The 72,089-nt window shown below is 39.9% G+C and overlaps 1 long non-coding RNA gene across 1 annotated transcript; it reads left to right on the forward strand.

Annotated features, from left to right (window-relative positions):
• The first annotated feature begins 22,638 nt into the window (after nt 1-22,638).
• On the forward strand, nt 22,639-26,266 carry LOC117596599 (uncharacterized). The gene is made up of 2 exons (XR_004577657.2): nt 22,639-25,897; nt 26,038-26,266. It is a non-coding gene; the product is annotated as an uncharacterized LOC117596599 (long non-coding RNA).
• The last annotated feature ends 45,823 nt before the right edge of the window (nt 26,267-72,089 follow it).

Here is a 72,089-nt window from a genome sequence, read left to right on the forward strand (position 1 = left end):
TTGCTGTTTACCTTCCAGTGTTGTTGAGGATGATGCAGGTGGAGAGTTTGTTATTTTACTCTGAGGCTGTTCTGATGGAGGTGTTGTGTCTGTTTTCCTCGACTGTGTTGAAGTTTCGCTTCTCCCCACTGAAAAGACAAAACTTATTAAAACTAATCAATGTTTTTATCACTGTTAGCAATATGGCACATGACACTGGAGTAAAGCATGCTCTCAGTCATTAATGAACTCTGATACACAATACTGAACCTGTACTGGCTTATTTTTAAATTTTAATAACTGCTAAATCTTTGATCAACTTTAACATCAGTTTTAATTATTTTTATTTCAGCTAATGATGCTCTTACAATTGGACATAATAAGCACAATTAAGATATACTGTACGCCATGCACAAAAACAAAAAATAGTTATTATACGTGTTTATGGCATGTACCTTAGCTTATAAATAAAGGTAAGACATTACTTAAGGGACATCTTCAAAGGGCTACATGACACCTAAATTATCCCTTCATAACAACTGACATGCTGACAACTTAAACGAACATTTATAAAGACATGTATTTATAAAGACTTCCTAATGTGTCAGCTGACGTACAGACTGTTTATCAATGTTAATATTAAGTTGATGTAACACCTAGTCTAGTGACACATTTCTGTAGACATTAAATGGTGTTATGACGCTTTCCAGGTTGACTGATTTTAGATCATTATGTAAAGTGTGTTATGTAGATTTTGTGTAACTGTAAATTAGAGTGAGTTTGGTTGTAACGTTTCATGTCATATTAACATAAACTATGATGTATCAGATATTAACATAAATTTAAACTTGTATAGCTTAACATTAAAACAAACAAAACAAAGTGACAGTGACATTTACTGAAGCCTTTAATTAATAGTTATGTAGGCTTATGTCAGTTGTAATGAAGGAATTGTACAGGTGTCATGTAGCTCTATAAACACTACAGTGTTACCAAAATAAATCATAGATTAGACTGAGAAATGTCAAATCCAATCTGATACCAGTCCAAAATTCAGGTCAGTCTGATATTGTTATTCTAATAACTGATAAATCATTTATAATCTATAATATTCATAATCAGTATTTGTCATTTATAACTTAATACTGATGTGTCACAATATGACTCCTGGATTAATTCCCCTTTAGTTATGGTAAATGGAGTAGACATTTTTATTACATATGTAACTATAATTCATTTGAACACTTACTCATTATGAAAGCAGTCTTTATCAGCTTTTATTGTGTATTTAAATGCTTTACCTTTAACATAAAGCCTGATGTCTCTGAGTTCCTTCTCAGTGCTGCACTTGTAGAGTCCGTGATCCTCTTCTCTCAGGTCAGATATGAGCAGAGACAGATTAGCAGGAGAAATGTTATTAAACAGCTGAAGTCTGCCACGGTAGCGTTCATCATTTAACATTTCTGTCAGACGTCCTGTTCTGTAGCTCATCCAGGTGAATGTCTGAGGTTTGGTGTGCAGGTCAGAGCAGGAGCAGGGTAACAGCACTGAACCCCCAGTGTGTCCTTCTATTCCTTCCTGATTCTTACCACCAGAGAGAGCACAGCCTACAGAAACAAACATACAAAATCTCACAATCTACTGAATACTATGGAAGTATTTTCCAGGAGAATTGAAAACATTCACAAATTGAAATGTTTTTCCCTTAATGTGGCAAAAGCTTTGAAGCCGTGCCAAGCTTCACATAATAATAATAATAATAATAATAATAAAAGATTTTTAAATGGTTATTTTAGACTTAATGCTCTATAGCATCCCTTTAAACTTGATCTAATTGCCCATTGTTTTTTTAAACAATTTTTTGTTGTGTGTTTTTGTTACTGGTTTATTTAAAATGGTTGTTTTGTAGAAAGTTAAGATGCTTTGGTTGTGTAAGAGCTCGCGGACGCTCGCTTTCTGAATTAAGCGCTATTACCGCTAAGTGTCTAAAAGCCACGCCCACTAAATTTCTCATGAGGCTAGATTAACCGTGGTTTCAGGAAGAGTGGCTGCCTAACCGCAGTGAAGCTTGGAACGGCTTCAAAGCTTTTGCCACAGTAAGGGCACATTTCAATGTCCAATCAGAAACGAGCATTGATTGATGTTCAGTAAGGACCTAACCTTTCCGTTTTGAGTTAATGCTATTGCGTTTTTGGTTTGTTAAAGTCTTTGCACTTGAGGGCCACCGTAGTCTTGGGTTTGCACTCAGTTACAACTGCGATGCTGAAAAAAATGTTGAAAACAGTCAGTGTTTGTAGACTTTGCTCGACGCGAGTGCCGTATGCTCATGGCAATACATCTAATATGACGTCATCTACACCGTCTGTGAAAATGGAGGAACTCTGTAAAAAATGGCTGTAATTCCTAAACGGTTAATGCAATATTTTTGTTAAACTCCTTGAATTAAAGCTGAAAGTCTACGCTTCAGTCACATCTTGACTGCTTCATTTCAAATCCACTGTGGTGGTGTACAGAGGCAAAATTACCAAAACTGTGTCAATGTCCCAATATTTATGGACCTGACTGTATAAGTAGCATTCATGTACTGATCTAATTCTCTCTCTCTGAAGAATGTAAGTAAAGAAAAGCAATCCCTAAAAAGAAAGACTGCAGGGGCAGCCACATACAATTGCAAATTCAGCCCCCAATGGTCAGATGAATGGCCATTTATCAAGGCTGGTACGCCATTCCATTTTTGGTAGACAGTATGTAGACATGAACTTGAATGTAAGCACCGAGGGAGAACCGATGTGCTGCGCCATGTTAACAGGTGAGAACAAGTGAAATGGCCCAGCCGGAGGAACAGGTGATCAATATGTCAGAGAACTGTCTATGAAATACATTTTATATAATATATAAATATATACCAGTAGAGCTGAGGTTAAGATGGCAGTCACCATGGTGCAGCACAACATTCCACCAGTTTTCTCTGACCACTTGAGCCCATTCCTCAGAGAGTGTTTCCCTCACAGATTGCCCAAAGATATTCTTCTGCCAGGACTAAGACTAAGACCAGCACTGTGACCTCTGCAATCAGCTTTTTACATTAGCGACTGAGGGGTCCAACGATACTGGTGTATATGAACATGTTGAACAGTTAATTACTGAGTGCTAAAGTCTATGTACAATTGAGTAATCAATTATATATTCCTAATATATAAACTATAATTTAAAACTAATTTGAGTCATAGCTGCATAAGGCTAAATTGGAAATCAGCAGTGATTCTTTATTTGTCTATCTGTCTATTTATTTATGTTATTTTATTCTTTAGTTTTAATTGTTTTATTATTATAAAACATACCACTTTGTTTGGTTTTGAACTTGTATTGATTAGTTTTGAAAACCGTATGTGAACATGTGAAAAATAATTTGTAGATAGACAGAGTTTTGTTCGAGGTTCAGTTTGAGTGAGAAAAGATTTCATGAATTTTGAAAGCTGAGGTTATTCAGTCCTTTTTGTGTCAAAACAATAAAAATTGATACACATTTCAGTCCACATAGACTGCTGCAGTTCTAACTGTGTGAAGACTTTTCATAAATGCATTTAACTAAATGTAAAAACTGTAAATGAGGCGTAATGTAGGAAGTGAAGCTGGTGGTCACTGACAGAGGGACAGCAGAAAAAGGTGTGAAATTCACACACATCTATTTACAGCTAAGAGCAGCATGAGGAAGTGATGTACAAGTTACGGGAAAATAACTTTTCTATAATGCTTTATGAGTTATTATAGATATATTCAATACGACACAGACTGTGAGATGTAATTCAGTAAATGTGTAAAAACATACACTGTAAGTATTATAGGGATGTAAAATAATCTCACTGTAGAATCCTCCTTATTCATTAGCCCACCTCTCTTCATCAGTACATTTTAGACTGAAGTTAATCAGGAAGAAAAAATCCTGTAGTAAGTAAAGTTGTTGTTAATTAAAACTCTAAATGATAAACATTTTACAGTGTTTGGTTTGTCAGGAACAGGGCTGAACTACGGCCTACTGTAAACCCAGTCTGGACAGAAAGCACATGAACTAAACACAAAGCAGCTGAACTAAGAACTGGCTAATATTCTCTCTCCTTTCTGTAATAGAAAATAGAAAATAACTTCACTCACCTGCAGCGACGTGAAACACAACAGACAAAAGATACAAGCACTTCATCATTACTGATTCTTCTACACACACACACCAGTCCCTTAAGGTGAAACACACACACTCTGTCACACTTCCTGAGTGTCTCTCTTTTATATAGTTTGGTTTTCAGGAAACCTCAACAACCACTGTTGTATTTCTCTTTTTAGAAAATCTTTTCATCACTCTTTCCATTACCTAATGTATTTTTATATGCAGTATTAATAGCTATTCATGTATTTTCTCATGTGGTGGTTTTATCATATGTCATAGTATCTTCCTTATTGTCTGTCTTAGGTGCCATTTTCTCAATGCTTGCATGCAGTCTTTTTCTTTAGATGAAATTTTACCTAAATAAACAAATGAATGCATTAAAAATGCTTAAAATGCTAAAATGCTCTTAGTCTTTCAGATTGTACAATTTCTCCTCGCCTCGACCTTAAGGGCTGTTTCTATACTTTATCAGCTCAAATGAAGTTTGTTTGATGACCCCTAGGAAGCTTGAGGGACAGAGTCAACACAACAGTAGACTTCAGGAGCCAAACTTTTACTGAACGTATTGCAATGTGACAAATTTTCCTTTTTAATTCAGCAAAAATGACTGATGGCACTTTATAAATCTAAAAAAAATACTACTACAACTAATAATAGTAATTATTAAAGCTGCATGCAGCATTTTCAGGGGCCAGGCACCCAGAATTGGTGAGAGCCACACATTCACAGACACGATACAACTGCTGCCTAAGCAATCACAGGAAAGCAGAGCAATAACATTAAGCAAAGGGATTCAAGAGTGATTTTTAGTTTCACTCATGATGTGTATGTTTTGACGACTGACAGTGGTGGAATTCTCTGAGTGTAGGAGGAAACAAGATGAACAAATGGGCAGCAGGTGGCATTGCTGCAGTATTGGTTAGATAGATGTCATGATGGTGTGAGCCAAATTTGATGAAGATTGGACAAAATTTGGAGGAGGAATAGTAAAAATGGCAGTTAGATGTAAGCATTTTTTAGCATGTTATTGTTACTTTTGACCAGTAGGTGGCTCTGGCATGAAATTTGTTGCATAGTCTCAGGCCATGGTCCTGAAGATGCCTACCAAGTTTTGTGTCAATGCGCAATGTCGTTGCTGAGGTACAGCCTCAGTTCCTGTTTGGTGGCTCCACCCTCAGATTCGTTGGTCCATTACGGACAAACCATTTGAAATATTCAAAATCATTTTGATAACTTTTGTGAGGCTTAGTTTGTCAATGACGTGTGCCAAATTTGGTGATTGCAAAAAGTTGCGAAAAAAAAACTGTTTTTGACAAAATCCAAGATGGCAGAAAATCTCATTAGCCAGAAATTGCATTGCACTTGTCTCGACCTATGGAATCCAGGGATGCCTGGCTTTTAAATCTTAGACACACGGTTCAAAAGTTATGACCATAAATGTACTTCCAAATTAGGCCCAAATTTACCCGATGGTGGCGCTAGAATGTTGGCAACACTTTGCCCAAATTTGGTCAGAAAGTTCCTTAGACCCTCCCCAATCAGTGTGCTAAATTTCACAACATTTTTACCAAACGGTTCTAAGGGGCTGCCATAGACACCCTAGCCAGCAGAAGAAGATGAAGAAGAAGAAGAAGCATGAGAAGAATATAGCTGCAAGCAGTGCTGATGAGCCCAAGCACTATGGTGCCTTCGCCACCATATGTGTGTGAAAACAAGGCATAGTGAAGCGAGTGCTATAGAGTAACTTTGTTTGAGGCGATTTGGGCCAAGTTTGAGACAATCCTGGTAAAAATAAGAAGAGTATTTAAAAGCCTGTTTTAAGTGACACACTTCCTGCTGCTAGTTGGTGGTGCTATGACCTTGACTCACAATAGTCACATCCATGTGCTCAGCCCCCATGACCAAACATCCAGCTGAAGTTCGATCTAAATCACTCAATGCATGCAGAAGATATGAGACACTTCCTGTTTCCCTTTTTTTGCCGTAAATATATTGCCTTAAACCATTCGAGAAATCAAAAATCCGTTTGAAATTTTGCATCTTCAGTGTCTTGGCATAGTGTTGACCAAATTTGATGACAATCACGTGAATCCCCTCGGAGGAGTATTTACAAGTTCAGAGCCTGCAATTTTCAAAAAAATCCACATTAAATCCAAAATGACCTACTTCCTGTTGGGTGGAGCTAATGACTGTCATTTTGAAAGTTGTCCGGCTTGATGAGAACAATATATGTACCGAGATTGGTGACTGTAGTTGAAATTGACCCCACCACTTTAGTCAAAAGGGGCCACTACAGAGCTCCCTTCCACGCCCATATCTTACATTCTGCCTACACCTAACAGCCGACAGCTCTGACGTGTGTGCCAACTTTCATGAACTTTTAAGCATGCTAAGAGCCTCAAAAACCCCCGAAAAGAGTATTAATATTTGATGCGTTACCATGGCAACACTATTTAAGATATCAAAAATCCTTTCACAATTTTACATCAGCCGTGTCTTGACATTATTCTGACCAAGTTTGAGGCAATTCAGGTAAAAATAAGAGGATTATTGCAAAGTCTGTTGTAAGTCACACACTTCCTGCTGCCTGTTGGTGGCGCTATGACTGTGAGTCAAAATAGTCACATCCATGTGCTCAGCCCCCAGTACCACACAAACAGCTCAAGTTTCATCTAAATCACTCAATGCACTCAGAAGATATGAGACACTTCCTGTTTCCCTTTTTTCGCCATAAATGTATTGCCTCCCCATGGCAAAAGCGTTCGAGATATCAAAAATCCCTTCGCAGTTTAGCATCCTCAATGTTTTGGCATAATGTTGACCAAGTTTGGTGACAATCACGTGAATCCCCTAGGAGGATGTGACGGCGGGCCGGCAGCCCGCGCACGTAAAACATCAAACGCTCCTCGCGCGACTGAAGGCATCGCCCTTTCAGCACCGCGTTTGTTTTGGACAGCCGGAGTGCGCGTGTCTGTGGGGCGGAGCGAAATAACACAGCACGGCTGGCGGCCAATGAGTGGCGCGGCTCCTCTTCACCCTCCCGGAGAAGACGAGGAGCTATAAAAGGAGCTCGCGGCCACGCTAGCAGGAGGGAGGTAAGTGAAAGTTATAGCTACACAATGCCGTGTTTTTGTATGTCACCTAGGCAGCGACGTAAGCGAAAAAGACGAGCTTTTGCTACTGTGTGACCCTTCCGGTGTCTAAGCCGGCCTGTTGTATCCTCACAGTCTCGCCGCCGCAACGCCACTGCAAGTTCACCACCCCACGCCCCAGACTTCACTGCCTACACCAAGCCTCACTTCCCACACCCTACTCTGCACCATAAGTTTCACTTTCACTTTAAGGATAATAAAGAGCACGTTCCCCCGCACTTACTGTCTCTGTGTGTGTGTGCAGCCTTTTACGGTCCTGCAGTGTCACAGAGGAGTATTTAAAAGTTAACAGCATGCACTTTTCACAGAATCCTAAATGGCCGACTTCCTGGTGGAGCTAATGATGGTCAGTGTGAAAGTTGTTCGGGTCGATGAGAGCAATGTCGTTACTGACTTTCGTACATATACGTACAAGAATGTACAATATATGCACCAAGTTTATGTACCGGGAAAAAGGGGCGCTGCAGAGCCCCCACCACTCCCATGTGCTACCCTTTGCCCGGGCCTAATGGCTGATGACTCTAATGTGTGTGCCAAATTTCATGAATGTTTGAGCATTTTAAAGGCCCCCAAAGCCCCTGAAACCTTGAAAATAATAATAATGATACTACTACTACTACTACTACTAATAATAATAATAAAATAATCTTCAGGAAAACAATAGGGCTCTGTGCACATTCAGTGCTTGGGCCCTAAATAAGAAAACACAGAATAACAATAGGGTTCCTATGCACCTTCTGTACGTGCTCCCCTAATAATAATAATTCAGCATAGATCATGTGACTTTAGTGAGTACATTAAAAGCAAAACTGGGCATGAGCTGCAACATTCACTAATTTCAGCACACATGAATTCTAGTGTTTGGGACAAAGCTGTAATGTCCATCAGTATATTCACCAGCAAGTGTGTTTCCCTAGACTTACAGGAAGTAATAAAGACACATTTACCATGTGTGAGCTGAGGAGCACTTAGAGGCTGGTCATGAGTGATGATCATGACTCATTATGAAAAGTAAAATAAACCATAAGAGTACAATTGTTATCATTAACACAATGTATTAGAATTTAAAAGGCTTAAAATGGAGAAAAAGTGGTTGTTTTATTTAATTATTTATTTATTCTTTGATTATAGAGCTCTGGTTAAGTGCCTAAGTGGCGGCATCTTGTGCCATAAAGCTGCTACTACAGCTGGTCTACAGATAATTGCTCATTAGAGATCTAAATCCTCATCCAGATTTTTGCAGAAAGAAGAAAGAAGGCCTTTATTGTCTCATATACATGTACAGGACAATACAATTATTTTCCTTCACATACTGGTAGGAATTTGGGGTAGAGCTGTAAAGCTGCTTTGTGACAATGTGTAATGTTAAAAGTCCTCTACAAACACCATAACATAAACTAGATAATAACTACTCATGAAAAAAAAGCCAAGCAACCGAGGAGTGAAAACAAAATTTATAAATAGGAACCAATCAGGAGAAACACAAGACAGGTGTGTGCAGGAAATCAATGAAACAACCAAGGAAGAAATTCATACTATGAGAGAGATGCCCTCTGCTGGTCTGGCAGGGAATTGTCTGTGGTGACAAATATAAAGTGATCTTTTCTATTTTAATGACTTTGTGTGACAGTATCTATGTAAATTGTGCAAAACGTTGTATTCTTGTACATTTTGCTTCATTATTATAGTTTTTTTTTTTTAAAACACTGGTTTCAGTTTTTTTTAATCTGTTAAGTGAATTGAAGTATTTAAGTTTTGATTCGCTTGATTCACCACTCCCGAAACCTTATGGGATTTTAGAAGTGCTGTGTAGAAAACCAGATCTCTGTACAAGCCTGCTTTACTAATTTATTTCATTTTTGTCTATAAAACAACATGAAATGGGCTGTCATAGGAAAATAATCAACAACAGAGTGGTATGAGAGTGGCCGTTTTCCTCCAGTACATGTCGTAGCGGTTTATTCCACTTATACCACTGCAATTTGGCAAAAATTACAGTTTTTATTTATTTAAGAATGACACGTCTTATATTGTCTCCTATATACGCTCACCAAGAAGCAGGCCTAGACAAGATTTACTGAAAATGCCACTTTGTCACTACAACATGTGACATTATTAAGCTTGCCAGTCAGATTCAGCCACGTCACTATGTACAGTACCAACTAGTGTTGAGGATGTTAGGACTGATGATGGCAGCCATAACAGTAATCCCCCTCCTCCTTGTGCTAGAGTCCTTTAAGGCTCCTCCTTACAAGCAAGATACCAGACTGAAATGGGTGTCTCTGAAAACTGCCTTTTTGCTAGTGTTCACTTCAGTGAAACGTGTGGAAGAACTACATACTCTTGTGATAAGCTCTTCCTGTGTGTGTTCCTCATGACATGGTGGCATACGTTATCCAGTTGATTCTCACCACTCCTGCAGTTAAGAAGGTTGAAACAGTAGTTAAGTATGTAACTATGGTTCTATGAGCCCTGGATGAACAGAGTAAATGCCAGTAGGTTTCATCCTCCTTCTTTTTTACACAAAGTCTTTAAAAGTCACAAACAAGAACTTGTATAGCAGTCTTCTTACACAAAACAACATAATGGAAACAGCCTTCTAGAGCATTCATTTCTTAACCTGATATAACACATAAGATATATAATGACACTCAATATTTTCACAAGATTATCCGTCAGCAGTTTTTAATGATTAACAGTGAATGCAGAACAATACCCTTAGCTAACATAAGTAAATGTAACACACACAGGCATATCTCAGGTCCGGCAGGGATTGTAGGTGGGGGGGAGTGAATGACCAGCGCTCTCTTCCACCCTCAATACCACGACTGAGGTGAGACCCTTGAGCAAGGCACCGAACCCCCAAACTGCTCCCCGGGCGCCGGAGCAAAAAAGGCTGCCCACTGCTCCGGGTGTGTGTTCACGGTGTGTGTGTGTGTTCACTACTGTGTGTGTGCACTTGGATGGGTTAAATGCAGAGCACAAATTCCGAGTACGGGTCACCATACTTGACCACAAGTCACTTCACTTCACTTCACTTCATATGCCTGAATCTGCTATTTAAGTGTAAAATAAATTTCCAAAAATCACAAAAATTCAATATTGTGAATCCTGTGCTTGCCATAGTGTGTATTTAATATATATTTTCAGTATTATTCTATAATATATGAGAATGTGTCTATATTTACTTTAGATTAGTTTGTTATAATGCTGGCATATTCAGTTTTCTCTCCAGTGATGATCTGGACCCGTGCTGCTCCGGTTGTGTTAATGTGGGCCAGTAGAGTAGCAAGTGTAAATGACAGAAGTAAATAAAGAGACATCAGACACCATCTGAGAAAAGAAAGAATATGAAAATGATACATACATCACATATATAAATTCTGTGGCTCCAAGAGGCGAGTAAAATCCTGTAAAGACTGTGATGTTGTGCCATGTAATTTTGGTTCCGCTTGTGTGTGTTTCTGACCGGACAGTTTAGAGAAGGGCACCAGTTGTTGGTCTAAATACTGTGTGTGCGCGTGCTTAAAGTTATGGATAATAAAGTAGCTGAAAGGACACTGAAGCTTTCTGTCGTGTTGTTAAAAGCATAACATGGTGTCAGAAATAGGGACTGGCGAGCACTGGAGAGTTTTTGGAAAAAATAAATAAATGAATTAAATAAACGGCAGCGATGCCAGAGCCACAGAGAGCGCGAGCTGCACAGAGAGCTACAGTACATGGGCATGCACATGTGAGGCGCCGGGGCGCGAGCGCAGGTGAGACTGCGGTTAATCTAGTCGCTCGTGCAATTTAGGGCGCGTCTTTTAGACACTTAGCGGTAATAACACCGAAAGCGGAAAGCGAGCGTCCGCGAGCTCCTACACAACCAAAGCAACTTCACTTTTATACAAAATGAACTTTAAATAAATAACAAAAGCAACAAACAACAGTTCACAGTATTTATGAGTATACAGGGTAAACGCTTTTATATTTACGCTTTTACTTTTAAATAATGAGCAAAATCGATCAAGTTTATAGAGACGGTATAAATCATTAAGGCAAATAAAAATAAAAACATCATTTAAGAAACTTTTATTATTTGTTATTTTAATTTTTTTATTATAAATCTAAGCATGAATGAAATGTTAAAGTATAGATGGAGCATTTCACAGAGGAAGTCTCTGAAACCAAAATATTAATATTTTTCTTCAACTTCCTGCTGAAATAAAATGGACATTTCAAATCTCAAAGCCACTCAGATCAGTTTACAGTCACCTGCTCTATGCTCCCAATAGAAATCAATTCATTTAGAAATAGAAAGTAGAAAGTAGAATTTTACTGTAGAAATGTCATTTTATTGCTCTTCAAAATCAGTGAATCTGTCAGTATAATTGAACCAGGAGGCTTTTTTGATTCATTATAATTATTACAGGTGACTGCAGGATTGCTAGGTGGCGATAGAGATTCGTGCTGCTTGAGTAAATGTGAAAAAATGGCGCGATCCTAATAAAACCCAGCGCCACCTGGCAAGTCTTTAATCAGTGGAATTCATTAGTTTTTCTTTCCGTGTTTATCTGCGTTGATCGGCCATTATCGGAGTTTATCAGAAATAATCAGCATTTAGCCATTATGGGCATTTAGCAGCCTTTTTAGCATTTATCTGCCATCATCAGCTATTCTCAGCGTTTATCTGCGTTTATCAGCATTAACCAGTGTTCATCAGCCATGATCAGTGTTTACTAGCGGTTACCGGTCTAAACTGCTGGTCAGGGTAATAAAGGGTGACGTAGACGGAGAAGCGTTGCTGATTGGCTGCTGCACTGGCATCGAGGGAGCCAATCGGAGCACGGATAGAGTTTCATGGCTGAACTAGACATATATTCACTACACATACTGTACATAGACACATATGCATGTAAGATATCGATCAAGCACAGTTTTGAAAATATTATGTAAACATGTGAAAAATAAGGTGTGAATTTTGAAAAAGCATGTAACTAACTGTAAAAACAAACAAACAAACAAAAATTGTTAAAACTATGAGGAGTATTTGGAAAATGGCCCAAAAACTAGGTTAGAAACACATTCAGTCCTGACAGATTCAACAATCCTCCTTTTATTTTTTACCCAAAATCAGGAGACTTCAAATTTCACACGAAAGTCACAAGCAAGAACATGTAGCGCAGTCTTCTTACACAAAACAGGATGATTCTTCTAGAGCATTCATTTCTTAACCTGATATAACAATGGTACATATAAGATATAAAATGACACGTACACTCAAAATATAATTAGCAAGATTATCCCTCAGCAGTTTTTAATGATTAACAGTGAATGCAGAACAACACCCTTAGCTAACATAAGTAAATGTAACACACATGCATATGCCTGAATCTGCTATTTAACGGTAAAATTTATAAAAATCACAAAAAGTCAATACTGTGGATCCTGTGCTTGCCATAGGGTGTATTTAATATATGTTTTCTGCATTGTTCTATAATATCTGAGAATGTGTGTATATTTACTGTGGATTAGTTTGTTATAATGCTGGCATATTCAGTTTTCTCTCCAGCGTTAATCTGAACTCGTGCTGCTCCGGCTGTGTTAATGTGTTATTTAATACAGAAAGTTTCAACATCAGGTACAGTCTGTGGAAAGACAGAAGAGGAAAATTATACATATAACACACAAACAGTGACAATACTGTGGCTGTTGGCATTGACTCTAAGAAGCAAGTAAAATCCTGTAAAAACGACATAACTCTCCAAATCTTCAAGACTTCTTTCTTTACACCATGTGTTGTTCTGATAGAAGCAGCAGAAGATACTTTCCTATAACTCACTGTTCAGTGAAAGCATGTGTGGTTCATGTGTGTTACTTGCAGTGTATCACAAGTACAACTAAATCTCTAAAGGTAGAAACAGATCTTTTATAACTGTTATTTTACGTGTGCTAACCTGATCCTCCTGCTTTCCCTCACAGTCCTGATGTCCATCAGTAATCACGTTCTCTCCATATCTTCCTCCTAAAGAGAAAAGACCTCAGAAATCACACCTCTAGTGGATTGTAAGTGGTTTCTGTAGTAAGGTGTGGAGGCAGCTGTGCTGTTTGAACTCACACACACTAATACTGAGTAAAACAAAACAGTACTGGTTATGAGTGAAAGCAAACATTTACTTATTTGGCTCAGAATACTTGTGAACAAGCAGAGAGACAGACTGAATTACTGACTGACTGACTGGCCTTGATATCATCCCCAAGGGAACATTTCAACAAAATGTATCAGCAAAACATTTAGTTTTCTTTCAGCATGAATGGAATTAAGTGGTTAAGTTCCTGTAAACGCAAGTTGGATCACAAATTCTTCAGTTAATCTCCAAATCTGCTTTTATATTCTGAATTAGGAAGCCAAAATAGCGAGTTACATAAAAAGGATTTAATCTGAAAGTGTAATTCCATCAGGTAACTTTTGAAAAATTATGCTCTGTGAGTGTGTGTGTGTGTGTGTGTTGTGCTTCTGCATCCCCAACAAATAAATGCCACTACACTGAATTTCAGCAGCAGCAAAAGCACAGGAATACAGACAACTGTGTAATAAAACATCGAAATGTGAGTAAATCTTATAATAGAGATGTGTTTTTCACTTGTGATTAAAATGGAAAGTTACATCAGCTAGAGGGAGGCTGAGTGTTTGCTTTTTTTTTGTATTGTTGAGGATGATGCAGGTGGAGAGTTTGTTGTTTTACTCTGAAGCTGTTCTGATGGAGGTGTTGTATCTGTTTTCCTCAAGTGTGAAAAGACAAAACTTATTAAAACTAATGATTGTTTTTATCACTGTTAGTAATATGGCACATGACACTGGAGTAAAGGATGCTCACAGTCATTAATGAAAAAATGTACCTTTAACAGATAATCTGAAATCTCTTTTATCATCCTGTACAGAACATGTGTAGCGTCCCTGGTCCTCTTCAGTCAGGTCTGATATGAGTAGAGAGAGGTTTCCTGGAGAGTTTTTACTGACCAGTTTGACTCTGTTTCTGTGATGTCCAGTCTGTTCAGGGTAAATTTCCTGAAAGTGACTGATTCCAATAAACTCCCATTTTAGAGACTGTGGTTTGGCCTGTAGGTCAGTGCAGACGCAGGGCAGAACTACAGACTCTCCTGTGAACACAGTCACGTCCTCTACCTCTGCCTTCTTCACCAGCTCACAGCCTGTAAACATAACATTTACAGTTAATAATAGAAGTACTGCAATTATTAATATTCTTGTAAATCACAACATTTTCTGCTGCAAACCAGAAGAGATTTTTAAACAATGTGCCAATCACCTGTTTAAATTCTCTATATGAATCCAATATCAGGACTCTGATACACAATACTGAACCTATACTGGCTTATTTATATTTTAATAACTGCTATATCTTTAATAATCTATAGTATTGGATTTAATTATTGTATTTCAGCTAATGATGCTCTTACAATGGGACATAATAATTCCAGTTAAGATATACACCTTACATAAAAACATTATGTATTTATATGTATAATTAATACATGAAGGATATTGATATTGGGCAGATGGTGTAGTTTATCATGTCATACATATTAATATTTAATTTAAGAAATTTATATTAAATGAAATTTCATGAAATGTGTTGGTTATAAGTTTTCAGTCAGTTTGTTCTCATTGTGAGTCTATAAAAATAAACTTATTCATTTACACAATCAGTAATTTTCTCCAGCTTTAGCAGCTGCAACAGTGTTGCTTTTTTGCGGTTAGTGTAGGTTTAAATTCCTCATATTTCCGCATAATAATCTCTTGCTCTTCAGCCGGAAGTCTGCTCACCTGCTTTTTTCCATTTTGAACGCTATTGGCTGTTTGCTGCAAACGTCTGGCTTTTATGTGCACGCGCACGCTGAGTAAACCCTGATTCAGGGTTAAAACCTGGGTTTACTGAGAAACTTGATAACCAGCGTCATGAAAGCTGTTAACCTTTAATTAACCCGGGTTAGATCTGTTTGGTTTATGTAGGCTTATGTCAGTTGTCATGAAGGGATTATACAGGTGTCATGTAGCTCTATAAACACTACAGTGTTACCAAAATAAATCCTAGATTAGACGGAGAAATGTCAAATCCAATCTGATAGCATTCCAAAGTTCAGGTCAGTCTGATACCATAATCAGTATTTACTGCCATTTATCACTTGATAATGATGTGTCACAATATGACTCCTAGATTAATTGCCCTTTAGTTATGGTAAATGGAGTAGACATTTTTGTTACATATGTGACTATAATTCATTTGAAGACTCAAGTCTGCTTTCACAGTGAATATCAGCTTTTATTGTGTATTTAAATGCTTTACCGTTAACATAAAGTCAGATGTCTATGTATTCCTGTAATCCAGTGCTGCACCTGTAGACTCCCTGATCCTCTTCTCTCAGGTCAGATATGAGCAGAGACAGATTAGCAGGAGAAATGTTATTAAACAGCTGAAGTCTGCCACGGTAGTGTTCATCATTTAACATTTCTGTCAGACGTCCTGTTCTGGCGCTCTCCCAGGTGAATGTCTGAGGTTTGGTGTGCAGGTCAGAGCAGGAGCAGGGTAACAGCACTGAAGCACCTTTGTGTCGTGTGATATCTGTATGTTTATCAGCAGAGAGAGCACAGCCTACAGAAACAAACATACAAAAACTCAAAATCTACTTAATACAATATGAAGTACAACATTTCAGAATGAAATATTTTATGAAAATACTTATGCTTTATTACATTTAATTCCAAAATCATGAATTGTGTCTGTTTTACTACTACTGACTACTTAAGAATTATTAGTTCATATGGAGAATACGCTTTGGGATAATTTGAGATTTGATGCATCCACCAAGCAGATAATTGTTTATTATATATTTGTTAGGAGGCTTGGCACTAGGATGTATAATAGCGTGGTGCAGGGCTGCTTGTCTGAGAGGACAGTATATGGTGTGGAGTGGAACCAGGTGCGGAGGCGGGACACCAAACGGCTCCGCCTGAAAAGCGAGTGACTCGAGTGGGGATTTACAGCTAAGGCCTACATGAGGAAGTGACGTACAAGTTAGAGGAAAATAACTTTTCTTTTACGTCATGAGTTATTATAGATGTATTCAATAAGACAGATTATGAGATATAATTTGGTAAACGTGTAAAAACATACACTGTAAGTATTATAGGGATGTAAAATACTCTCACTGTAGAATCCTCCTTATTCATTAGCCCACCTCTCTTCATCAGTACATTTTAGACTGAAGTTAATCAGGAAGAAAAAATCCTGTAGTAAGTGAAGTTGTTGATATTTAAAACTCTAAATGATGAACATTTTACAGTGTTTGGTTTGGTTGTTCAGGACCAGGGCTGAACTACGGCCTACTGTAAACCCAGTCTGGACAGAAAGCACATGAACTAAACACAAAGCAGCTGAACTAAGAACTGGCTAATATTCTCTCTCCTTTCTGTAATAGAAAATAGAAAATAACTTCACTCACCTGCAGCGACGTGAAACACAGCAGACAAAAGATACAAGCACTTCATCATTACTGATTCTTCTACACACACACCAGTCCCTCAAAGTGAAACACACACACTGTCACACTGCCTGAGTGTCTCTCTTTTATATAGTCTGTTTTTTAGGAAACCCGCAACAACGCTATGTCATTTCTCTTTTTGGAAAATCTTTTCATCACTCTTTCCACAATCTGATTTATTTTTATATGCAGTATTAATAGTTCATATTAATATCATATTATGTTCATATTCATATATTTTCTCATGTGGTGGTTTTATCACAGTATCATGATTATATGTCTTGGGTGTCATTTTCTCAGTGCTTGTAATACTTCTTGCCTTTTCTTTAGATGAAATTTTACCTAAATAAAGAAATGAATGCAGTCGCTTTTTTTTTTTTTTTTTTCAAAAAAAAAAAAGCACTACAATAACTAATAATAATTAGAATTTAACATAGATCATGTGACTTTAGTGAGTATATGAAAAGCAAAATTGGGCATGAGATGCAAAATTAACTTCACTAATTCACTAATGAATTCTAGTGTTTGGGACAAAGCTGTAATGTCCATCAGTATATTCACCAGCAAGTGTGCTTCCGTATACTTAATGGAAGTAATAAAGAAACATTTACCATGTGTGAGCTGAGGAGCACTTAGAGGCTGGTCATGAGTGATGATCATGACTCATCATCAAAAGTCAGATTAATCATAGGAGTATAATTATAATTAACATGACTTATTAGAGTTTAAAGAGCTTAAAATGTAAAAAAGTGGTTAGTTTACTTAATTATTTATTTATTCTTTGATTATAGAGCTCTGGTTAAGTGCGTAAGTGGAGACATCTTGTGCCATAAAGCTGCTACTACAGCTGGTCTACAGATAATTGCTCATTAGAGATCTAAATCTACATCCAGAAGAAAGAAGGCCTTTATTGTCCCATATACATGTACAGGACAGTACAATTATTTTCATTCACATATTGTTAGGAATTTGGGGTAAAGCTGTAAAGCTGCTTTGTGACAATGTGTAATGTTAAAAATCCTCTACAAACACCATAACATAAACTAGATAATCATTACGTAATGATCACGTAAACAAATGCTAAGCAACTGAGGAGTGAAGACACAAAACTTATAAATAGGAACCAATCAGGAGAAACACAAGACAGGTGTGTACAGGAAATCAGTGGAACAACCAAGGAAGAAATTCATACTATGAGAGAGATGCCCTCTGCTGGTCTGGCAGGGAATTGTCTGTGGTGACAAATATAAAGTGATCTTTTCTAGTTTTAATAACTTTGTGTCATTTATTTTACAGTAGCCTACATGTCATAGTGTTTTATTTCGCTTATAACACAGAGATTTGGCAAAAATAACGGTTTTATTTATTAAAGAATGACATCTTATTTTGTCTCCTATATACATCCACGAAGAAGCAGGTCTAGACTAGATTTACTGAGAATGTCACCTTGTCACTACAACATGTGACATTATTAAGCTTGCCAGTCAGTTTCAGCCAGGTCTCTATGTACAGTACCAACTAGTGTTGAGGATGTTAGGACTGATGATGGCAGCCATAACAGTAATCCCCCTCCTCCTTGTGCTAGAGTCCTTTAAGGCTCCTCCTTACAAGCAAGATACCAGACTGAAATGGGTGTCTCTGAAAACTGCCTTTTTGCTAGTGTTCACTTCAGTGAAACGTGTGGAAGAACTACATACTCTGGTAGTAAGCTCTTCCTGTGTGTGTTCCTCATGACAAGGTGGCATACGTTATCCAGTTGATTCTCACCACTCCTGCAGTTAAGAAGGTTGAAATAGTAAATGCAAATAGGTTCCAGTAAAAGATGTCCATATGACAGTGGTATTTTTTGCAGATACTGACATAAATCATTTTGTGACTGTTGAATGGTCTCAGCATGCACACACACACACACACACACACACACAGGAAAGTATCTGGGTGATTCTCATCTCTGGCAGTTATCAGGTGGTAAGAAAACCACAGCTGCATACATACATAGTGTTTTCATGGTACTGCAGAGCCACTGTGAGCCACTCAGTATGTCAGAGTAACCGCATGATTGAGGCCAGGGCAGCATGCGGGCTGATGGGAGAACGGCTACTTCCTCTTTCTCACAGTGTCAGTTAACTGACGTTGTGCCGTGCACAGAGAATACTGTGTAATACTCCACACTCGCCAAGCACACTGTCATATTTTTACATTTGGCTACATACGGCATATAGCAGCCTTTTTACACAACCTAGTATGATGGCAAAAAACTTCTAGAACATAAGAATGGTATGAATAAGATAAAAATGACATGTACAGTCAAAATATAATTTGCAAGATTATCCATCCATTTTTATTCAGTTTTTTATTCATTAACAGTCAAAGTGAATGCAGAACAATACCCTTAGCTAACATAAGTAAATGTAACACAATACTTTGGATGAATCTGCTGAATTTGCTTTTTATGGTACAAAAAAATTACATATATAAATGTATCTGTATTTATTTTGGATTAGTTTGTTATAATGCTGGTGTGACACCTGCGTTGACTGACAGGCACTGACAATATTTTAATATCTATAGGCCAATAGGTTTGGCTCGGGAGGTGCAAATTAAACAGCTCTAGTTTTGTAAGAAAATAAATCTGTATTGAAAATAAATGGATTTCTTTAAAAAATAAAACAAAATAAAGCAGTTTTAACAGTATTCACAGTATCAGATTGAATATTAAATCACAATAACACAGAGACTCATGCACTAATCTGGGTGCACTCAATACTATAACATTTAGTTAGAATGCAACCTTAACATCAGATGTTCAAATATAACTTGACAACCTCAGTTAACTCAAAAACATAAAAAAATAACTCTTTGGTATTCAAACCATTTCAAAATAACAATTCAGGAAATTTGATTCAATAGATTTCGTTCAATAACTCTGCTCAATACACTCAGTTTGGTGGATTCAATACAAAAAAAAAGATTTGATTCAATACATTCAACGCAAAAGACTCAAGTTCGTTTTGAATTTGATTTAGATCTCAGTTCAAATACCTCGGTTCAGAAGAGTTCAGTTCGATCACTTCAGTTTAAGGAATAAGGTTCAGCACAGTCAGTTCATTAGTTTCAGTTCGATTGAGCCTGAGTGTGTGTGTGTGTGTGTGTGCGCGCGCGCGCTTGGATGGGTTAAATGCAGAGCACAAATTCCGAGTCACCGAGTCACCATACCTGGCCACAAGTCACTTCACTAAAAGATTCGATTCCACAGTTCTAAACTCCGTGTGGTATGAAAAGTCGAGAAAAAAAATAGTTCGGTCTCCACAAAAATATTACTTTGAGCACTCTCTCGGGAAAAAAAAGTAACTTTGTTCTGTTGTACAAAACTAGCAGATGATCAGAATTTTCCTACCCCGTTCCTGGGTTAGTTTGACTGTTTCGCCTCGGTCAGCATTCGTCTAATTGAAAGGAACGGTTTTCCAGCATGGAAAAAAAAACCTGACCAAAATCCATAGAAAAAAAACAACACATATGTATGTATTTTATCGTCTTCGACTGCTTTTTACTTTCTTGCTCCGAATTACGCTGCTGCTCATCTCTTTGATCTCACGGAGAAAACTAAAATGGCTCTAGCCATTAGCATCTAACGTGGTGGGGCGGGACTTCTACTTAAACTCAAAGGGATAGGTTGATCACTGAAATGTCAATCAATTTACCGACATACCATTTTTTTTTTTTTTTTAGATATTATAATTTTTCTCACATTATATACACAATTCTGATTTCAATTCTGAGTTCATTTCTTTAACAAACTGTTTAATCATTTTATTATTAATAATTAATTGTCTAAATTATACAGGGTTACACTGGCATATTCAGTTTTCTCTCCAGTGATGATCTGGACCCGTGCTGCTCCGGCTGTGTTAATGTGGGCCAGTAGAGTAGCAAGTGTAAATGACCGTAGTAAATAAAGTGACATCAGACACCATCTGAGAAAAGACAGAACATGAAAGATTATACATATCACACATATAAATGCTATGGCTTTTACTGCTGACTCCAAGAGGCAAGCAAAAAGCTTTCAGATGACAAAAATCTCAAACTTTTACTTCTTTCTTTACACCATGTGCTGTTCTGATAGAAGCAGCAGAAGATAATTTCCTGTAACTCACTGTTCAGTGAAAGCATGTGTGGTTCATGTGTGTTCCCTGCAGTGCATCACAAATACTAAATCTACTAAAAAATCTCTAAAGGTGGAAACAAGTCTGTTATAAATGATTATTGTAGAAGCCATGCAGAATTGAATGGAGATCAAATTAAGAACACAGTAGGACTCAAAGACTTAAAGATGTCACATGATAATAAAAATGCAGCTGAACCCAGGCCTGCATGTACACTAACCCGATCCTCCTGCTTTCCTTTACAGTCTGGACGTCCTTCAGTAATCATGTTCTTTCCACATCTTCCTCCTAATGAGAAAAGACCTCAGAAATCACACCTCTAGTGGTAATTACAGAATTTCACTATTTGAAGTAATCAGGTAAAGTGTGGAGGCTGCTGTTCTGCTTCACCTCATATACATTAACCCTGAGTGATGCAAAGAGCCACATTTTAAACTTTATTTTGCAGTGATTATTGTACGTGAAAATATCTTACTGAATTACTGACTGACTTATTTAGTTATTGACTAATTTGCTTTGATCTGATTCCCAAAAGGAAATTTGTGGAAATTGTACTGGGAAAAAAACCCTCCACAAAATCACAAATCAGTTAATAGTTAATCAGTCTCAAAATCTGTGTGTGTGTGTGTTGTACCTTTGTGTCTCCAACAAATAAATGCCACTACACTGGGTGCCACCAACAGTAAAACCGACATAATGCTGAAAACTGTATAATAAAACACCAAAAATGTTAATAAATGTAATAATACAGATACGTTTTTTTTTTCATTGCTGATGAAACGTTTTGGCACCTAGAGGGAGACTGGTGCATGTTTGCTGTTTATCTTGTTCCAGTGTTGTTGAGGATGATGCAGGTGGAGAGTTTGTTGTTTTACTCTGACGCTGTTCTGATGGAGGTGTTGTGTCTGTTTTCCTTGATTGTGTTGAAGTTCCTCTTGTTCCTGCAGAAAAGAATGACAAATCTTATTAAAACTAATGACTGTTTTTACCACTGTTAGCACATGACAAGGTTCACTTCTGTCAATATAAAGCTCACAGCTGATGGTGAGAACAAAACACAAGTCATGAGGTTGAAATGTTTTGCCTTTCGTGTGGCAAAAGCTTTGAAGCTGTTCCAAGTCACTGCGGTTAAGCAGCCACTCCTCCCGAAACCACGGTTAATCTAGCTGCACGTAAAAATTTGTGGGCGCGGCTTTCAGACACTTAGCGGTAATAGCGCTGAATTCAGAAAATGAGCATCCGTGAGCTCTTACACAACCAAAGCAACTTAACTTTCTACAAAACGATCATTTTAAATAAATCAGTAACAAAACAGACAACAATTCACAGTATCTATGAGTATACAGACTAAAAGTTTAGATTTAAAAAAATGGGCAAATCGATCAAGTTTAAAGCGATGGTAAAAAGCATTACGCCAAATAAAAATAAATTTAAAATAACACCATTTAAGAACCATTATTATTATTATAACTATTATTATTATTATTAAGTGAAGCTTGGAACGGCTTCAAAGCTTTTGCCACATTAAGGGCAAAACATTTGTGAAACAGAAGAAAAGAACTTAAATCATTCAAGCGTTTTCGCTAGTCTAAGATATCAGCAGACTGAAAAAGCATAGTTCCTTTACACTTTGATAGTCATACCCCGTGTCCAATCAGAAACGAGCAGGTGATGTTCATTAAGGACCTAACCTTTCCATTTTGAGTTAATGTTGTGTTTTTTATTTTTCTGTTGTGTTTTTGATTTTGCTGTTATTTTATTTGCTGTTGTGTTTTTGATTTTGCTGTTATTTTATTTGCTGTTGTGTTTTTGGTTTGTCAAAGTGTTTTGCACTTTAGGGCCACTGTAATTTTGGGTTTGCAATCAGTTACAACGGCGATGGTCAAAAAAAGGTTGAGAAAACAGTCACTGTTTGTAGACACTGCTCGACGCGAATGCCGTATTCTCATGGCAATACATCTAATATGACGAGTCATCTATGCCATCATCACCCGGGGATTGATAGAGCGTGGGTATGAAGCCCGTTTCCGCCCCGGAGAAAAACGTTAAAAAAGGTTATTGTGACTTTATATCTCAGAATTTGGACTTTCTCACAATTACGTACTTTCTTAGTTGCATTTCTTGATCATTGTGTCTGTCTTTGTGTGTCATCGGACAGCAGGCCTGTATGATTATGGAATACATTATAGAGGATTATTTTTGCTGTGGCTTCACAAATAGAGAAAACTTGATTTTATTGGAAGAGTCGCAACATAAACCTATGTCTCCGGACTCTTGAGAGAACGTTATGCAGAAACCAGTTGTGGCAGAGACACAACAAAACAGATGAAGCCGAAGTGGCATATTTTATACACCAGCAGCTTCAGACATCGGGATGACAACATGGCTATCAGTGGATGCAGTAGAATGTTGGCATGCGGGGTGCGCGCAACCCCGGGAGATGCTCGAGGCAATGGAGCGCTCAGTGGCCACCTTGGAAATCGGCAGGGGTGATCATCGAGAGTTTCCCCGGCCTCCACTGCTGTGGCACATGGACCAGCATTCTCATGGGGAGAGGAGGCTCACCACCAACTGCTCCGCCTACTGAGCTGGACCCCACCGCCAACTAACGAGTCGACAAGCCCTGGCTCGCAGGCTGTGCTCTCCACACAGCAACTCCTCCCAGCTCCCCGACCATCCTTGTGGAGGTAAACGGCAGGCCAGTCTCAGCCCTCCTGGACTCTGGAAGCACCATAACCCTGGCCCGTGCCTCCATGCTATCACCCCCACCTAAGGCAGAGGTGCGTGCTGCTAGAGTCAGAGTCAAACATCAGGCCGAGGAGTGACCGCTCCTCGTGGGCCTCATCCCAGAACTCCCCGTGCCTCTGCTCCTGGGTTGAGACTGGCTGGGGTTCTCCACTGCCAGGGCATCGAGACCTCCTCGGAGACGGAGGCCCAGAGTGATGTGGCCGTGGCCTTTGCCCAGGGCAAAGGTGACGCCGGGGTGACCTCATCAGGTGAGACCCCCACTCCTACTAACCCTGTCTCCTCTGTGTTTTTGCAGGTCACCCAGGAGGGGAACTTCGAGTGGGAACAAAAGGAGGACAACAGGCTGAAGCACTGTTGGGGCCAGGTGCAAGTCATCGAATGACTCCAGCAGGACCCAGAGTGGACACTCCCAGCTGCATACTTCCTGGTGCACTGGGGCCTTTTATACTTCCGGACGGAGAGCCGAGGCCAGCCCTGTGAAGTGCTGGTGGTCCTCCACAGCAAGACCCAAGCCACGTGTTCTGCCAGCGGTGCCCACAGTGTCAGAGGACCACGCGTTATAAGCCGGCACCAGCTCCCCTCATTCCTCTCCCTATCATCGGCATCCCTTTCGAGCAGATAGGCATGGACCTCGTGGGGCTGCTGCAGAAGTCATCACCAGACAGCTCCCCCTCATCTTCAGCCACATCGGGATTCCTAAGGACGTCCTCACCAACCAAGGTACGCCCTTTATGTCCAAGCTAATGGTGGATCTGTGTCGGTTGTTGCAGGTAAAGCACCTAAGGACATCCATCTACAACCCCCAGACTGATGGCCTCGTGGAGTGCTTCAACCAGACTCTCAAGAGCATGCTGTGGCATGTGGTAGAAGAGGAATGGAGGAACTGGAACCTTATCCTTCTGTACATCCTCTTCACTGTCCAAGACACTCCACAGGCGTCCACCGGCTTCATCCCCTTCGAGCTCCTCTTCAGACCTTGAGGACTGCTGGATGTGGCCCAGGAGGCCTAGGAAGAGCAGCCTTCCCCATTCCGTTCCCTCATGGAATATATACAAGAAATGCAGGATTGAAATGACCATGTCATCTCCATTGTCCTGGAGTATATGGAGGCCGCCCAATGGGAACAACAAAGGGTCTACAAACAGCCTGCTCAGCCCAGAGAGTTCCAGCCTGGGGACCAGGTCCTCCTCCTCCTTCCCAGTGCCTCCTGCAAGTTCCTGGCCCACTCGCAGGGTCTGTACATGGTCCTCAAGAAAGTGGGTCCCGTTACTTTACCACTTCAATCTACTGAAAAAAATGGGTCGAACCAGCTCCTGTGGTGTCTGTGTTTGATAGTCTTCCCACAGGTCCACCCGAGCATACCTTGGTCCACCAAGGAGAGGAGCTCACCCCGACGCAGAGCGAGAAGCTATCTGAGTTGGTGGACCAGTTTGCTGATGTCTACTCTCCTCCACCACGGACCTAACAAATCTGGTCCACCACGACATCAAGACCGCACCGAGAGTTGTGGTTAGACAGCAGCCCTACCGCATCCCAGAGGCACACCATAAGGCTATAGAGGAGGAAGTCAGCCGTATGCTCTGGGACGGGGTGATTCAGTAGTCTGCCAGCATCTGGTCCAGCCCCATTGTGGTGGTCCCCAAGCCTGACGGAAGCATCTGCCTTTGTAACGACTTCCGGCGGCTCAACCAGGTCTCAGACTTTGACAGCTACCCCCTCCCCAGGGTTGACGACCTGGTGGAGCGACTGGGGAGAGAACCCTCAACCTCACCAAGGGGTATTGCAAGTGGACCTCAGCCCAGAGGCCAAGCCAAAGATGGCCTTCACCACCGCCAGCAGCCACTGGCAGTACCAGGTTCTCCTCTTTGGCCTGCACAGAGCTCCAGCCACATTCCAACACCTAATGGACATTATCCTGTGGCCACATCGTCAGTTTGCAGCCGCCTACCTGGACAATGTTGTCATTCACTCCTCCACATGGTGCGACCACCTCTACCACCTTGGGGAGGTCCTGGGAGAGATCCAGAAGGCTGGCTTGACTGTCAATCCCAGGAAGTGTCATCTGGATCAGCTGGGTGCTTCTAAAGCCACAGGAGAAGAAGGTGGAAGCAGTTAAGGAATATCCCCGGCCCGCAACGAAGAAACAGGTGCGTTCTCCCTACCCTCCTGCAGAAAGTATATATTTTATATCTCCAGGAGAGTATAAAAGGGGCCAGCGGCAGTTCTCAGGAGAAGAAAGGTATGGTAAAGCAGGCTACTAACATCTCTCTCCCCCTCTCTCTGCTAGAAGCCGGCGTCAGCGAGGACAAAGAGGCTGGACCCCTGCACGCCAACCCTTGCCTACCCTGAGAGCAACCGCCGTGCCTCCTGGGTCCCGCCGCAATGCTGCTGCCCTATGTCCACCGCGCCCAGCTCTGGGACAACCGTGGCCTCATCTTTCTGCACCACCCACCCTCACCTTCACACAAGCCTTTCCCATACACCAGCGCTTAAAATAAAGAGCACTTTCCCCCCCACTTCTGCCTCCTGTTGTCTGTGTTCTGCCCCTTGCAACCTCGCAGTGCTACACATTCAGTAAGACAGAGATTGTCATAGATGTAATTCAGAAAATAAATATAACAATACAGAAGTGTTTTTTCATTGCTGATGAAAAGTTTTGGCACCTAGAGAGAGGCTGCTGTGAGTTTGCTGGTTATTTTGTTCCAGTGTTGTTGAGGATGATGCAGGTGGAGAGTTTGTTGTTTTACTCTGAGGCCATTCTGATGGAGGTGTTGTGTCTGTTTTCCTTGATTGTGTTGAAGTTTCTCTCCTTCCTACAGAAAAGGATGACAAAACCTTTTAGACTGAATGACTGTTTTTATCACTGATAGTAATGTGGCACATGACACTGGAGTAAAGCATGCTCACAGTCATTAATGAAAAACTCTACCTTTAACATATAGTCTGAAATATCTTCTATCAGCCTGTACAGAACATGTGTAGATTCCCTGGTCCTCTTCAGTCAGGTCTGATATGAGTAGAGAGAGGTTTCCTGGAGAGTTTCTGACCAGTGTGACTCTGTTTCTGTGATGTCCAGTCTGTTCAGGGTAAATTTCCTGAAAGTGACTGATTCCATTAAACTCCCATTTTAGAGACTGTGGTTTGGCCTGTAGGTCAGTGCAGACGCAGGGCAGAAGTACAGACTCTCCTGTAAACCCAGTCATGTGCTCTACCTCTGCCTTCTTCACCAGCTCACAGCCTGTAAACATAACATTTACAGTTAATAACAAAAGTACTGCAATTATTAATATTCCCTGCTTGTAAATCACAACAGTTAACTGCTGCAAATCAGAAGAGATTTTTAAAGACTGTGCCTATCACCTGTTTAAATTCCCTATATAAATCCAATACTAGGACTCTGATACACAGTACTGAACCTATACTGGCTTATTTTCATTTTAATAACTGCTAAAACTTTAATAATCAGTAACATGGTTTTAATTATTTTATTTCAGCTAATGATACTCTTACAAATTGGAAATAATAATCCCAATTAAGACATACATCTTGCATAAAAAACATTACATATTAATACATATTATTAATACATATTATTAATACATATTAACAATACATATTAATATATGTATTTATGGCATGTACCTTAGCTTTGTCATGATAGTGCCCAAAGGGCACAGAACTACACTTTCCAGCAGCCCCAGCACGTCTCATTTCCTAATCACGCTCACCTTTGTTCATCTCACCTTTCTTAGCAGTCCTACATAAGTTCTAGTGTTTGTGCACCTCACTGTCAAGCTTTTGTGGTTGTTGCTGTGTTCATGTCTTGTCGTATATATCACAGCCAAGCTCTTGGTGTATGTGTTTTGCCTATTATCCATCGTTTATGTTCATGATCTGTGTTTTCATGGTTGTTTGTTTTGCACTTTATTTCAATAAATCTGCACTTGCATCCACTGCTGCCTCTACAAATCCCTGACAAGCTTATAAATAAAGGTAAGACATTACTTAAGGGACATCTTCATAGGGCTACATGACACCTACATAAACCCTTCATAACATATGACATTAACCTAAATAAATATATATAAAGACATGTATTTAAAAAGACTTCCTATTGTGTAAGCTGACATACAGACTGTGTTTATCAGTGATAACGTTAAGCTGATATAACACCTAGTCTAGTGACACATTTCTGTAGACATAAAATGGTGTTATGACACTTTCCAGGTTGACTTACTTTACATCATTACGTAATGTGTGTTATGTAGATTTACTCTGACTGTAAATTTTAGTGAGATTGGTTTTAATGTTTCATGTCATATTAACATATAATTCTGATGTATAAGATATTAACATGAACTTAAACTTTTATAGCTTAACATAAAAACTGACAAAACATACTGACAGTGACATCTACTGAAGACTTTATCAATGTTTATGTAGGCTTATGTCAGTTGTCATGAATAGATTACACAGGTGTCATGTAGCTCTATAAACACTACATTGTAAATAAATAAATAGATTAGACTGAGAAATATGTCAAATACATTCTGAAGATTCAGTCCAGTCTGATACCATAATCTGTATTTATTGTTATTTATAACTTGATACTGATGTGTCACAATATGACTCCTAGATTAAGCCCCATTTAGTTATGTTAAATGGAGTAGTTACGTATGTAACTATAATTAATTTGAACACTTACCAAGGCTGCTTTCACAATGAATATCAACTTCTATTTTGTCTTTAAATGCTTTACCTTTAACATAAAGCCAGACCTCTCTGTGTTCCTTCTCAGTGCTGCACCTGTAGACTCCCTGATCCTCTTCTCTCAGGTCAGATATGAGCAGAGACAGATTAGCAGCAGAAATGTTATTAAACAGCTGAAGTCTGCCATGGTAGTTTTCATCATTTAACATTTCTGTCAGACGTCCTGTTCTGTAGCTCTCCCAGGTGAATTTTTGAGGTTTGGTGTGCAGGTCAGAGCAGAAGCAGGGTAACAGCATTGAACCACCTTTGTGTCCATAGATTTCTACCTGATTCTTATCACCAGAGAGACCACAGCCTACAGAAACAAACATACAAAATTTCAGATTCTACTGAATAGACTATGAAGTACAATGTTTCAAACTGAAATTTTATGAGTATACTTATGCTTCAGTACATTTAATTCCAAAGTCTTGAAATGTGTCTGTTTTACTACTACTTTATATTTAAGAATTATTAGTTCCTATGGAAAATACATTTTGGGATAAATTGAGATTTGGGACATCCAGCAAGCAGATAATTATGTTTATTTGTTTTTATTTTGTTTAGTTAGGATGGTACCATGTTTTAGTGTTGGGTTTGTTTAGGAAAGGTTCGCTTCCTTCAATATAAAGCTCACAGCTGATGGTGAGAGCAATAAAAAAAGTCATGAGGTTGAAGGAATTGTCCAGTTTGTCATTAAGAGGTTTATTAAACACACAGGGTCAGTAGTGGAACATCATCAGCTGGACTCAAAACCCCTAATCTCTTGTTTCTCAGCCCAGTTCCTAACTACTGTGTGTTACACTATCTTGTGATCATGTGTGTGTTTTCCCCAGAGAGCCACTTGTAGTTAGACAGCTGTGGTTAGACACCATGTTATAACTACATCTGAAAATAAACAATTTGGAGAGATTAATACTATACAATGTGCAGATTTCTTTATACGGATCAGTTTCCACTTTTTACAATTATTTACACACCTTTCTCAATACTATGTTGACTTTTTTCAAAACTCTTCACACAGTTGGCTCTACCAGCATGCAGCTCAGTACAGCAGTTAACCTCACATCCATAATGTACTATAACTATTGAAAAATTTCATACACCCCTCAAACCCATCTCTTTCTACCAGAACAGTAGCAAAGGCTCTCTCTCAACAACATATACCTGGACTATACCAGAAATACACCCTGGATTGTACACCAGTCAAATGCACGAACCACACACACACACACAAAATCATAACAAGGAGCTATTTATCTTAGCCAGTCCACCTACTGGCATGTTTTAGGAGGAGGGAGGAAATCAGAGGAAACCTACATGGAAATGGAGAGTACAAGCACAAAACTCCACACAGATGGGACCCCGGGCTGAGGATTGAAGCGGGGACACTGGAGCTGTGAGGAGACAACACTACCCACTGCATCACCACGCTGCTCATAGGTCCACAGATTTTGTATAGATTGTAAAGAAGTGAAAAACAGAACACCTGGGTAAGGGTAAATTGGAAATCAGCTGTGATTATTTATTTGTTTGTTTGGTTGGTTGTTTATTCTTTACAATTTTAATTTTTTATTATTATAAAAAGTACCACTTTGGTTTCGATCTTGTATTGATTAGTTTTGAAAATCATATGTGAACATGTGAAAAATTATTTGTAGATACTCAGAGTTTTGTTGGAGGTTGAGTTTGAGTGAGAAATTCAATCCTTTTTGTGTCAAAGCATTGAAAATTGATACACAGTTCAGTCCATATAGCCTGCTAAGGTGAGTTTTGAAAATGTGAACACAGTATTAATAATGACATATAACTGTTTGTTAAAAAAAAATAATAATAAAAAAAATAAGGCATAATGTAGGAAGTGAAGATGGTGGTCACTGACAGAGGGACAGCAGAAAAAGGTGTGAAATTCACAGCATCTATTTACAGCTAAGAGCAGCATGAGGAAGTGATGTACAACTTACAGGAAAATAACTTTTCTATTACACTTGAGTTATGAGTTATTATAGATACATTCAATAAAACAGAGGTTGTGAGAGATATAATTCAGTAAATGTGTAAAAACATACACTGTAAGTATTATAGGGATGTAAAATAATCTCACTGTAAAACGTCTCCAGGTTACGTATGTAACCATGGTTCCCCGAGGGAACGAGACGCTGCGTCACGAAACGCTATGGGAACGCCCCCGCGTGACCACGCTCTGAATCACGTGTCTAATCCGTCCAATGGATGGGCGAGACGTCACGGGCGGGGTGACGTAGCGACCCGGAAGCATAAAAGCCCGAGCGGCGAGCCCCGCGTTAGCTTACTGGAAAATGAAGCAAGCGCCGCAGGGACGCCGGAAGTGTGGCACCGAGACGCAGCGTCTCGTTCCCTTGGGGAACCATGGTTACATACGTAACCTGGAGACGTTCCCCTTCAGGAACTCGAGCTGCGTCACGAAACGCTATGGGAACGAGTATACCTCGCACTGGACACGTACAATTGAGCTTCCAATGGTCGGGCTCCCTGAAGGGAGGAGGACAGAAAGCCTGCAGCACGACCGGCCGTGGTGCCGAGGAGGGGACTTTCGGTACGTACCCCGCTCGGGGGTACAAGAATGCTTTGGCCAAACCAGGCGCAAAGTCTAAATAGGAAGGGGCCACCGAGAGGGCCTGAAGATCCCCCACTCTCCTAAGAGAGGAAATTGCCAAGAGAAAGGCAGTTTTCAACGTCAGAAGACGGTCTGAAATCTCCTCTATGGGCTCGAAGGGGGGTTTGCAGAGAGCCTCTAAAACCACGGCCAGGTCCCACGAGGGGACCCAAGATCGAGCTGGAGGTCTGATCCTCAGCGCACCGCGGAGGAAACGTGTTACCCAGGGGTGCCTGCCCATTAACTGGCCATCGAGAGGGGCGTGGCAGGCCGCAATAGCCGCCACGTACACCTTCAGGGTGGAGTGGGTCAGTCCCGCGGAGAGGCGGGCCTGCAAGAACTCCAGCACTGTACCAACTGGGCAGTGAACAGGGTCAAGCCGGCGGTCTCCGCACCAGGAAGTGAAAAGTTTCCACTTCAGGGCGTACAGTTTCCTCGTAGAGGGAGCTCCGGACTGGAGGATGGTCTCCACAACCTCGGTTGAGAGACCGGAAGCGCGGAGTTGTGCCCCCACAGAGGCCACACCCACAGCTTCCACAGCTCCGGGTGGGGGTGAAGATGGCCCCCCGCCTGTGAGAGGAGATCCTTCCTGATCGGAATCTCCCATGGGGAGCCGTCTAGGAGGGAAATCAGGTCCGAGAACCATACTCAGCCTGGCCAGAACGGGGCTACTAACAGTAGACGAATTCCGTCCCGGCGCACTCTCTCCAGAACTCCCGGGAGCAGAGCGACCGGAGGAAAGGCGTACAGACGCAGCCTCGGCCACGGCTGTACCATGGCATCCAGTCCAAGAGGAGCTGGATGAATCAGAGAGAACCAAAGGGGACAGTGCGACGTCTCCTGCGTCGCAAACAGATCCACCTGGGCTCTGCCGAACATACGCCATATGAGCTCCACCACCTCGGGGTGGAGTCTCCATTCCCCGGGCACCGGCCCCTGCCTCGACAGGGCGTCCGCTCCCACGTTAAGATGACCAGGGATGTAGGCCGCTCTCAATGAGAGGAGGTTCCCTTGGGACCACACAAGGATCTGGAGCGCCAGCCTGTAAAGGGGGCGCGAACACAGACCTCCCTGGCGGTTGATGTAAGAGACCACCGTTGTGTTGTCGGTGCGCACCAACACGTGGCGGCCTCTTAGGTCTGGGAGAAAGTGTTTCAGAGCTAGAAACACGGCCAGCATCTCCAGGCGGTTGATGTGCCAAGTGAGATGGCGGCCGCTCCACAGACCACGGGCAGGACAGCCACTCATGACCGCTCCCCATCCGGTGAGGGACGCATCCGTCGCTAGCACTACGCGGCGACCAGGAGCTCCCAGGACCGGGCCCTGAGACAAGAACCCAGGTTCTCTCCACACAGCTAAGGCACGGCGGCGTCGCCGCGTGACCTTGATCATGCGGAGCGGGTTTCCTCTGTTTCGGAAAAACCCCCTGGTCTTGAGCCACCACTGTAGGGGTCTCATGTGCAGCAGGCCAAACGGTATCACGTTGGACGCAGCTGCCAATAGGCCCAGCAGTCTCTGAAACTGCTTTACAGTGAGTGACCGGCCTACTTTCGCTCTCGCGACCGCTGTGAGGACCGACTCGATCCGAGCAGGAGACAAACATGCCTGCATCGTGGTCGAATCCCACACGACGCCTAGATAAGCAGTTCTCTGAGCTGGAGAAAGCACGCTTTTCTCGGCGTTTAGTCTTAACCCCAGTTCCTTCATATGGGCGAGAACGGCATCTTGATGCCGAGCCGCCATCTGCTCTGAATGAGCTAAAATCAACCAGTCGCCGATATAGTTCAGTATGCGGATGCCCTGTAGTCGCATCGGAGCCAGGGCAGCATCCACGCACTTCGTGAAGGTGCGGGGTGAGAGTGCTAGGCCGAAGGGAAGAACCCGATACTGGTAAGCTTCGCCCCCGAAAGCGAACCTCAGGAACTTCCTGTGCGGGGGAAGGATGGAGATGTGGAAATACGCATCTTTTAGGTCGATCGTGACGAACCAGTCCTCGGACCTGATCTGAGACACGACCTGAGTGACCGTAAGCATCCTGAACTTCAGTCGAGCGACTGAGAGGTTCAATTGCCGCAAGTCCAAAATGGGACGCAGCCCTCCCCCCTTCTTGGGAACAATGAAGTACCGGCTGTAGAACCCTGACTCTCTGTCGTGAGGAGGGACCACCTCGATGGCCTCCTTCCTCAGGAGAGTACGTACTTCCTGCTCCAATACCAGAGCCTGCTCGGGACCCACCACAGTGGGAAGAACCCCAGAAAAACGAGGTGGAGGCGAGCCGAACTGAATTCTGTAGCCTCTTTCTACAGTACGCAGGACCCAATGAGACACATTCGGCAGAAGTTTCCACACTGCCAGAAAGCTCACTAAGGGAATCAGTCTCTCGAGACTGACCTCTGGTGTAATAGAAGCGGTTAGCTGGGTGCCCTGAGGCGGCGAACCGACATGGGGGAAATGAGCTAACCACTGCGAAGGCCTCAGGAGAGGCCGCGAGCCTCCCAGACCCGCTACGTTGCCGGACGAGAACTGGGAGAGGCGCTCGCCGGAGACCGCTGCGCCCTGAAGCACCATAGGTGGCAGGGTTGGCAGATCGACCTCCTGAGGGCACTGGGGGGGACCCGGGCACCGTAAGATGAGGCGTACGCCGCGTCGCCCCAGAGGGGCCCGCCCTCGAAAGCCCTGGGCCAAAACCATCAGGGCTTCTTAGCCGCGGCCCTTCTGGACATGAAGACGGTCCTCAGATCCGCCTTAGTGCCCGAAGGGCCAGGCCCAGAGTGTCGTCGCGACTCCTGCTCCCGCCTCGGGGGAGCACGGGAGGCGACGCTCTGCTTTTGGGCCTCCCTGTAGGAGGGGGCCGTACACGGAGGGGGCTGCCCCCGCCCGGCAGCCCCACAAGCTAGAGAGCGACGGGGGAGGAACCGCTGGAACGCCGCCGCCTGAGCACGGGCCTGCTGGTATCCCTCGACGACGGAGTCTACCACGTCACCAAACAGGCCCAAGGGAGTAAGCGGGGCGTCCATGAGCACGACCCTGTCCTTCTCTTTCATATCGGACAGGGTCAGCCAGAGATGCCTCTCCGCCGCCACCAGGACTGCCATAGACCGACCAATAGCACGGGCGGTCTCCTTGGTGGCGCGGAGGGACAGATCAGCGGCCCGCCTCAGCTCAGCTACCTGCTCAGATGTACTCTCCCCCTGCTCATCCAGCTCTTTAAGCAGGTCAGCCTGGTACGCCTGTAACACCGCCATGGTGTGCAGACACGCACCGGCCTGACCTGCTGCCGTGTACGCCTTGCCTACCAGCGCTGAGGTGGTCCGCAGCGGCTTGGTAGGCAACGCCAGAGCCTTCAGGGACGATGCAGCAGCAGGGGACAGATAGCTGGCTAGCGTCTGTTCAACCCTGGGCATCGCCCTGTAGCCGGAGTAGTCCAGCCCCGCCACATTAGCGTAATGGGAAGAAGTGGGGCTGAACAACCGGGCTGAAAACGGCCTATTCCAGGACCTCCACACCTCAGTGTGGAGGTCCGGAAAAAAGGGCAGGCTCCGGGGCGGAGGTGGTGGCCTACTGCGCAAAAAACGCTCCTCCAGTCTAGAGCCCTGAGGCTCAGGCCGTGACTCAGCGGGCCAGTCAATGCTAAGCTTAGCGACTGCCCGCGCAACCACCTCGAGCAGCTCCCCGTATTGAGGAGACTGCGGCTCAGGGTCGACGCTCTCCACATCGACCTCCCCGGAGGACAATAGGTGGAGCGCCGAGTCCACTCCCCGGGGGGAAGAAACCGCAGAGCGTGCTTCCGAGCCCAGGGAGGGGACAGAGGACCTGGAGGGTGAGGAAGGAGAAAGGGACGGGCCCGTCTCCATTCCCTCCGCCAGGTCCATCTGCGAGCCTCGCGAGCGCAACCGCCGCTCTGCCTCAGCAGAAGCGGGGCCGGCACCGCGAGGCACACTAGTGAGGGCTCCCTCCTCAAAGAGAGCCCAGCGGGAGTGGAGAGTGCGCAGCGGTAAACGCTCGCAATGTGCGCAGCCGGCTCCCTCGAGAGCTGACTGAACATGCTCCGCTCCCAAACAGGCAACACACAGACTGTGTGTATCCCTGCCCGTAATAAATCGCGGACAGGGAGGAACACACGGCCTGAAGCGCTGCCCGCTCTCGCCCTTTGTCTTATCCTTGGCTTTAGGCGATTGTAGTGGATAGATGTTGAGGTGCCTGTGTCTTTAAGCTACAGCAACGGTGTTGTGTCGCACCTGTATGACATCACTAGATGCGACTGATTTGTGACAATTGTTAGCCTCGGAGCTCCTTTAAAAGCACGGCGTTGGCGATGCTAAGGTAAGTGGCAGTTTTTTTTGGTGTTGTGTCGCACCTGTATGACATCACTAGATGCGACTGATTTGTGACAATTGTTAGCCTCGGAGATCCTTTAAAAGCACGGCGTTGGCGATGCTAAGGTAAGTGGCAGTTTTTTTTTGTTGGTTTGCTCGTCTACCCTGGGTTTTCTCCTGTTAGTCGGAGCCCGTAGAGGTCTGTGCCTTGATTGTAAAGGGTGCAGTTGTTGGAGTCCTGCTCCAGGAGTTTGTTGCTGCTTGTTTGCGCTTATAGTGCGTATATCTCATCTGTGAGTGTTGTAAGCCTGAGGTTGTGTTGCATCGGTTCCTGCTTTCCGGTATGTAGCTTTCTTGCTATATTTAGTATATTGGCTTTAGTATGCCACTTGATTCACTGTTACCTGCCCCTATTAGGCTGTGTGGTCGGTTGACTGGGAGGTTTCCCCTTTTTTTTAAAGGAGCTCCTCTGCATCGCTGCTTGTGGTATGTCGCTATGTTAATTCTTATCTTTCTTTTTAATTAGCTAGTTATATATGAGCTTATAGGTGCCTTTGGTGTCCTTTATTTAGCAGGTGACTTCTGCTGCTGATTTGCTGCTGTGACTTCAAACCATTGGGGCCGTCTGCTGACGGCGAGCTGCTGTTTTGTTTCTAGCGAATTTCTTTATTGTTTTGTTTGTGATACTGTGTATTCAGTTTTTTTTTGTAATTGTTGCGCAGTGTGTATAATTAGATCATCAGCGCGCTAAAATCGTTAGAGTGGTGATGTTTGTACGAGTGTGTGTTTTTCTGTTTTTTTTGTGGGTAGTTGGTAGTGTGTTTGTGTGTGCGTGTTTGTGTGGGGTGCTAGCGTGTGTTTGTGTGTGCATGTGAGCATGTTGGTGTAATTTTGTTGGTATATGGTTTTTTTTTTCTTTCTTTCTTTTTTTTTTTTTTTTTTTGTTTTTCTTTGTTCCTGTATTTTTGTTCATTTCTTTTTGTGTGTTCTGTTTCAGGAGTTGGGGGACGCCGGCAGGGAGGCTTGGCACCGGGTGGCTGGGTACCTGTGTTTGTGTGTGTTTCACCTTTCTGGCAGTGTAGTGTCACCTGGGTGTGCTGTGCAGTGTATGTGTGCGCTTCACGTGTGGTCTTTTTGGACCCTCCTTCCAGATCGCCTCCCTGTGGTAAGCCCCTGTCCTATTTTATGTGTGTGTTCTGTCCTGTAGGCCTACAGAATAACTGAACCCTGGTTATATTTGCAGTGTTTGCTATTCTTTTTTTTTTATGAGTTGTAACAAAATCATTGAAAGGAATTCAATAAAGAAATTGTTTAGTGTGAATCCTGTCTCTGTTTACTTGTGTACGAACCAGTGTTCCTTATGTGGGCTTAATGTGGGTGGTTTTTTTTTGTATAGTTAGTTTTCCTAAGGGGGGCATAACTCCCCTGGGTGGCGTGGTCGGTAATCTAAATTCTTATTGGTACCTTGGTCTCGCTACACATGCCAACGATAAAACACCAACCAGACAGAAAATAGACAGACAATAAACACAGAGCGCTTGCTGAAAACAGGAAGCTAACGCGGGGCTCGCCGCTCGGGCTTTTATGCTTCCGGGTCGCTACGTCACCCCGCCCGTGACGTCTTGCCCATCCATTGGACGGATTAGACACGTGATTCAGAGCGCGGTCACGCGGGGGCGTTCCCATAGCGTTTCGTGACGCAGCTCGAGTTCCTGAAGGGGAATCCTCCTTATTCATTAGCCCACCTCTCTTCATCAGTGCATTTTAGACTGAAGTTAATAAGGAAGAAAAAAATCTGCTGTCTTTGGGCAATTTACCCAAAAATACATGCTAGTAAAACTAACTAAACTAACTAATTTTAACTAAAAATACATTTTAGTAACATTACTTTTATAAAATATAAAGCCATAATCAAATATTTCTGCTGAATGTGTTCATCTCTGTTGTCCCTATTAATATTATACCACTATAGTAAGTAAAGCTGTTGTTAATTGAAAAACATTTTGCAGTGTTGGTTTGGTTGTTCAGGAACAGGGCTGAACTTCGGCCTACTGTATACCCAGTCTGGACAGAAAGCACACGAACTAAATACAAAGCAGCTGAACTAAGAACTGGCTAATATTCTCTCTCCTTTCTGTAATAGAAAATAGAAAATAACTTCACTCACCTGCAGTGACGTGAAACACAACAGACAAAAGATACAAGCACTTCATCATTACTGATTTTTCTACACACACACACCAGTCCCTCAAAGTGAAACACACACACTGTCACACTGACTGAGTGTCTCTCTTTTATATACTTTGGTTTTCAGGAAACCTCAACCACCACTGTGTCATTTCTTATTTTTGGAAAATCTTTTCATCACTCTTTCCATTACCTAATTTGTTTTTATATGCAGTATTAATAGCTATTCATATATTTTCTCATGTGGTGGTTTTATCATATGTCATAGTGTCATCCTTGTTATCTATCTTGGGTGTCATTTTCTCAATGCTTGCATGTAGCCTTTTTCTTTAGATGAAATTTTACCTAAATAAAGAAATTAATGCAAAAAAATACTCTTAGTGTTTCAAATTTAACCTTAATCTTGATCTTGAGGGCTGTTTCTATACTATCATTCGAGATCTTAATCTACATCCAGATTTCTGCAGAAAGAAGAAAGAAGGCCTTTATTGTCCGATATATATATGTACAGGACAGTACAATTATTTTCCTTGGCATATTGGTAGGAATTTGGGATAGAGCTGTAAAGCTGCTTTGTGACAATGTCTAATGTTAAAAGTCCTCTACAAACAACATTCAGTTGAAAATTGGACAATCTACTAAGTGATGTTTAGGCTGCATTACTTTCTAGTTCTGACAGACTAGATAACTCATGAAAACAAATGCTAAGCAACTAATGAGAGAAAACACAGAAGTTATAAATGGGAACCAATCAGGAGAAACACAAGACAGGTGTGTACAGGAACTCAGTGGAACCACCAAGGAAGAAATTCACACTATGAGAGAGATGCCCTCTGCTGGTCTGGCAGGGAATTGTCTGTGGTGACAAATATAAAGTGATCTTTGCTATTTTTAATGACTCTTTTTTGTAACTATGTAAATTGTGTAAAACGTTGTACTCTTGTATATTTTGCTTCATTATTATGACTTTTGCTTAGAAAACTGGGTTCTTTTTTTTTTTTTTTTTTTTTTTTTTAAATCTGTTAAGCACATTGAAATATTAGGTCAGGATATAGGTGATTCTCTGCCAAGCTAGTTTATACACAGTCTACACAGGTGTGTTTAGCAATCCACTCTAACTGACCAAACAAACCCCTCCAAATTCTGGCCTGTGTGCCAGGGTCGCTCTTTGGGGTTTTTGCCAAATAATCCCTGGGTAGGAGAGTGCAGTTTTCAGAATCGTGGGATTCGCATGGCCACAAACCAGCCATGCACTTTCAGGTCACTGCAGCACAGTTCCATGTTCCAATGCCCGTAAAGATTTCTTCTGCCTCTTGGAAGCTTTAGGCAGTGGAGTCAATCCTGTAAACCCCTAACAAACCCCTGAGTGCCCTCTGACCATCTTGTGGAGTGTGCTCTAAACAGTACACCCCACCATCACCACTAAAGAGATCCACAGGGCATGCTCCTGAGAGGTCAGGGCACTTTACAGCTGAAAACTTCACCCACCAGAACAGAGGGTCCTAATGTCTCAGGCATACAAACTCCAGGTTCCTGCAAACAGGGGCTGATGACCAAAGATTTTGGTGAGGCAGGATGACATTAACAACAGCATAGCCTCAAACAAAATTAGGTTAAAATTAGGCTGCAAGGTAGTGAATTTAATTTTGAGTGTCAGCAACACAGTCATCCAGTCTAGCAGTTTGTTTTGAACCGTTGTAGATGTATCTTTGTCAAACTGTGTTTGATACAGCAGGTGTGTTTCCCGTTGTAAGAGACAAGGACAGAAGAGGTAATATAATTAACCATGGTTGCCAAGGATTCAGCAAAATTTCCAGCCCAAATACCTCTCAAAAATAACACAAAAGACCTGAAAACACCTAAAAAAAATTCAGGCATTGGGCAAGTGACACATTTTTCATCTGTTGCTCAACCTTTATGTGAACCTTTATGTGGGAAATGATTTCACTGGGGTGTATTTGGATTTCGGGTGTATGGACATTATCCATTTCATTACCTCTTTTTTCCTCTCTCAATCTTTGCAATATATCCTAAAATAGAAATGGTTCTTTACATCATATACATGTGTAAGTGTCTGCACTTACACTTTGCTGTTGTTTGCAAAAAATAAATGTATTACTTTAATTCTGATTATTTGCTATAAAACAAGATCTTGGTAACCACTGAGTATTTTTCAACTAGCCAAATTTGGCATTAAAAACTGTGATTTGGCCAACCTTGTCATTAAATGTCCTGTCTGCTGCTACTCCTCCACTGATAATGTTTATGGGGCAGCATGATTCCTGTCCCAGTGGGCCTTTGTTAATGCTTGTTGCACTGTTCCCAGTTGACCACTAGGTGCAGTAATAACTCTACTGAGCTAAATGGGGGCTGAACAATCTAGAAAGGCAGCAATTCAGTGGAATGTTGGCTTGTATCTGTCAAACAGCAAAAAAAATTAAAAAATAGTTAGTCACTCAAAAGAGGTAATTAGTATTTCAACAAAATCTAAAATGTATGGAGTTGTGAATGAGGGCATTAAGAAGATTAACATTTGTTGAATAATTGATGTATATTGTGTGGTTCTGGCCCACCTGCCCCTACAGATGAGCCACCACTCCTCCCTGTGGAAGTGTACCTAGCATCGAGTAGCTTTGTAAGAAAGGTACTCTCCCACTGACCTTTGTTTATTTACATCAGAACAGTGCTGGTACTGAGTTTATTGTCGGTAGAAACTCAAGTGATGCATTTGTTTTTACTGGTGATTTGTTGATTCACTCCTTAAGGCCTGTTTCACACTGGATGTGTGAGCAGAGCAGAAGCAGCGTGTATTTTTTTCACACTGAATTAAAGTGACAGTGTTCCTGGGTAGTGGTGGCTCAACGTTTAAGGCTCTGGGTAACTGATCAGAAGGTCAGTGGTTCGAGCCCCAGCACTGCCAAGTTGCCACTGTTTGGCCCTTGAGCAAGGCCCTTAACCCTCTCTGCTCCAGGGGCGCTGTATCATAGCTGACCCTGTGCTCTGACCCCAGCTTCCTAATAAGTTGGGGTATGCGAAGAAAAGAATTTCACTGTGCTATACATGTACAATGTGTATAATGTACATGTGACAAATAAAGGCCTCTTCTAAAAAAATAAACATGGTTTGACATGAAAAATGAGCAATTTCACCATAAACGCATTTAAGTGATGTCTACTGTGTTTCACACAGTCACCATATGACTTTTGGCACTGTGAAAAATAAAAAAATACCAGAAAACACACTATTGCCAGGAGTTTTTTTGCCCAAACCACAAAAGCATGTTTAAATGATTTAAACTATGAGTCTAGTTTAAGTTGAAGATTAATTTTATCATATAAACTACATATACACAGCATGTTATATGCTTGTGTGGTATGTGTGTGGGAAGGGGAACACTATCACATCACAGCAGAGTATGCTGGCGATCATAAACAAAAGCACGTGACAGTGGGTGGGAGGAGCACACCTGAAAAAAGGTGATGTAACGGACGACACTCGTCTCATTGAACGAGGCGGAGAAAGACAGTACTTTACGATCCACAGGACTACATGTATAAAGACCTGCAAGCCAAGCAAAAAGCATGGGAGGCAGTTGCTGCAGCTGTTGGTGGGGATGGTAAGTTTTAATGTATAATGTTTCTGACCAGTGGCGTTGCGAAGAGGGGGAAGTGGGCGGGGCTTCGTAGGCGTAAGCCCCTGATCTTTATTAAGACTGAACACGTTTCACTTCACAAATAAAACAGGTTTTATGACTTTGAATCTGTTCTCCCAGTACTAGAAATCCGTCTGAAAAGCAGTGGTAGATTACCGCTTACTCCTTTCCTTACACGGTCATTCCGCTCATTGCACTTCTGAAGCCCTGGTTTTATGCGGCAGGTATTTCATTAGCCAGCTGTTAAACAGTACCTGTTCCGGCCGGCAGGTGGTGCTGCTGTCAGTCGGCAGGTTTCAACAAACCGCATTGAACAGTCGCCATTCATTCACTCAAAGAGCTGATGAAGTGATAATACTGTATATATAATAATAACTGTACAGCGAAACTGAGAACTTATTTCTAACTTCTAAGCTTAATAACTCTTCACAGTTTAAAATGTCACTTTGTAAGTTTGTAGTTTTGGTGAAATTAAATAACTTTAACCAATGAAATGTAAATCATAAATGTATAAATACACTCATATTATTCGGAGCAATGTTGTTGTAAATCTTACGAGCTAGCTATTTAATCTAGATTTGATACAGCCATAGGCAACTGTCTGAAGAGAGGGAATGGGGGGCACTTGTTCTCAGGCACTTGTTCTCAGGGTGCTAAGCCCCTTATCTCTTCCAATCCTAGCAACGACCCTGTTTCTGACTATTCTAGATAGATAGATAGATAGCACACATACATCACAGATGTCTATGATGTGAGTCTTATCATCAAGATGTGTATTTTCTAAAAATGTTAATCAGATGTGGGTACACTATCGATGCTTTCTAGATTTCTTTATCAGACATCCTGGAGCTGTATGTGTGCTTATATTTTATGAATAGAAAATTAGGTTGCACAGCTGTTCCTATTTATTCTATGTATACGTATACCAAGCCTGTAAAAGTATTTATTGGTACTGAATACTTACTGTTCCGGGTTGAACTTCAAAGTTCTGTCCCCCTCCCCCTTCATATGAATGTGGATTTGTTCTTACATAGCACAGAATATTTTGTGTTGGCTGCTGCTACTTAAAACAGTTCACTTCTTGCAATGGTTTAATTACATTTTGAAGAAATGTGACAAGTGATTCAGTGGAAGCATTTCTTTTCAATATGGTAATATGCACCAAATTATCTCCTGCTCTGGTGGACTGAGTGAACCCAAAGTCTGCATCTCATCCTTCTTCTTACCCTTAACAACAGATAAAGCGCTATGGCCATTCCTCTGTCTACTACTCATATTACACGGAAAACAAAGAGAACAAAAACCATGTGGCTAAAACAAATCAAACTTACATAAACTACATCAATAGTAAAATATGCCTCTTGAAGAAGTTTTCCTCCTAGATAATAACTTTAACACCATTTGCATTTAAAATCAGAATAAAGCCAGTGTGAAAACACAATATTTAATTCTGTATTTCATAATTCTATTTCAGTTACTTTAATGCATATAACATGAGTCCAGGCAGATTCAGCAATCCTCCTTTTCTTTTTTTACCCTAAGACAGGAAACTTCAAATTTCACACAAAGGTCATAAGCAAGAACATGTACAGCAGTCTTCTTATACAAAACAGGATAATGCTTCTAGATCATTCATTACTTAACCTGATATAGCAGTGGTACAAAAGATATAAAATGACACTTTCACTCAAAATTTAATTAGAAGGTTATCCCTCAGCAGTTTTTTAATGATTAACAGACAAAGTGAATGCAGAATAATACACTTAGCTAACATAAGTAAAGGTAACACAATACTCTGGAAACCCGCCTCCCATCCCCCAAGCTACATACATGTATGTAAGTGAATGTGAATTTTAACATCAAAATAAAAATCACAACAAAGCCAATATAGTGGATCTTGTGCTTGTATTTAATATATGTTTTCTGCATTATGCTATAATATCTGAGAATGTTTACTGTGGATTAGTTTGTTATAATGCTGGCATATTCAGTTTTCTCTCCAGTGTTAATCTGAACTCGTGCTGCTCCGGCTGTGTTAATGTGTTATTTAATACAGAAAGTGACAACATCAGGTACAGTCTGTGGAAAGACAGAACAGGAAAATTATACATATAACACACAAACAGTGACAATACTGTGGCTGTTGACGTTGAATCTAAGAAGCAAGTAAAATCCTGTAAAGACGACACAAATCTCCAGATCTGACTTCTTTCGTTACACCATGTGTTGTTCTGATAGAAGCAGCAGAAGATACTTTCCTATAACTCACTGTTCAATGAAAGCATGTGTGGTTCATGTGTGTTACCTGCAGTGTATCACAAATACAACTAAATCTCTAAAGGTAGAAACAAATCTGTTATAACTGTTATTTTACGTGTGCTAACCTGATCCTCCTGCTTTCCCTCACAGTCCTGATGTCCATCAGTAATCATGTTCTCTCTACATCTTCCTCCTAAAGAGAAAAGACCTCAGAAATCACACCTCTAGTGGATTGTAAGTGGTTTCTGTAGTAAGGTGTGGAGGCAGCTGTGCTGTTTGAACTCACACACAATAATACTGAGTAAAACAAAACAGTACTGGTTATGAGTGAAAGCAAACATTTACTCATTTGGCTCAGAATACTTGTGAACAAGCAGAGAGACAGACTGACTTACTGACTGGCTGCCTGGCCTTGATCTGATCCCCAAGGGAAAATAAAAAAAAAATCTATCAGCAAAACATTTAGTTTTCATTCAGCATGAATTGAATTAAGTGGTTAAGTTCATGCAAACCCATGTTGGATCACAAATTCTTCAATTAATCTCCAAATCTGCTTTTAATTTCTGAATTGGGAAGCCAAAATGCCGAGTTAAATAACCAAAGATTTAATTTGAAAGTGAAATTCCATCAGGTAACCTTTGAAAAACTTTGCTGTGTGTGTGTTGTGCTTCTGCATCCCCAACAAATAAATGCCACTACACTGAGTGCACTGACTGTCAGCAGCAGCAAAAGCACAGGAATACAGAAAACTGTTCACTTGTGATTAAAATGGAAATTTATGTCAGCTAGAGCGAGGCTGAATGTTTGCTGGGTTTTTTTTTTTTTTTTTTTTTTTTGTATTTATTGTTGAGGATGATGCAGGTGGAGAGTTTGTTGTTTTACTCTGAGGCTGTTCTGATGGAGGTGTTGTGTCTGTTTTCCTCGAGTGTGTTGAAGTTTCTCTTCTTCCTACTGAAAAGACAAAACTTATTAAAACTAATGATTGTTTTTATCACTGTTAGTAATATGGCACATGACACTGGAATAAAGCATGCTCACAGTCATTAATGAAAAAATGTACCTCTAACATATAATCTGAAATCTCTGCTATCAGCCTGTACAGAACATGTGTAGCGTCCCTGGTCCTCTTCAGTCAGGTCTGATATGAGTAGAGAGAGGTTTCCTGGAGAGTTTTTACTGACCAGTTTGACTCTGTTTCTGTGATGTCCAGTCTGTTCAGGGTAAATTTCCTGAAAGTGACTGATTCTAGATACTGGTAATGAAAACTTCCATTTTAGAGACTGTGGTTTGGCCTGTAGGTCAGTGCAGACGCAGGGCAGAACTACAGACTCTCCTGTGAACACAGTCACACGCTCTACCTCTGCCTTCTTCACCAGCTCACAGCCTGTAAACATAACATTTACAGTTAATAATAGAAGCACTGCAATTATTAATATTCCCTGCTTGTAAATCACAACATTTTCTGCTGCAAACCAGAAGAGATTTTTAAACAATGAGCCAATCACCTGTTTAAATCCTCTATATGAATCCAATATCAGGACTCTGATACACAATACTGAACCTATACTGGCTAATTTTTTATTTTAATAACTGCTAAATCTTTAATAATCTATAATATCAGTTTTAATTATTGTATTTCAGCTAATGATGCTCTTACAATGGGAAATAATAATTCCAGTTACACCTTGCATAAAAACATTACGTATTAATATGTATAATTAATACATATTAACAATACATATTAATATGCTTATGTATGGCATATACCTTAGCTTTGTCATGGAACTACACTTCCCAGCAGCCCCAGCACGTCACATGTCCTAATCACGCTCACCTGTGTCTCGTCTCACCCTCATTAACACCCCTATATAAGTTCTAGTGTTTGTGCAGCTCATTGTTAAGCTTTTGTTGTTGTTGTTGTGTGTGTCACAGCCAGAGGCCTGTTTCACGAAGTCGGTTTCGGTGGCTACTCAGGTAAGTCTGCGTTTAGTTTGAGTAAATTCTGCTTTTTCACTCTCAACAAGGTGGAGTGGTTTTTAGCGGGTTTCATCGCCATGGTAACGTACACTACACGGCTAACCTGCTCCGGAGCAGCTTTTATTCTGGGTAAGAGAACTCCAACCCAAACTGGACCAATCAGCTGTGAGCAAAGTGAGAGAACTCTGACGCGGGAAAGTTAACCCTTTAGTGTTTGTAGCGATGGCTTCAGCGTTTGTGGAGAATCCTCTGGAGCGCAAATAATAAGAAGGCACTTGGAAGGGAAAGAGTTTTTAGGGACAGACACAATCCCCTGGATTTTCCCGATGACCATCTGGATGAAAGATATTGATATTGGGCAGATGGTGTAGTTTATCATGCCATACATATTAATATTTAAAGATTTTATATTAAATGAAATTACATGAAATGTGTTGGTTATAAGTTTTAATCGGTTTATTCTCATCGTGAGTCTATAAAAAAAAAAAAAATAATAATAATAAAATAAAAAACTTATTCATTTAGAATCAGTAATTTTCTCCAGCTTTAGCAGCAGCAACAGTGTTGCTTTTTTTGCGGTTAGTATAGGTTTTTTTTTTTTTTTTTTTTTAAATTGATGCCAAAACACTTAAGCACAGCAGAGGATAAAATACAGAAAATGATACAAAATAGAAAGTAAAATAAATAAATAAATAAACTAAAAAAAACAAATAAATAACAAACCAGAGGGGGAAATTTATACAAGGTTAAACAGTGAAAACAATTTTTGACTTTTGAATGACTCTTTTTGTTTTTTATGCTCATCAAAGATAAAATGTAAGAATTATAGTCAACCAGAAACATTGACAGTACTGGGTTCTTATCCAAAAATGTACACTTATGAATAAAAAATTTGCCAAGTATAATAAAAAAGATTAACAGTATATTGAATCCAGGAGTTAGTTATAATAAAAGAAAATAATATCAAAAGTGTTAATACATATTCTAAGATTTGTTTTTTCTGAGCGATGGGTACATAACTCATTCTAAAAAGATTTAACCCAAACACATTCACAAAAAAAGATGTACAATGGTCTCTTCTGTATCACAAAGTACTTTTTTTTTTCAATATTTTGCATATACTTAAGTACGCTATTACAAGGGAAGCATCTATGTAATATTTTAAATATGACTTTTTATTTTGTTTTAGAATAAATATTTGTGTCGAAGAGACCAAGTGACATTCCAGTTAACATTGTACAATGCCATCCATTTAAAAGAAGATGCTGGAATAGATTTTCTGTTGAAATGATTTTGAACAAAGCAGTTATTGAATTTGTCCTCAACAATCAAAATCCCTTCTACTGAGAGAGAATTGTTGGGTCTATATATAGAAACAGGATTAAAGGTTTGCTCTCCTTTCAGTAGTTTTTCTACCACTAGGAATGGCATTAAATACAGTGTTATTCTTTTAACGAAGCTCCAAAATCAAATTTCCTGGAAAATTCTGAACAGGAATATAGCTGACCATTGTCATCTGTCAACTGATTAACAAAGTGTTATTTAAATACCATCTCTCAAAAAATGATTTATTTCTGTAAACAATATTCTGATTTCCAAATAAAATGGTGAGGTGAAAAATTGTTTGTAAACTAGTAACCACGATAATAAAGCCTGTTGGTGAAATTTTGCTAATTTAATGGGTAAGTTACCAAGTGAGAAGGGGCACTGTAACAAAAACTCAATGCCTCCAATTTTCTTAAAAATAAATTAGGAAATGTGTTCCATATAGAATCAGTTTTTTTTTTTTTTTTTAACGAATCCTTTCAACCAATTTCAAACAACTTCGAGACCTCCATCACTAATCTTATTCCTTAGAACCTCCTTTTTAACTTTGTGCGATTTGTTTCTCCATATGAAATTATAGAATAATTTATCCAAAAAGGCACATGATGACTTGAGACAATCCATTACAGAGAAAAGATAAGAGACTCTTGATAGACCCTCTGCCTTTGACAATAAGAATCGACCAGTGAGGGACAAGTCTCTTGCTAGCCAAGAATTGAACTTCTTTCTAATCATGTCTTTAATAGGATTGAGATCAAGTTCTGTAAGAACCATGTTTGAATTTAAAGATATTTTTACACCCAAATAATTAATTACATCTTTAAGCTGAATTCCACAAATTGCTGTTTTATCTATATTTTTTAAAAACAATCTCACATTGAAATATTAAGAGAGAGGCCAGACACTTGAGAAAAACCTTTAATGATCTCCAATGCTTCAGGAACTTCTGATTGATCTTTTAAGAAAAGCGTGGTGTCATCTGCGTATTGGGAGATTTTTATTTCTTTATCGTGGATTCTAATAGCTTTAAACACATTGTTTTGGTTTACCATTAAATGTAAAATTTGAGTAACTAACAAAGAGAAAGGGGGAAACGGGGAAGCCCTGTCTTATTCCTCTGTGGATCGAGAATTTAGGCGTTGTTCCAGATAGAAGTTCAACACAACTATTTCCTCTTACATACAATGTTTTTACTGCATTTATTACTTTGATTTTAATAATTATTTTATGTAATACACTAAAAATGAAGTTGTGACTAACACTATCGAATTTTTTGGAAGTCTACAAACATAATTAGAGCAGGATCTAAAACTAAATCATGATAATCAATCAAATCAAGAACTAACCTTATATTATTTGATATGTGGCAACCCTTTATAAACCCAGACTGGCACTCAATCAAGTCATCCAGGCCATATTTAAGACGTTCTGCCAAAATAGATGCCAAAATTTTATAGTCATTATTTAATAATGTGAATGGGCGCCAATTATCGTCCAAAAGAGTATCTTTGAGATTTTGGTACTAAAGTAATAACACCCTCTCTCATTGATGGTGGAAGGCATCCATTGACACATGATTCTTCATAGACTGTCAATAAAAATTTTTATATAGTTCTGAAGTCAACCCATCACTCCCCGGTGATTTATTATTTTTTAAGTTATTAATGGCCTCTTTAACTTCTTCCAATGATATTTTTTAGAACATATAAAATTAGTGATTACTAACAGTTCTCTCTAAAGTAATAGAATTTAGAATAGGAAAAGGGTCAATGACATTGGAGTCACTTTTATATAATTTACTAAAAAAATTCTGTAATATGGAATGAGAAGATTTTTATCCTCACAATCACCATCAATTTTCATTTTCCTAATCGCATTGACCTCCACTCTTCTTTTTTTCAAGATTAAAGAAGTATTTACTATTTTTTTTCTCCCATTTCTAACCACTGTTTTCTTCATCTAATGAAGGCTCCCTTGGCTTTTTCTTCATATTTTAAGTTTGTTTGAGTTTATTCAAAGACCTGATCTTCAAAAGTGAAAATGCCTTTCTCTATTAAATTATTAACTTCAGCTGAAATTTCAAGTAAATCTGCCTTCCTTTTGATAGCTAATCTTTTACCATAGGTCCTAACAGCACATCCTGTTTCAAATTTTAAAAGTTCCCATTGTTTACCAAACATACCACTCTTAATTGCAGAGTTCCAGTGCTTATGAAGAAGTCTTTCTATAATGGATTTCAAGTCATCATAGTTTAGTAATGAGTTATTGAGTTTCCAGTATCCTCCACTAATTCTGTTATCCTTCTGCCCCGATAATGCAATTTTAAGACTAATAACTTTATGGTCTGTTAGAGCCGCAGGCAATATACAGTGGATATAAAAAGTCTACACACCCCTGTTAAAATGCCAGGTTTCTGGTGATGTAAAAAAATGAGACCAAGATAAATCATTTCAGAACTTTTTCCACCTTTAATGTGACCTATAACCTCTACAACTCATCTGAAAAACAAACTGAAATCTTTTAGTGGGGGCGAGTAAAAATAAAAAAACAATCATGTGGTTGCATAAGTATAAACTCTTATAACTGGGGATGTGGCTGTGTTCAGAATTAAGCAAACACATTCAAACTCATGTTAAATAGGAGTCAGTACACACCTGCCATCATTTAAAGTGCCTCTGATTAACCCCAAATAAAGTTCAGCTGTTCTAGTAGGCTTTTCCTGACATTTTCTTAGTCGCATCTTACAGCAAAAGCCATGGTCCACAGAGAGCTTCCACAGCATCAGAGGGATCTGATTATTAAAAGGTATCAGTCAGGAGAAGGGTACAAAAGAATTTCCAAGGCATTAGATATACCATGGATCACAGTGAAGACCATCATCAACAAGTGGAGAAAATGTGGCGCAACAGCGACATTACCAAGAACTCGAAGTCCCTCCAAAATTGATGAAAAGACAAGAAGAAAACTGGTCAGGGAGGCTGCCAAGAGGCCTACAGCAACATTAAAGGAGCTGCAGGAATTTCTGGCAAGTAATGGCTGTGTAGTACATGTGACAACAATCTCCCGTATTCTTCATATGTCTGGGCTATGGGGTAGGGTGGCAAGACGGAAGCCTTTTCTTACAAAGAAAAACATCTAAGCCCGGCTAAATTTTGCAAAAACACATTTGAAGTCTCCCAAAAGCATGTGGGAAAATGTTATGGTCTGATGAAACCAAGGTTGAACTTTTTGGCCATAATTCCAAAAAGTATGTTTGGCACAAAAAGAACACCAGAAGAATAACACATCCACAGTGAAGCATGGTGGTGGAAGCATCATGCTTTGGGGCTGTTTTTCTTCAGCTGGAACTGGGGCCTTAGTCAAGGTGGAGGAAATTATGAACAGTTCCAAATACCAGTCAATATTGGCACAAAACCTTCAGGCTTCTGCTAGAAAGCTGAAGATGAAGAAGAACTTCATCTTTCAGCATGACAACGACCCAAAGCATACATCCAAATCAACAAAAGAATGGCTTCACCAGAAGAAGATTAAAGTTTTGGAATGGCCCAGCCGGAGCCCAGACGTTTTTGCAATGAAGAGTCGGCGAACGGAAGAGAGGGTGTGCACACTTATGCAACCACATTATTTTGTTTTTTATTTTTACTCGCCCAACCTAAAAGATTTCAGTTTGTTTTTCAATTGAGTTGTACAGGTTATAGGTCACATTAAAGGTGGAAAGTTCTGAAATGATTTATCTTGGTCTCAATTTTTTTTTTTTTTTTTTTTTACATCACAGAAGCCTGGCATTTTAACAGGGGTGTGTAGACTTTTTATATCCACTGTAGATGTATCTAACATGAACTGCTCCAAGTCTGAAGAAACCAACCAAAGGTCAATGCGGGATTGTAATGAGAAATTTTTGTTGCTCCAAGTAAACTGCTTAGTTGAAGGGTTTTTTACTCTCCAAATATCAATTAAGTCAAGACTGTAACTTAAATGTAAGAGGTCACTAGACTCACTGTTCGCTCTAGGAGGAAATCTATCAATGGAACCATTCATGACCAAATTAAAGTCATCAACAATAATTAATTTAGCATTAGGGTTGCTTCTCATGGTGGAATTGACATAATTTTCAGTTTCACCTAATAAGTGTTTGCATCTTTTGAGCAGTACCCATAAACATTAACAATGAATTTACAGTCATTCATATCAATCACTAATATTAACCAATGACCTTTAGAGTCCCCTTTGCTGCACAAACATTTTCCATGGAAAGTATGTGCCAAAATTGCCACTCCACCTGAGTGACTGGAACCGTGAGCTAACCACATCTCACCTCCCCATTGGTTTTTCCAAAAATTAAAATCCTCAGGGCACGAATGAGTCTCTTGAATGAAAATTAAGTCATTTGAGTTGTTTGCAAAGAACAAAAAAAACTTTTCTTTTGACCAAGTTCCTCAAACCTCTGGCATTAATAGAACATAACTTTAACACCATCAAAAACGGCAAATTTGAACAAATAAAGAAGTACTATTAAAGAGAAAGAAAAGGGGGGAAATAAGATCTGCTTTTCTCCTTCTAAATTTGAAAATACAGGCAAACAGCCATATAGTAATTGTAAACTAAACAGCAAATAAAGTGCTTATCTTCACAACAGTCATCCTTGATTTTGCTTCAAGTGAGCAGGAATCAAGTAGTAATGATAATGGCCTTCGCTTGATCCGACACAGGCCTGCCCAATCTGTGAGCTACATCCACCGCCTCACTCATCTTTGCCTCGATCTCATATCTCCATCACTCTGACCTTGGCATTTTCATTTTCTGCTTCTGGAACTCCACATAGTCGTAGACACCACCTCCGTTTGTAGCGCTCTGCATCAATGACTCTTTTCCAACTGAGATCTAGCTCTTGCTTGTTCGGTAACTTTGGCTGTTAGTTCGACTTTAGATTTCTGCAAATCCACAATTTCTACGTTGACAAAAAGGAGGGATGATTTCAACTCTTCAATGGTGTTTGAATTTGTTTTAATCATTTCTTCAGGGGAGTCAGCTCTCTTGTTGAGGGCAGTGATGTTCTCTTGTAGCTCATGTAACGAGAGGTGAGCTTTAGATTTCTTTGATGCTGGGCTATTTGACGATGTTCCGGGGAGAGGTGTTCACAATCCGCCAAAATCAAGTTCTTCTGAAGAACCTCTCATCGTGTTCGATACCGCAGGGTACGAGTGGTCCAAAAGTTTCTGAGGACCTTTCTTTTGCTTTGCATTTACGCCACTCGTTTTAGTGTTGTAACGTTAGCAGTCTCGGCTCTACTGATTCAAATTAGTTTTCTCTTTTAAGGTTAAGTTGAAGTTCACTTAGAGTTCAAGCATTCCAACGGATAAGCACTTAAACAAACTAGATAATCTGTCTAGTTACACATTTTGAAGGAGTAATGGCCAAAGCTTATACAGAGAAACTTGTAATATGTGCGTAACTTGTCGCCTCTCCTAGTGTAGGTTATAATTCCTCATATTGCCGCATAATAATCTCTTGCTCTTCAGCCGGAAGTCTGCTCACCTGCTTTTTTCCATCTTGAACGCTATTGGCTGTTTGCTGCAAACGTCTGGCTTTTATGTGCACGCGCACGCTGAGTAAACCCTGATTCAGGGTTAAAACCTGGGTTTACTGAGAAAGTTGATAACCAGCGTCATGAAAGCTGTTAACCTTTAACCTGGGTTAGATCTGTTTGGTTTATGTAGGCTTATGTCAGTTGTCATGAAGGGATTATACAGGTGTCATGTAGCTCTATAAACACTACAGTGTTACCAAAATAAATCCTAGATTAGACTGAGAAATGTCAAATCCGATCTGATAGCATTCCAAAGTTCAGGTCAGTCTGATACCATAATCAGTATTTACTGCCATTTATAACTTGATACTGATGTGTCACAATATGACTCCTAGATTAATTCCCCTTTAGTTATGGTAAATGGAGTAGACATTTATGTTTCATATGTAACTATAATTAATTTGAAGACATATCAAGTCTCCCTTCACAGTGAATATCAGCTTTTATTGTGTATTTAAATGCTTTACCTTTAACATAAAGCCAGATGTAGCTGTGTTCCTTCTCAGTGCTGCATCTGTAGACTCCCTGATCCTCTTCTCTCAGGTCAGATATGAGCAGAGACAGATTAGCAGGAGAAATGTTATTAAACAGCTGAAGTCTGCCACGGTAGTGTTCATCATTTAACATTTCTGTGTGATGTCCTGTTCTGCCGCTCGTCCAGGTGAATTTCTGAGGTTTGGTGTGCAGGTCAGAGCAGGAGCAGGGTAACAGCACTGAAGCACCAGTGTATCCTACGATATCTACCTGAATCTTATCACCAGAGAGAGCACAGCCTACAGAAACAAACATACAAAAACTCACAATCTACCGAGTTCTATAATATTAAATACAGTATTTCAAAATGAAATTTTGGTACATCCGGCAAGCAGATAATTGTTTATTATATATTTGTTAGGAGGCTTGGCACTAGGATGTATAATAGCGTGGTGCAGGGCTGCTTGTCTGAGAGGACAGTATATGGTGTGGAGTGGAACCAGGTGCGGAGGCGGGACACCAAACAGCTCCGCCTGAAAAGCGCCTCGAGCGGGGAACGAACAAAGTAGGTTGTGTGCACTGATCCATAGCACTCTCTGGGGGTAGTAGATGCGAGGGTGGTAGTGCTGATGTGGTTCTGTGAAGGGTACAGGATTAGGAAACTCAGAGCCTACAGTTCAACACAAAAGCTCCGCAGCGTGGTGGGGAAAATAACACAACATGGCCCTGTCGTTTGGCCGAACTTGAAAGAACTAAATATTTCCTTAATATTAAATCTATCCAGCCCTGAACCTCACTATTCACTTCTCTGATCATTGAACGATTAAATTAATTAGTCAGAGCAGCATGGCACAGAACTGTGTCCGCGCGCAGAGTGAGGCTATTGGAGGGTTTATGAAGAGGCGTGGCCAGGTGCTGCACATTTACACTGATTACCTGCACGAGAGCGCCACGTTATTAAAGCACGTGCAGGTGGATGCGGATTTTCCTGAGAAGGCACCCGCGGTGTTACTGTTTTGTTTAGTTGGGATTGTACCATATTTGTGTTGGGTTTGATTAGGAAAGGTTCACCTCTGTCAATATAAAGCTCACAGCTGATGGTGAGAGTAAAAACAAGTCATGAGGTTGAAGGAATTGTCCAGTTTGTCATTAAGAGGTTTATTAAACACAAAGGGTCAGTAGTGGAACATCATCAGCTGGACTCAAAACCCCTAATCTCTTGTTTCTCAGCCCAGTTCCTAACTACTGTGTGTGTTACACTATCTTGTGATCATGTGTGTTTTTTTTCTTTTATATCCTTGTGAGCCACTTGTAGTTAGACAGCTGTGGTTAGACACGATGTTAGTACTACATCTGAAAATAAAGAGCACTTGGAGAGAGTAATACTACAGAATTGCTTTAAGCTGATCAGTTTAAATAAGGCGTAATGTAGGAAGTGAAGATGGTGGTCACTGACAGAGGGACAGCAGAAAAAGGTGTGAAATTCACACGCATCTATTTACAGCTAAGGCCTACATGAGGAAGTGACGTATAAGTTACAGGAAAATAACTTTTCTGTTACACTTGAGTTATGAGTTATAGATACAGTCAATGATAGATTGTGAGATGTAATTCAGTAAATGTGTAAAAACATACTCTAAGTATAACAGGGATGTAAAATCTCACTGTAGAATCCTCCTTATTCATTAGCCCACCTCTCTTCATCAGTACATTTTAGACTGAAGTTAATCAGGAAGAAAAAATCCTGTAGTAAGTAAAGTTGTTAATTAAAACTCTAAATGATAAACAGTTTACAGTGTTTGGTTTGGTTGTTCAGGAACAGGGCTGAACTACGGCCTACTGTAAACCCAGTCTGGACAGAAAGCACAAGAACTAAACACAAAGCAGCTGAACTAAGAACTGGCTAATATTCTCTCTCCTTTCTGTAATAGAAAATAGAAAATAACTTCACTCACCTGCAGCGACGTGAAACACAACAGACAAAAGATACAAGCACTTCATCATTACTGATTCTTCTACACACACACACCAGTCCCTCAAAGTGAAACACACACACTGTCACACTGCCTGAGTGTCTCTCTCTTATATAGACTGGTTTTTAGGAAACCGCAACAACGCTATGTCATTTCTCTTTTTGGAAAATCTTTTCATCACTCTTTCCATAACATAATTTATTTTTATATGCAGTATTAATAGCTATTCATATATTTTCTCATGTGGTGGTTTTATCACAGTATCATGATTATCTGTCTTAGGTGTCATGTTCTCAATGCTTGCAATGCTTCTTGCCTTTTCTTTAGATGAAATTTCACCTAAATAAACAAATGAATGCATTAAAAATTAATTTTGTTTCAAATTTGTACAGTTTCTCCTCACCTTAATCTTGATTATTAAGGGCTGTTTCTATACTTTTTCAGCTCAAGTGAAGTTTGTTCAATGACCCCTAGGAAGCCTGAGGGACCGAGTCAACACAGTCTTCAAGAGCCAGACTTGTTCTGAACGAATTGCAATGTGACAGTTTCCTTTTCAGTTCAATAAAAATGACCAATGACACTTTTTTTTTTTTTTAAAAGATTTATAAAAAAGCACTGCAACAACTAATAGTAGTAATAATAATAATAATAATTCAACATAGGTCATGTGACTTTAGTGAGTATATGAAAAAAAAAACTCAGTATATTCACCAGCAAGTGTGTTTCCCTAGACTTACAGGAAGTAATAAAGACACATTTACCATGTGTGAGCTGAGGAGCACTTAGAGGCTGGTCATGAGTGATGATCATGACTCATTATCCAAAGTCAGATTAATCATAGGAGTATAATTGTAATTATTAACATGTCTTATTAGAGTTTAAAGAGCTTAAAATGAAAAAAAAGTGGTTTATTTATTTATTTATTTATTCTTTGATTATAGAGCTCTGCTTAAGTGCGTAAGTGGAGACATCTTGTGCCATAAAGCTGCTACTACAGCTGGTCTACAGATAATTGCTCATTAGAGATCTAAATCTACATCCAGATTTCTGCAGAAAGAAGAAAGAAGGCCTTTATTGTCTCGTATACATGTACAGGACAATACAATTATTCTCCTTCACATATTGGTAGGAATTTGGGGTAGAGCTGTAAAGCTGCTTTGTGACAATGTGTAATGTTAAAAGTCCTCTATAAACACCATAACATAAACTAGATAATAACTACTCATGAAAACAAATGCTAAGCAACTGAGGAGTGAAAACACAAAACTTATAAATAGGAACCAGCCAGAAGAAACACAAGACAGGTGTGTACAGGAAATCAGTGGAACAACCAAGGAAGAAATTCATACTATGAGAGAGATGCCCTCTGCTGGTCTGGCAGGGAATTGTCTGTGGTGACAAATATAAAGTAATCTTTTTTAGTTTTAATGACTCTTCTTTGTGTCACAGTATCTGTGTAAATTGTGTAAAACATCATACATTTTACATCATGCAAAATCGTACATTTTGCTCCATTTTTATGGTTTCTGTTTAGAACAATGGGTCCTTTTTTCTGTCTTTATTTAAATCTGTTACGTGCATTAAAATATTTAAGTTTTGATTTATTTGATTCACCACTCCAGAAACTTCCTGGCAGCTCAAATATGTCTGGCAATTTTTCTCTGACCTCTCTTATCAGCAAGGCGTTTCCACCCACAGAACCGTCTCTCACTCAATGATTCTTGTTTTTTCACCATTCTGTGTAAACTGTTGAGACTGTTGTGTTCGAAAATCCAAGGAAATCAGCAGTTTCTGCAATACTCACACCAGCCCATCTGGCATCAATATCCATGCCACAAAGATCACAGTTTTTCTTCATTCTGATGTTTGATGTGAACATTAACTGAAGCTCTTGACGTGTATCCTTATGATTTTTTGCATTGTGTTGCTGCCACATGATTGGCTGATTAGATAATTGCATGAATGTGCATTTGTTCCTAATAAAGTGGATGGTGAGATTATAGAATTTTGTTTATTACAATTATTTCAGTTGTGTGATATCAATAGGAAAAAAGTTTGTTTGCTGGCTCCTATATACACCACCAAGGAGCAGGCCATTTGGGATTATGTCCACCCTCCTCACACACATTACATGAGAGTGGTATTTATTTCAAATACTGACATACACTTCATCACTTTGTGACTTTATAGCACACACCACCTCTGGAAGTTATCTGGTGAAGTGAAGTGAAGTGACCCATACTCAGAATTTGTGCTCTGCATTTAACCCATCCAAGTGCATACACACACAATAGTGAACACACACCCGGAGCAGTGGGCAGCCTTTTTTTTGCTGCGGCGCCCGGGGAGCAGTTGGGAGTTCGGTACCTTGCTCAAGGGTCTCACCTCAGTCGTGGTACTGAGGGTGGAAGAGAGCGCTGGTCATTCACTCCCCCCACCTACAATCCCTGCCGGACCTGAGACTCAAACCTACAACCTTCAGGTTCATCTTTGGGTTACAAGTCCGAGACTCTAACCATTAGGCCACGACTGCCCCCCTGCTTCTATAAACTGGTGTTTATAGAACCACAGTTGTGCACATAACTAGCATTCTCATGGTACTTCAGAGCCACTGTGAGACACTCAGCATGTCAGAGTAACCACATGATTGTGGCCAGGGCAGCATGGGGGCTGATGGGAGAACGGCTCCTTCCTCTTTCTCACAGCATCAGTTAACCAACATTGTGCCATGCACAGAGAATACTGTGTAATACTCCACACTCAACAAGCACACTGTCATACATCCTTTCCAATCTTATTTACAGTTGGTTACATACATTTCTCAGCACTGAGTTCACATTTTCAAAACTCTTTTCTTTATCATCATGCAGCTCAGTACAGCAGTTAACCTCACATAAAACTAAAATGCACTAAAACTACCAAAACACTTCATACACACCTCAAAATCAATTCATTCTACCAGAACACTAGCAAAGGCTCTCTCTCAAGAGGAACATCTTATAATTCATAACACGATGACCTGAAAAACACTAATATTTAAAATGTTGAGGAAATTGTGGACAGTCTGCCTGAGTCGCCTGAACCGTGTACCTCTACTAAACATGAGGGTAAGACCCCATCTGACCAACATAGGAAATGTCAGAAATATCAAGAAGAATTCATAAAGTATGGATTCACTTGCTTCACTGTCAAAGACATACACCATCCCCAATGTGTAATCTGTTCAGAAGTGAAAGTATGAAGCCTGGAAAAATGCAAAGACATCTGGTGACAAAGGATCCTACTTGTGTTGAAAAGCCTATAGACTTTTTTCGCCAAAAGGAAAAGGAAATGTCAAAAATGCACAATCGCACAACAAACCAAAATTTCTGCTAATGCTCTGGAGGCATCTTATGAGGTGGCATACTTCATAGCACAGTCCAAAAAGCCACACACAGCTGGGCAAAACCTGATAATGCCTGCTGCTGTGGCTATGTGTCGGGCCATGCATCATTAGAAAATAGCAAATGAGCTTATAACTGTCCCATTGTCGAATGACATGATATCTCGCTGTATACATGATATGACAAAAGACGTTAAGAGTCAATTTACTGATAAGATAAATGGAAAGAAATATGCATTACAGCTCGATGAATCTACTAATGTGTCTAATTCTTCTCAGCTGCTGGCATTCATCAGATATACATTTGATGGAAAACTGCATGAGGATATGCTCTTCTGCTCAGTGCTGGAGGGAACTTTTACAGGCACCGACATTTTCACCAAGCTGGACACCAAAATAAGAGAGATTGGACTTTCATGGGATAATTGTGTTGGTGTATGTACTGATGGTGCAGGTGCAATGGTTGGTAAAAACAAGGGACTCATTTTTGATTCTCACTGTAGAATCCTCCTTATTCATTAGCCCACCTCTCTTCATCAGTACATTTTAGACTGAAGTTAATCAGGAAGAAAAATCCACATGATCAAAGCTGAACAGGTCTAAATAAGGACATTATAACACAAGGCATGACGTGTATGTTTACCTTGCATATAAAGATTACTGCTGTGTTTGGACAATTTAACTAGAAATTCATGCTGGTCTTGAAATTTCACATTTTAGTAACATTACATTTATAAAATATGAAGCCATAATCAAATATTTCCATTGAATGTGTTCATCACTGTTGACCCTATTAATATTATTGACACTGTAGAAAGTAAAGTTATTCTTATTTAAAACTCTAAATGATAAACATTTTACAGTGTTGGTTTGGTTTGTCAGGAACAGGGCTGAACTACGGCCTACTGTAAACCCAGTCTGGACAGAAAGCACATGAACTAAACACAAAGCAGCTGAACTAAGAACTGGCTAATATTCTCTCTCCTTTCTGTAAAAGAAAATAGAAAATAACTTCACTCACCTGCAGCGACGTGAAACACAACAGACAAAAGATACAAGCACTTCATCATTACCGATTCTTCTGTATACACACCAGTCCCTCAAAGTGAAACACACACACTCTGTCACACTTCCTGAGTGTCTCTCTCTTATATAGTTTGGTTTTAAGGAAACCACAACAACCACTGTCATGTCTCTTTTTTGAAAGTCTCTTTCATCACTCTTTCTATGACTCAGTTTACATATTATAATACAATATGCAGTATAAATATTTATTCATATATTTTCTCATGTGGTGGTTTTATCACACTTCATAGTATCTGTCATAATAGGGGTCCATGGAGACGGATGCAAATGCAGAACATCTTTAAGACTCAAGGAAAAGACACAAGGAAACACAAACACAGGGAAACAAGCACCTGGAACAAAGACTCAGTGAACAAGGATCATTGCACCACGCTCCCTCCGATCATCTAGCACTGCTCGACTGGTCCCACCATCTCTCAGGGTACAAGGAAGGCATGCATCGAGACTCTTCTCTGTTCTGGCACCTAGGTGGTGGAATGAACTTCCCCTAGATGTCCGAACAGCTGAGTCACTGACAGTCTTCAAACAGCATCTAAACACTTACCTCTTCCTAAAGTACTTAAATTAGCACTTAAAAAAAACAACAATTTTGTATTGTCTGAGCGCTTGTTACTATATTACCTCCCCAACAGAGTTTTGAACTGATTGTATTCTTAGTTTGTGACCTAGCAAACCAGTATCAGAATGTATTTATTGATAGAGACTTCAACGCACTTTTGTAAGTCACTCTGGATAAGGGCATCTGCCAAATGCCATAAATGCAAATGTAAATGGCTAAAACAAAGGCTAGGACTAACAATAACAGATATACATATATAGTAAACAATATATACACAGTGCAAACATTAACTAATCTACTGACGTCCTCAGTGAGGAAAAGCAGGGTGGGAGGGCAATAAAGAGACCCCTGCTCTCGCCTTGTACCCTCTCGTCATCCCGTCTATCCTACTAGCCCCAGTGTCCCTCCAGCTGGTGAGCAGCTTCTCAAGGTTGCATTGTCTCTCCCCGAGAACAAGGACCCACTCCTGCTACAGCACTGCCAGTTCTGCTTCATCCTTTAGTAGTTAGAGCATTCTGTCATAATGGGGGTCCATGGAGATGGATGCAAATGCAGAACCTCTTTAAAAATACTCAAGGAAAAGACACAAGGAAACACAAACTCAAGGAAACAAGAACCTGGAACAAAGACTCAAGGAGCAAGGCTAACACAAAGGCTAGGACTAACAGAAGAACAGACGAGTAAGCAATATATACACAGTGCAAACATTAAGTAAGCTACCACAATAACAAAATGCTGGCATGACACAACACAAATCTGACATAAACCTAGCAAACCTAACAAAATCTGCCGCAAACCCAACAAAACCTGACAAAATGCTCCAACAAACAAGAGGGGAAAATTCAGAACTTAAATAGGGAAGCAAATCAGGAAAATAATGAACAGGTGAGCCTTATCAACACAGGAAATAAGGCAAACAATAGGGAAAGTTCTACACACGGAGTCCAGGTGCCATCTAGTGGCCCATGGTGGAATTGCCCCTAGAGGCCATAACAAGTATCATCATTGTCATCTGTTTTAAGAGCCATTTTCTCAGTGTTTGTGTGTAGCCTTTTACTTTAGATGAAATTTTATGCAAATAAACAAACGAATGTATTAAAAACATTTGTACAGTTTCTCCTGGCCTTAATCTTGATCTTAAAGGCAGTTTCTATACTTTATCAGCTCATGTGAAGTTTGTTAGATGACCCCTAGGAAGCCCGAGGGACCGAGTCAACACAACAGGAGTCTTCAGGAGCCAAACTTGTTCTGAACGTATTGCAGTGTGACACAGCTTCCTTTTCAATTCAATAAAAATGATGACACTTAATGATAGTAATAATAATTCAACATAGATCATGTGACTTTAGTGAGTATATGAAAAGCAGACCTAGACATGAGCTGCAACATTAACTTCACTTTTCAACACACATGAATTGTTGCATTTGGGACAAAGCTGTAAATTCCATCAGTATATTCACCAGCAAGTGTGTTTCCCTAGACTTACAGGAAGCAATAAAGACACATTTACCATGTACCATGTACCATGTTTTACTATCACGACTGCGCAGCAATGCACAGCACAAACCACATCATAAAGTTCGCGATGACACGACTGTGGTGGGTCTCATCAGCAAGAACGACGAGTCAGCATATAGAGAGGAGGTGAAACACCTATCAGCCTGGTGTAAAGCCAACAACCTATCTCTGAATGTGGACAAAACTAAAGAGATGGTTGTTGACTTTAGGAGAGCACAGAGCGACCATTCCTCCGTGGAGATGGTGAAGAACATCAAATTCCTTGGTGTTCATCTGACGGAGAACCTCAACTGGTCACTCAACACCAGCTCCATCAGCAAGAAAGCCCAGCAGCGTCTCTACTTCCTAAGGAGGCTGAGGAAAGCCCATCTGCCACCCCCCATCCTGACCATGTTCTACAGAGGGACCATCGAGAGCATCCTGAGCAGCTGCATCACTGCCTGGTTTGGGAATTGGACCGTCTCGGATCGCAAGACCCTACAGCGGATAGTGAGGACAGCTGAGAAGATCATTGGATTCTCTCTCCCCTCTGTCACGGACATTTACACCACACACTGCATCCGAAAGGCCAACAGCATTGTGGACGACCCCACACACCCCTCTCACACACTCTGCACACTACTGCCATCAGGGAAGAGGTTCCGAAGCATTCGGGCTCTCACAACCAGACTGTGCAATAGTTTTTTCCCTCAAGCCATCAGGCTTCTCAACACACACAACTGAACTGGAACTAAACTCACACACACACACACACACTCACTCAACTTCATACATTCATTAAGTTATTACAAACAAGTTGGCTTGTTCTACTGTTTACATTGTACATTCCACCACTGCTACTGCTGCTCTGCTCGGTTCTTTTTGCACATCACTAGCACTGCCACTTTAATACTTGTAAATTTGCACATTGCACTGTATATATATATATATATATATATATATATATATATATATATATATATATATATATATACAGTAGGTTACGGGTTGCTGCTATTTTGTGTTTGTGTACTTGTCCTGTACAGTACTTGTCCTGCACTGTCTCGTGTTGTCTGTTCTGCACTGTTTTGTTTTGCACTGTTTGCACTAGGTTGCACACGATGCACTTTATGTGGCTAGGACAACTTAGTCTAGTCCTCAGCTCTGTGTTTTGTAACTCTATGTTGTGTGAGGTGACGATGTTGTTTTATGTAGCACCAAGGTTCTGGAGAAATATTGTCTCATTTCACTGTGTACTGCGTCAGCTATATATAGTTGAAATGACAATAAAAGCCTCTTGACTTGACTTGATGTGTGAGCTGAGGAGCACTTAGAGGCTGATCGTGAGTGATGATCATGACTCATTATGAAAAGTAAGATTAATCATAAGAGTATAACTGTAGTCAGTAACATCATCTATTAGAATTTAAAGAGATTAAAATGAAAAAAAAAAGGTTGGTTTATTTAATTATTTATTTATTCTTTGATTATGGAGCTCTGGTTAAGTGCCTAAGTGGCGACATCTTGTGCCATAAAGCTGCTACTACAGCTGGTCTACAGATAATTGCTCATTAGAGATCTAAATCTACATCCAGATTTCTGCAGAAAGAAGAGAGAAGGCCTTTATTGTCTCATATACATGTACAGGACAATACTATTATTTTCTTTCACATATTGTTAGAAATTTGGGGTAGAGCTGTAAAGCTGCTTTGTGATAATGTCTAATGTTAAAAGTCCTCTACAAACACCATAACATAAAGTAAATGATAAATACTAATGAAAACAAATGCTAAGCAACCGAGGAGGGAAAACACAAAACTTATAAATAGGAACCAATCAGGAGAAACACAAGACAGATGTGTACAGGAAATCAGTGGAACAACCAGATGATCAAATGATATTATTTTAAAAAGCTTACAACATTAACATGAATACTAACAAAAAGGATAATATAAGAACAAGTAGAAAAGTTTGTTTCTTTACTGCAAACACCATTAATTAAGTAAATTAAGTAAACAATCAAGCAAATTTAAAAAAAAAGAAACAAAATATATAAATTATTGAATATATTATTATCAAAATAGCCTCTTGGTTCGTATGAGGTTCAGATCGTATGAGTTTGAAGAGCAATTACTTAAAGAGTTTACAGTAGAATTAATTAATCTTTATTGTGAGCATAGAGGAGCTCAGTGTGAACTGTTGTACATGGGTTTGATCATCTACCAGTTTGAAATGTCCATTTTATACTGGATTGAAAAGTGCCTCCTGGCACAATTATATTGACAGATCCATTGACTTTGAGAAGCAAATACTTTAAAATTCTACAGTAAAATTATTTCATTATTATTGTGAGCATAGAGTAGCTCACTGTGAACTAATTTCAGTGGGTTTGATCATCACTACCAATCTGAAATGTTCATTTTATAATGAATCAAAATAGCCCCTTGGCCCAATTATATTAACAGATCCACTATATTATATAGATCCACATTATATTAACGCTCGCTTTCCGCTTTCGGTGTTATTACCGCTAAGTGTGCACGAGCTGCTAGATTACCCGTTGTTTCAGGAAGAGCAGCTGGTTTAACCGCAGTCAGGTGAGTCGGGTGCAGAGCAGCGCACAGATGCACACAAAAGCAGTTCGGAGAGTCAGCGCTGAAACAAAGGAAGAGAACTTTGAGTGTTTTCCCGTCATGGAGAAGTTCAATCCACCATCACCTATGCAGCTCAGCGGTAATCTTGCTGATAACTGGAAACGGTTCAAGCAGAGGTTCAGCATCTGTCTTGCTGCAGGCGGTGCAGGAGGGGATGATGAAAAGCTACAAGCATCCATCTTTTTGCATGTAATGGCTGAAGATGCGCTGGACATTTCTAATAGCTTTCAGCTTGACGATGCAAATTTAACACTGACTGTTCTTATGGCAAGATTTGAGGAATTCTTTGTGCCAAGCCAGAAAGTCACTTCTGAGAGATCGAAGTTTTTCTCTGCTGACCAGAAACAAGGAGTGAGTTTTGACCAGTACCTTGCTGAACTGCACACACTGAGTAAGACTTGTGAATTTGGAGATTAAAGAGATTCACTAGTGAGAGACAGAATAGTCTGTGGGATTCCTGACAATGGTCTCAGGGAAAGACTACCTGACTACATACTACATAGACTACACACACTCCTAGGCAAAAAGAAAAAAGAAAAAAAAAGTGCTAATCCTAAAATGGGAAAACATTAAACTGTTAATGGTCGTAACAACAAATCACTGGTCAGAAAATTAGCAAGAATTAAACAAATGCACTCCTGAGAACTCCTGTGCCACCATTTGCTGGTTTGCTTTTGCTGCAGTGAAGTGTTTGGGGAAAAGCTAGAAACAGGGAAATTCACTTATATAGTTGTGGTGGAGCGTCGGCTGTAGAAGGCTGGTGTGGGAGAGTGCAGAGGAAGACTCGGGAGACAGGAGGAATTTTAGTGGAACTCCGGCTCACGTTTATTCAGTCCATGAATTTCAGCGCACTTTCATCAGAATCAACAGAATCCAACACACAGCAGGAACTGGTCTGTCCCAGACTCACAGCTTTCACTCTGTCAAGGTCAAGTTCACACTCTGTGTGTGTGTGTGTGTGTGTGTGTGTTGCATGCTCTTTTCTGTCTCTCAGGTTATGAGCCAGCCTGAGGGCACAAAGAGACACACATAAGTAAACTTGAGCAAATCAGACACAGTGAGAATCGTCATGCGTTACCTGCCAACTAATTGTATTAAATTAACTTTGTTGGCACTAATTTATCAGGCTTTTCTAGCAAACTAACCCTCTCTCTGTTACAGTTAACCTTACCTACTTTTGGTGGAATTGTACATGAACAGTAGGTGCAAGTTCAAGTGTTCATTTTTAGCAGAGATGTATATGCTGCTTTTATAAAAACATGATTACTCTATCTTACGTATTTGTTAATCTATTAAGCAAAAACCAAAATTGTGCTCTGCTCTCCTCTATACTGATATACATTGAAAACAATTCTCCTCTATCCATAAAATTACATTAATACCAGATGTACTTTCAGTGGTATATGTTTCCATGACTTGCGTACATGGCTTTTATCTCATTACTGATATTACAGAATTTTGTTTATTGGAATTATTCCAGTTGTGTGATATAACTTACTGTTGCAATTTTTGTTAAGGTTGATATAAAGTAAGTAGGACCCTTGTAAAGTATATAACTATAGTTCTATGAACCCTGAATAACCAGAGTAAATGCAAATAGGCTCCAGTAAAAGATGTCCATATGACAGTGATATTTATTGCAGATACTGACATAAAACACTTTGTGACTGTTGAATGGTCTCAGCATGCACATGCACACACACACACACACACACACACACACACAGGAAGGTGTCTGGGTGATGCTCACCAACTCTGGCAGTTATCAGGTGGTAAGAAAACCACAGCTGCATACATAGCTAGAGTTTTCATGGTGCTTCAGAGCCACTGTGAGCCACTCAGCATGTCAGAGTAACCACATGATTGAGGCCAGGGCAGCATGGGGGCTGAGGGGAGAACGGCTACTTCCTCTTTCTCACAGCGTCAGTTAACCGACGTTGTGCCATGCACAGAGAATACTGTGTAATACTCCACACTCAACAAGCACACCGTCATATTTTTACATTTGAATATCATTTAAAATGACATGTACACTCAAAATATAATAAGCAAGATTATCCATCCAGTTTCATTCAGTTTTTTATTCATTAACAGAAAAAAGTGAATGCAGAAAAATACCCTTAGCTAACATAAGTAAATGTAACACAATTCTCTGGATGAATCTGCTGAATTTTCTTTTTATGGTACAAAAAATACATGTATAAATGTATCTATATTTACTTTGGATTAGTTTGTTATAATGCTGGCATATTAATTTTTCTCTCCAGTGATGATCTGGACCTGTGCTGCTCCGGCTGTGTTAATGTGGGCCAGTAGAGTAGCAAGTGTAAATGACAGTAGTAAATAAAGTGACATCAGACACCATCTGAGAAAAGACAGAACATGAAAATTATACATACATCACATATATAAATTCTATGGATGTTCTGATAGAAGCAGCAGAAGATACTTTCCTATAACTCAGTGTTCAGTGAAAGCATGTGTGGTTCATGTGTGTTACCTGCAGCGCATCACAAATACAACTAAATCTCTAAAGGTAGAAACAAATCTGTTATAACTGATTATTGTAGAAGCCATACAGAATTGAATGGAGATCATATTAAGAACACAGTAGGACTCAAAGTCTTAAAGATGTCACATGATAATAAAAATGCAGCTGAACCCAGGCCTGCATGTACACTAACCCAATCCTTCTGCTTTCCTTTACAGTCTGGACGTCCTTCAGTAATCATGTTCTTTCCACATCTTCCTCCTAATGAGAAAACTACAGAATTTCACTATTTGAAGTAATCAGGTAAAGTGTGGAGGCTGCTGTTCTGCTTCAGCTCACATACATTAACCCTGAGTGATGCAAAGAGCCACGTTTTACACTTTATTTTGCAGTGATTATTGTACGTGAAAGTATCTTACTGAATTACTGACTGACTTATTTAGTTCCTGACTAATTGTAAGTAAATTTATAAAATTATTACTGAATTGCATTGATCTGATCCCCAGTAGAAAAAAATGGAGAAATTGTAAAAAATAAATAAACAAACAAAACAGACCAAACAAATAAACAAAAACTAGCACAAAAAACCAAATTGTACCTAGTTAATCAGTCTCAAAGTCTGTGTGTGTGTGTGTGTGTGTGTGTGTGTGTGTGTTGTACCTCTGCGTCTCCAACAAATAAATGCCACTACACCAGCTATCACCAACAGTAAAACCGCCATGATGCCGAAAACTGTGTAATAAAACACCAAAAATGTTAATAAATGTAATAATGCAGATGTGGTTTTTTTCAGTGCTGATGAAAAGTTTTGGCACCTAGAGGGAGGCTGCTGTGAGTTTGCTGTTTACCTTTCAGTGTTGTTGAGGATGATGCAGGTGGAGAGTTTGTTGTTTTACTCTGAGGCTGTTCTGATGGAGGTGTTGTGTCTGTTTTTCTCGATTGTGTGGAAGTTTCTCTTCTTCCTACTGAAAAGACAAAACCTATTAAAACTAATGACTGTCTTTATCACTGTTAGTAATATGGCACATGACACTGGAGTAAAGCATGCTCACAGTCATTAATGAAAAAATGTACTTAGATTTAATAAGAGAATTAATTATTATTAATGAATATGGAAATTAAATTATTTAATTTCCATATTATTAGTTCATATGGAAAATATATATTGGGATAATTTGAGATTTGGTACATCCAGTAAGCAGATAATTATGTTTATTGTTTATATTTTGTGTAGTTGGGATTGTACCATATTTTAGTGTTGGGTTTGATTAGGAAAGGTTCACCTCTGTCAATATAAAGCTCACAGCTGATGGTGAGAGTAAAAACAAGTCATGAGGTTGAAGGAATTGTCCAGTTTGTCATTAAGAGGTTTATTAAACACACAGGGTCAGTAGTGGAACATCATCAGCTGGACTCAAAACCCCTAATCTCTTGTTTCTCAGCCCAGTTCCTAACTACTGTGTGTGTTACACTATCTAGTGATCATGTGTGTATTTTATTTTTTTTTTAAATCCTTGAGAGCCTCTTGTAGTTAGACAGCTGTGGTTAGACACTAGGGGTGTAAAAGAAAAAAAAAAAAAAGTTCGGCACTCATCTGCACTGCAGTTAATCTACAGACTGACGACGCATCTGTATCACACGCATACGTGTATCACGTGGGTTAAAGAGGAGTTGTCCAATCAGCTGCACTGTATGTAAATCAGTTGATGACATCACCGTTCTGCACGTGTTGGTGTGTTGCAGTTTAACATGGCAAGCGGAGGAGACAAGCCGCTGATAGAGCCGCCCCCTGCATCATATAAGCCTCCTGTCTGGGAACATTTTGTACGGTGGCCCTAAAGTGCAGATGGATGCAGCAGAAATGTTGGATGTCCGGGATGATCACAGACAGAGAAACTGTCCTTCAGTTGATGCGACTGTTAGATGGAAAAGAAGTGGATCTATGTGCGCATGTATAACAGTCGTGGGCCATTGTGTGTTAATCTACTCGAGTTTGAGCTCAAATTAATCTATTTAGTGAGTAATAAAGAATGCAGTGATAAAGCATCAATCATTCTCTATAAATAGGCTCTATAAGAACAACACTCAACCAGACGCTAGCGCGCGCTCGTTACCTGAAGTTAGTCACATTTCAGGTACTGAGTCAAAGTGGATCTCTAAATAGTGAGAGAAAAAAGTCAGAAATGTCGCGATTACCTTTTAATATTTTTTTTCCATAGTTAAAGGGTTCGTTACCAAATAAAAGTGTATTCTTTCTTTGGATTTGGCAGTAGTATTTTTTTTCTGAACATAGCAAATACCGAACCGAAACCGTTCACTGCTGATGAAAAGTTTTGGCACCTAGAGGGAGGCTGCTGTGAGTTTGCTGTTTACCTTCCAGTGTTGTTGAGGATGATGCAGGTGGAGAGTTTGTTGTTTTACTCTGAGGCTGTTCTGATGGAGGTGTTGTGTCTGTTTTCCTCGACTGTGTTGAAGTTTCTCTTCTTCCTACTGAAAAGACAAAACTTATTAAAACTAATCAATGTTTTTATCACTGTTAGTAATATGGCACATGACACTGGAGTAAAGCATGCTCACAGTCATTAATGAAAAAATGTACCTTTAACAGATAATCTGAAATCTCTGCTATCAGCCTGTACAGAACATCTGTAGCGTCCCTGGTCCTCTTCAGTCAGGTCTGATATGAGTAGAGAGAGGTTTCCTGGAGAGTTTCTGACCAGTTTGACTCTGTTTCTGTGATGTCCAGTCTGTTCAAGGTAAATTTCCTGATAATGATGGGTTCCAGTTGTTAGTACTGAAAACTGCCATTTTAGAGACTGTGGTTTGGCCTGTAGGTCAGTGCAGACGCAGGGCAGAACTACAGACTCTCCTGTGAACACAGTCACACGCTCTACCTCTGCCTTCTTCACCAGCTCACAGCCTGTAAACATAACATTTACAGTTAATAATAGAAGCACTGCAATTATTAATATTCCCTGCTTGTAAATCACAACATTTTCTGCTGCAAACCAGAAGAGATTTTTAAACAATATGCCAATCACCTGTTTAAATTCTCTATATGAATCCAATATCAGGACTCTGATACACAATACTGAACCTATACTGGCTTACTTTTATTTTAATAACTGTTAAATCATTAATGATCTATAATATTGGATTTAATTATTGTATTTCAGCTAATGATGCTCTTGCAATGGGACATAATAATTCCAGTTAAGATATACACCTTGCATAAAAACATTACGTATTAATATGTATAATTAATAGATATTAACAGTACATAATAATAATATACGTATTTATGGCATGTACTTTAGCTTTGTCATGGAACTACACTTCCCAGCAGCCCCAGCACGTCACATGTCCTAATCACACTCACCTGTGTCTCGTCTCACCCTCATTAACACCCCTATATAAGTTCTAGTGTTTGTGCAGCTCATTGTTAAGCTTTTGTTGTTGTTGTTGTGTGTGTCTCAGCCAGAGGCCTGTTTCACGAAGCCGGTTTCGGTGGCTACTCAGGTAAGTCTGCGTTTAGTTTGAGTAAACTCTGCTTTTTCACTCTCAACAAGGTGGAGTGGTTTTTAGCGGGTTTCATCGCCATGGTAACGTACACTACACGGCTAACCTGCTCCGGAGCAGCTTTTATTCTGGGTAAGAGAACTCCAACCCAAACTGGACCAATCAGCTGTGAGCAAAGTGAGAGAACTCTGACGTGGGAAAGTTAACCCTTTAGTGTTTGTAGCGATGGCTTCAGCGTTTGTGGAGAATCCTCTGGAGCGCAAATAATAAGAAGGCACTTGGAAGGGAAAGAATTTTTAGGGACAGACACAATCCCCTGGATTTTCCTGATGACCATCTGGATGAAAGATACTGATATTGGGCAGATGGTGTAGTTTATCATGCCATACATATTAATATTTAAAGATTTTATATTAAATGAAATTACATGAAATGTGTTGGTTATAAGTTTTAATCAGTTTCTCATTGTGAGTCTATAACAAGAAAAAAAGAAAATAAACTTATTCATTTACACAATCAGTAATTTTCTCCAGCTTTGGCAGCCGCAACAGTGTTGCTTTTTTGCAGTTAGTGTAGATTTTTATTTTTATTTATTTATTTTTATTAATGCTAAAAAAAACTTAAGCACATAATCACAACACCCTCAAAAACAATAGAGGACAAAATACAAAATAAAAAGTAAAATAAATAAACTAAAAAACCAAACAAACAAAACATAAACCAGAGGGGGAAAATTATACAAGGTTAAATAGTGAAAGCAATTTTTGACATTTGAATGATTTTTTTGTTTTTTTGTTTATGCTCATCAAAGATAAAATGTAAGAATTATAGTCAACCAGAAAAATTGACAGTACTGGGTTCTTACCCAAAAATGTACACTTGTGAATAAAAAAATTTGCCAAGTATAATAAAAAGATTAACAATATATTGAATCCAGGAGTTAGTTATAATAAAAAAAAAAAAATATCAAAAGTGTTAATACATATTCTAACATTTGTTTTTTCTGAGAGATGGGTACATAACTCATTCCAAAAAAATTGAACACAAACACAAAGATGTACAATGGTCTCTTCTATATCACAGTACTTTATATTAATATATATATATATTTTGCATATACTTACGTACACTCTTACAAGGGAAGCATCTGTGTAATATTTTAAATGTGACTTCTTTTATTTTGTTTTATAATAAATATTTGTGTGGAAGAGACCAAGCGACATTCCAGTTAACATTGTACAATGCCATCCATTTAAAAGATCCGGGAATAGATTCTGTTGAAATGATTTTGAACAAAGCGGTTATTGAATTTGTCCTCAACAATCAAAATCCCTTCTACTGAGAGAGAATTGTTGGGTCTATATATAGAAACAGGATTAAAGTTTTGCTCTCCTTTCAGCAGAGTTTTTCTATCACTAGGAATGGCATTAAATACAGTGTTATTCTTTTAACGAAGCTCCAAAATCAAATTTCCTGGAAAATTCTGAAAAGGAATATAGCTGACCATTGTCATCTGTCAACTGATTAACAAAGTATGTTATTTAAATACCATCGCTCAAAAAATGATTTATTTCTGTAAACAATATTCTGATTATTCCCAATAAAATGGTGAGGTGAAAAATTGTTTGTAAACTAGTAACCACGATAATAAATTAGCAAAATTTCACCAACAGGCTTTAATGGGTAATTTACCAAGTGAGAAGGGGCACTGTAACAAAAACTCAATGCCTCCAATTTTCTTAAAAATAAAATTAGGAAATGTGTTCCATATAGAATCAGTTTTTTTTAACGAATCTTTTCAACCAATTTACTTTCAATACATAAAGAGGGTGAAGTCAACAACTTCAAGACCTCCATCACTAATCTTATTTCTTAGAACCTCCTTTTTAACTTTGTGCGATTTGTTTTTCCATATGAAATTAGAATAATTTATCCAAAAAGGCACATGACTTGGGACAATCCATTACAGAAAAGAGATGAGAGACTCTTGATAGACCCTCTGCCTTTGACAATAAG

Source organism: Pangasianodon hypophthalmus, chromosome 30, assembly GCF_027358585.1.
Source record: "Pangasianodon hypophthalmus isolate fPanHyp1 chromosome 30, fPanHyp1.pri, whole genome shotgun sequence".
NCBI classification, from domain to species: domain Eukaryota; kingdom Metazoa; phylum Chordata; class Actinopteri; order Siluriformes; family Pangasiidae; genus Pangasianodon; species Pangasianodon hypophthalmus.